The sequence below is a fragment of the Myotis myotis genome, unplaced genomic scaffold, assembly GCF_014108235.1.
Source record: "Myotis myotis isolate mMyoMyo1 unplaced genomic scaffold, mMyoMyo1.p scaffold_m19_p_2, whole genome shotgun sequence".
Taxonomy (NCBI): Eukaryota; Metazoa; Chordata; class Mammalia; order Chiroptera; family Vespertilionidae; genus Myotis; species Myotis myotis.
Genome location: NW_023416324.1, coordinates 149,623,128 through 149,675,811, shown reverse-complemented (window position 1 = coordinate 149,675,811; position 52,684 = coordinate 149,623,128). Strand labels below are relative to the sequence as shown.

The following is a 52,684-nucleotide window of genomic DNA, read 5'->3' as shown; positions in this document are numbered from 1 at the left end:
AAATCTACACTAATAAAAGAGAAACATGGTAATTGGCGTACGACCGCTACCCTTCCCATTGGCTAATCAGGGCAATATGCAAATTAACTGTCAGCCAAGATGGCGGCCGGCAGCCGGGCAGCTTGAAACTAACATGAGGCTTGCTTGCTTCAGTGACGGAGGACTCCAACGTTCCCCGCCTGCCACTGCAGGCCTCTGAGCTTGCAGTTCCAAACATTGTAACAAATATAGACGCCCAGAAACCAGCTTTCAGCCGGCTGGGATCTCAGAGCTGGAGTTGATACAGAGTTTCGAGAACCGAAACAAACCAGATACCTGCTTTCAGGAGCGGAGGCCTAAGAGCTGGAGCCTCAGAGCTAAAGCTGGCCCAGAATTTAAAAAAAAAAGAAAAAAAGGAGAAGTTAGGAGCTTCAGTCCCAGCCTGAAAACAGTCCTCAGCCCCTCATCCAGACTGGCTAGGCACACCAGTGGGGACCCCCACCCTGAAGGGTGTGTGACCAGCTGCAAACAGCCATCATCCCCTCATCCAGGCTGGCCAGGCACCCCAGTGGGGACCCCCACCCTGATCCAGGACACCCTTCAGGGCAAACCAGCTGGCCCCCACCCATGCACCAAGCCTCTATTCTATATAGTAAAAGGGTAATATGCCTCCCAGCACTGGGATCGGCAGAGCTGAGAGGCCTCCCGGCACCAGGATCAGTGTGACAGGGGGCAGCGCCCAAACCCCCTGATTGCCCTGCGGCTCTGTGTGTGACAGGGGGCAGGGCCACAACCTCCCTATCCGCCCTGCTCTGTTTGTGACAGGTGAAGGTGCCCCAACCCCCCAATCGGCCCTACCCTGAGCGTGACTGAGGGTGGCATCACAACCTCCCAATCCGCCCTGCTCTGTGCATGACAGGTGGCGGCGCCCCAACTCCCCAATCGGCCCTGCTCTGAGCCCAACCAGGGGCTGCACCTAGGGATTGGGCCTGCCCTCTGCCAGCAGGGCGTTATCTCCCGAGGGGTCCCAGACTGCGAGAGGGCACAGGCCAGGCTGACGGGCACCCCCTCCCCCCCGAGTGCACAAATATTTGTGCACCGGGCCTCTAGTTTTTAGATAAAAGATTTTCCTTAGTCCTTTAGTCCTTGAGATTTTTAAAATATAATTTAGCTTTTAACTTTTACAGTGATTAAACCTGGTTTTCATTTTCCTCCAGATATTTAATCTTCTATATCCTGTTAGTCTTACTGATAAGAAACAGGAAACTTTACAAAGGAAGAGACATTCTTTCCAAAGGTTGTTCGTGGCCCAAACAATGACAGGGAAGTGCTGGAGCATCCATCTGCCAGTTCCATCTGGAGAAGCCCTGTCAGTGAGCTAAACAAAGTCCCATTTTGTTTCCAAAAAGTTCCCTTGCCATAAAGTAGCCCTCAATGTCATTTCTGCTCCTGGCAAGTCGGTGGAGCTATATGCTAACATTCCTCCATCAGGAAACAAAATCCCAGCCCAAGAGTTCACTTAGAGCAGTGGTTCTCAACCTTCCTAATACCGCGACCCTTTAATACAGTTCCTCATGTTGTGGTGACCCCCAATTTCATTGTTACAAATTGAACATAATTAAAGCATAGTGATTAATCACAAAAACAATATGTAATTATATATGTGTTTTCCAATGGTCTTAGGCAACCCCTGTGAAATGGTCGTTCGACCCCCAAAGGGGTCGGGACCCACAGGTTGAGAACCGCTGACAGAGCGATCCTGGAACTCTGCTGTTTCCTCCTCTTTACAACCAAATGTTCCTGAATGAGGAATATCAGCAATTAATAGTCACTGTTTTCAGACGCAGGACTCTCTGAAATGAGCCAAGACTCCTCATCAGCTCATACCAGGAATAAACAGAAAAATACACTCAGGAGATCTCTCAACATTATCCACCCCGCAGGCTTCCAGTCTCAATGTACTTTCTGGAGGGAAGCGAAATAGCGAAGTCTTACCTAAGTGACTGGATTCCTTACCCTACAAGAACTCTTAAATAAACCAGTCCCTTTCCTACCATTAAATGTCCCAACAGCTTCGTCCTTATGTGTGAGTAGCTCTCCCAGCTTCCTTCGCTAACCACAAAAATCTGAAAAGGAATAGGCTAGCAGCCGTGGGCAAACTATGGCCCGCAGGCCGGATCCGGCCCCTTTGAAATGAATAAAACTAAAAAAAAAAAAAAAGACCGTACCCTTTTATGTAATGATGTTTACTTTGAATTTATATTAGTTCACACAAACACTCCATCCATGCTTTTGTTCCGGCCCTCCAGTCCAGTTTAAGAAACCATTGTGGCCCTCGAGTCAAAAAGTTTGCCCACCCCTGATTCATACTGTCCAGTCCTTTGAGCCTGAAGGGACTCAATCACGTAACTAACCTGCCTCAGTAGACTAAGCCAGCTGGGAGTTTGAAAACCACTCAAGATCTGGAAAACCATGGCACACTCCAATCATGCAAATGTTTCAGCCTTTCCAGACACATTGGAGTGATATAGATCAGAGTTCAAAGCCAAGCTTATCTTCCTAGCAGGACAATAAATATCCAAAGCATTTAACATAGTATATGGATTATAGAAAGCTCTCAGCAAATGGTTATTCTGATTATATCTATTATCCTTCAACCTTGGAGATATAGCAAAACAGAATTTGTAGTGACCATTGATTCTCTATGGTAATGGGTGGGAAAGTAAATTTAAAAGGATAGGAAATTTAACTTTTAAATTTAAGTAAATTTAAAAATTCCAGCTCAACCTTCCTCTAATTTCATCATCTGCTTGCAAATATCCAGGCTTTTATTTCGAATTCAATTTATATAGTTTCTCCTAAGTGTTAGGCACTGGGGTATGCTTATACACTGAGGAGAATAAAGAGAGACTGTAATATTCAAAGATTTGTTATTTTGGCTTCTTTGTGTGGGATGTATGTGTTGCTATACTTTTATTTGTGGAGAGGAGGTAGATTATCTAGTCCAGAGTCGGTTTCTCAGTGATCAATATGTATAATATAAATGTCCTGCTCTTTCCTGCCAGCTTACACAATCATAGGAAATTTTCATGATTAGTAGCTAATGCTTCCATAGCTCAGCTTCTCCACCTAGTGGCCTGAGTAGAACTGAAGTTTGAAAATTGGAGAGCAATTCCTAGCCTATCCTTACATTATAAAGCAGATTAATTTCAGACAACTTACCCCTATGGCTTGACTCTCTGGACCCCCCAAAACAAAAAAACAAACAAACAAACAAAAACCTTTGCTTAGAGGTTTCTCCACAAGGGTATTTGATTCCAAGTTCCAACAACCAGCAGCTGCAATTGCCGCAGTGTTGTCTTCAGCTTCTCGATGTTTCCGTTGGCCAAAAACGCGCTAAGTCTTCTCCTAGTTCCTCTCCTAGCATTCAACAAACAAAGGCAAGGCGGATCCACCAGAAAGGGACACCTGATTTCCATGACAAGTATAGCCATGCTATTTTAGCTAGTGGAGCCACTGTCTGTGTTGCTACATGGACATATAGAAACTGGAAAGGAGGGGGAGAGACACAGAAAGAAGCAACGATGTGAGAGAGACATTGATTGGTTGCTTCCTGCATGCGCCCCAACCAGGGCCTGGGATCAAGCTGCACCCGACAGCAACACAAACTGGAATAGAATGGGACCTGTCCCCTGTTGGCAGAGTCAACCCAAAGGAATAGAGAGACTAGTAATCACCCCAGTTGGTGTGATAATGAATTGTTTCAAAACCAACTCAAAAGTGATGGCAAGTGAAAGCACTGTGTACCCATTAAGATATGGCATGATTGCCGAAACCGGTTTTGCTCAGTGGATAGAGCATCAGCCTGCAGACTGAAAGGTCCCAGGTTCGATTCCGGTCAAGGGCATGTACCTTGGTTGCGGGCACATCCCCAGTAGGAGATGTGCAGGAGGCAGCTGATCGATGTTTCTCTCTCATCGATGTTGCTAACGCTCTATCTCTCTCCCTTCCTCTCTGTAAAAAATCAATAAAATGTATTTTAAAAAAATATGGCATGATTGGAGAAATAAAGTACATTTGAAACCTTCAAAGCACACACACACACACACACACACAACAAAAACAAAAAACCTTTGCTCAATCCTGGAACTAATTGAACTACTTATGGGGCAGGGTATATGCTGTTTGCTCAAGCTGCCATACCCAGGGGTTGGGACAGACTAATTCTCACTGGTGAGGAGTTGACAACAGTCCTACTCACTGGCTAAGCTTTCATGTCCATTTTATCTTTCCTCCATGATGCTGAGAAAGTCTGTTCCCTGCCACTGACCTCCAGGTAGTGCAGAAGGAAACTGAGGAAATCCCCCATAAAGACAGCAGCTATGGGAGCAAGAGTGATGCGTGATGAGTCTGGTATGGCACAACTAGTACCCCAGTTTCTCCAACACTGTTTTTGCTAAGCTCCCTCCCCATGCTGCTCCTGACTGTTATAGGTATGCCCTCTACATTACTCCAGGACAAGCAATAAAGCATTTTGTGTTTCCTTTTATTTTATTTCAAGGCGTTCCATGAGGGCAGGCTGGTATCTGCTCTGTTCACCATTGAACCCACGATGTCCAGAATACAGTACATGCTCAAAATTGATTTGTTGAAGGAATAGAAAAATGAGTGAGTGACCAAACTGGAACCAGCTATCAAATATCTAATCTAATAATAGACAAACATGGTAATTGACTGTACCTTTGCTATGCCTCCCATTGGCTAATCAGTGCAATATGCAAATTAACAGCCAACAAAGATGGTGGCTAATTTGCATACTGCAGGCATATCCCACTGCGCCTCCCCAGCACTAGATCCTGGCCTGCTGTGTGCAGGGAGGGGAGGGCAGGGTGGTCGGGTGGGCGGCAGCGTGATCTGAGCTGCCACCTGACCCAGCGCGGGATCTGGGGTCTTGGGCCGGGTGGGCGGGGTTGGCCGGGCAGGCGGCAGTGAGATCCCCAGCTGCCACCCACCCCTGCGTGGGATCCGGGCCTGCCATCTGTGACCAGGGGTGACAGGGCAGACACTGCAGGATTGGGCGTGCCATCTGCCACCCGGGGAGCGGGCCTAAGCCAGCAGGTGGTTATCTCCCCAGGGGTCCCAGACTGTGAGAGGGAACAGGTTGGGCTGAGGGATCCCCCTCCCCTGCCAGTGCACAAATTTTTGTGCACAGGGCTTCTAGTAAAGATAATAAAAAAATATATGATTCTTGTCTTCTAGTTTATTTCTTTTTTTAACCTCATTTTTCTATTGAGACATATACAGTAAAAATGCAACCTTTTTGGTATACAGCTCTCTGAATTATAAGAAATGCATGTAGTCATGGAACTACTACCACAAATTACAGAACAACAAAAACAAATTTCTTCCTGCCTCTTGACAGTCTACCCCTCCCCCACCCCTTCTCCTGGCCACCACTGATATGTTTTCTGTCCCTACAGTTTGGCCTTGTCCTGACCTGAATATCACAAAAAGTAGACTTTAAGTCTGGCTTCCTTCACTTAGCATCACTTAGCATAATTTGAGATTCAGCCATGTTGCTTCATACATCAGTAGTCCAATCCTTTTTATTGCTGGGCAGTATTCCTTTTTGTGGGTGCAACACTTGAGCCATCACTTTTTGTGAAGTAATTAAAGCAGTGGTTCTCAACCTTCCTAATGCCGCAACCCTTTAATACATTTCCTCCTGTTGTGGTGACCCCCAACCATAAAATTATTTTCCTTGCTACTTCATAACTGTAATTTTACTACTGTTATGAATCATAATGTAAATATCTGATATGCAGGATGTATATTCATTGTTACAAATTGAACATAATTAAAGCATAGTGATTAATCACAAAAACAATATGTAATTATTGTTTTCCGATGGCCTTAGGTGACCCCTGTGAAAGGATCACTCGACCCCCAAAGGGGTCATGACCCACAGGTTGAGAACCATTGAATTAAAGTAACGCAGCTATTAACGTTGCATGCAGGTTCCCTGGAGGTCTTTATATTTTATTAGAGGCCTGGTGCACAAAAATTTGTGCACTTGGGGGGTCCCTCAGCCCGGCCTGTGCCCTCTCACAGTCTGAGACCCCTCCGGGGATGACCACCTGTTGGCTTAGGCCCACTCCCTGGGTGATTGGGCCTAAACTGGCAGTTAGACATCCCTCTGGCAGCCTGGGAGCCCTTGGGGGATGTCCACTTGCTAGCGGGGAGCAGGCCTAAGCTGCAGTCAGACATCCTTAGCGCTGCTAAGGAGGTAGGAGATGCTCCCACCACCACCACTGTACTGGCAGCCATAAGCCTGGCTTGTGGTTGAGCAGAGTTCCCCCTGTTGGAGAACACTGACCACCAGGGGGCAGCTCATGCATTGAGCTTCTGCCCCCTGGTGGTCAGTGTGTGTCATAGTGACCAGTCATTCCCAGTCATTCTGCTGTTATGGTCAATTTGCATATTGCCCTTTTATTATATAGGAGTGCCTGGCCAGCCTAGGTGAGGGGCTGATGGCTGTTTGTAGGCTGGACACAGTCCCTTTTGGGTGAGGGTCCTCCCTGGGGTGCCTGGCCAGCCTGGGTGAGGGGCTGATGGTTGTTTGTAGGCTGGCCAAACCCCCCAGCAGGGACCCTCACTCCATGAGGGTGTGACCAGCCTGGATAGGGGATGATGGCTGTTTGCAGGCTGGCCACAACCCCCAGCCACCCAAGCTCCCAGTGGAGGCTGACTGGAAGCAGGTATCTGGGATTTATTTGTCTTCTATAATTGAAACTTTGTTGCCATGAGGGGAGGTCACAGCCAGCTCAGGGCAGGCAGGAAGCTTGGCTTCCTCCATCGCCGGGGCAACCAAGCCTCCTGCTTGCTCCAGCTCCTTGGCTGCCGCCACCATCTTCGTTAGGTTAATTTGAATATAGTCGCTCTGATTGGCTGGTGGGCGTGGCTTAGGGCATAGCAAAGGTATAGTCAATTAGCATCTTTGTCTCTTATTAGTGTAGATTTCACTTGGATAGACATCTAGGAGTGGGATTGCTAAATTGTACGGCAAGGCTATGCTTAACTTCTTAAGAAACTGCCACATTGTTTTGCCATGGGCAATGCATGAGACTTCCAGATGCCCTACATTCCTTGCTAACACTTGGTATTATCGGCTTTTGTTTTTGTTTTCACTGTTAGCCATTCTACTGGCATGTAATGTACTGCACTGTGGTTTTGATTTACCTCTCCTAATGACCATAGTGTTAAGCGTCTTTTCATGTATTTATTTGCCATCAGTATATTTCCTTTGATGAAGAGTCTGTTCAAATATTTTTTTCCCATTTTCTTATTGGGTGTCTGTTTTCTTCTTTGTTTTGAAAGTCTTTATATATTCTGAATAAAAATATTTTTTTTATCTGATGTATGTCTTGCTATTATTTTCTACTGGTCTGCAGCTTCACTTTAATTTGCTTTAAACTTCTCTTGTCTTAAAATCAAATCCTCCCTTCTCATTTTTTGAAGGCTAGAAAACGGTTTAATAAATTTAGGTGTCTGATGGGAAAACTGCATGGCTGGTCTGTAATTGCAAATGGGGCTTCCCCAAGGGCTCCGAGCTCTCATTGACCAACACTTCTGTTAAGAACAATAGGCTGGTTCTTTCAGGCTCTGACATTTTAGGAAGTTGTGCACGTGTGCACCTCTGACTTTCTCTTCGGGCTCCTCCCCTCTGCAGAGAGATAGTCTTCTCCTTTTAGCTCACTCTGCACTGGTGGCCAGAACAACGCAGCCTATCTCTTTCAGGAGCTGCCCTGTCAGAGAGCAAGGCAGGCTGAGGAGAAGGCACCGGAGGACTGAGAGGATGGGCAACTCTCTGCTGAGGGAAAACAGGTGAGTGCAGACTCCCTACGAAAGACCAGAGGAGATGGGTCAGGGCAATGTAGTCAGAAATAGAAAAAGAGGTCTGCTCTTAGAAGAGGGAGGAAGGGAATTGAATAAGAACTGAGAAGCGTGAAGTGCCTGCTATGTACCAGACACCAATTTCAATTCCTTATAGATTTAGCCTTCTCCTGAAGGAGAAGCAACTGGCGAAAACACCTGAAAGGAGAGGACTTTATCAAGGGAGGTCTCTGCAGTAGAACAACTTTCCAAGGCCCGGGCAGGGATGCTCTCCTGAGCTCTTAATGCACCACAAGAAGCTTAAGACACTACCACCTTTTTCTTTTTTTAATATATTTTTATTGACTTCAGAGAGGAAGAGAGAGGGTGAGAGAGATAGAAACATCAATGATGAGAGAGAATCATCCATCAGCTGCCTCCTGCACACCTCACACTGTAGGTTGAGCCCACAACCTGGGCATGTGCCCGACTGGAGTTTGGCCCATGACCTTCTGGTTCATAGGTCCACAATCAACTACTGAGCCACCCCGGTCAGGCAACACTGTCATCATTTTAATCACTATTTAAATTCAAAATAAATAGCAAGCTTCCTGCCGTTATGAGGTCATGTCTGCCACACTTCCTGCAACAGGTAAACAGGGGTCATTGACATTGGTAGAGAACTTACCTTAACTTTTCTGGGCCTCAGTTTCCTCATTTCAAATGGCAAAAGTAATACAATATCTACCATGGAGAGTTCTAATGTGTGTGATGCTGGCATAGTTCCTGATACATAGGAGGGTTCAATAATTAGAAGGTAGTTTTCTTGACCATCATCTTCATTAAAATCAAAATAGGAATTAGCCAAAAGCAAATTCATCCTTTCCACTTACTGGTTGGGGGGTCTTCAGACAAGTTGCCAAACTTTTGGCCTCAGTTTCCTCATTAGTAAAAAAATAATCATAATATATGTATATATCATAAATTTATTCTGGGATTAAATAGAAAGTGTATATGTCATATACATTATATACCTTTATTAGTAGTATACATAGTATGAATAGTATATCTAGTAAGTATGTATAGTATAATAACTAGTATTTATAATGTGTATAGGTATATATGTATAAAGCATTTAGTAAGTAGCTAACATATAGTAAGTAGTGTCTAATTATTAGTTTCTTTTTATCTATACCTCCAGCAAATGAAAAGATGGTTGTACAAAAACCCAATCCAAACAATAAAACAATTTATTGGTGGGTTTTTTTTCTTGTTGTTTTTGTTAACCCTCATCTGAGGCTATTTCTCCATTAATTTCTAAAGAGAGTGGAAGGGACAGGGACCCCAACTTGGGCCAGGGATTGAGCCTGCAACCGAAATGCATGCCCTTGACCAGAATCAAACCCATGACCCTTCAGTCTGCAGGCCAGCACTCTATCCACTGAGCCAAATTGGCTAGTGTGTGGGGTTTTTTATTGTTTTGTTTTTGCTTTCTTAATTTACCTTTTCCCCCCATTTTATCCCATTCTCTCTGTCTTGGTGCTTTCTGTGAAAGAAGGCAATTTACATGAAACAAAACCAGTGTCCTCCCACATTCCTGTGTATAATCACTAAAACTACATCAAGCAGATAAGCCTTTCTAAATACTGATAGTCTCAGGGTTATCATGAGAATTCCAGACATTTGGGAACAAATTATTTGGGCTTGGTTGTGCATAGTAAACATTGACAGGCTCTTGTTATGGTAATGGAGAGAAGGTCAGATCAAAGATCATGGTGTATGCTTTAGGAAGGCATAAGTGAAGGCAAAAAGGGGAAGCTGAGGTGGTCTGGGGTTACAACACAAATAGCAGAATAAGGAAAGTTGGAAAAATTATGAAGAGAGGTGGGAAGCTTGGAAATACTTAACTCAGTCCTGGTATGTTGAGTTTTAGGTGGCAACAGAACACTCAAGAGATACCCTGGGATCTGAGAAACCAAAACCTCAAGCAGAGAACATCCAGGTCAGAGCAAACCCAGCAGGACCTCTCCCAACCTTTGCCCATGAAGAGTGAAGTCGGTCAGATCCTGGACATCACTTACCCCACCATAGAGGACCCTGCTTAGACCCAACCACAATTGTAATAATAGTAAATGAGGAGACAAGATAAGACAACATCATTGTGAACCTTTGGACAAGAGATGTGCCATTTTGCTAGAAGCTTAGTGTAACTGCTAACAACTATTTTCTATCGTCTCTTTGCTTGTCTACCTCAAGTACCTTTGTGTTCAAGTTCCATCCCAGACATTTCATTTTTAAGCTCTAAGGTTCTATTTCTGAAATGGCCATATCCCCCTCATCACTACAATTGTTGGAAGGTTTGTGGAGCAAAATGTGTGTGATTACGTGGATGCTGTTAAACCAAGACGTCCTCATCAGTCCTCTCTAACCAGGTCCTCTGAATGCCAGGAATCACTAATGTATGGAAATAGTGCCCCTGAACCCAAGAATTCCAAAGGGTGCCAAAGCCAGTTGTTCTGTGGCCTGTAGTGTTCTGCACTTTCCCCATGATTTCAAGACAAGGTTTTAAAAGAATATCAATTAAAAAGCAACCACTAAGCCAAATCTTGGGTTAAGAATTAGGGTCCCAGAGATTCCCCCCAATAGTATGCATTTCTTCACTGTAAGCTAAGGACATATGTTAATTCATGCACTCCAAATGATGGAACAGGACAGAGGGCCATGGACATTATAACAAGGGAGATATCAGGTAGACTGGTGAGACAGGCAAGTTTTGTGCAAGAGATGGGAACCTGGAACTGCTGGCCCATAGCCTTGTGTCATAGACATTTGTCTGGCCTCCTTCACAGGGGTTATCTGAACCCACCCCAAACCAAAACATCTGAATTAAAATGCAGGAACACATTGCCGAAACATTGAGTGGGGGAAATAGCTGGTTTAAAAGTAGCTTTAGCTTATATTTAACTTTACTTGACCTCCATGAAGTAAGCAGTGTAAGTATCCTCATGTTATATATCAGTGCTGGCGAACCTATGACATGCATGTCAGAGGTGACACGTGAACTCATTTTTTTGGTTGATTTTTCTTTGTTAAATGGCATTTAAATATATAAAATAAATATCAAAAATATAAGTCTTTGTTTTACTATGGTTTCAAATATCAAAAAATTTCTATATGTGACACGGCACCAGAGTTAAGTTAGGGTTTTTCAAAATGCTGACATGCCAAGCGCAAAAAGTTCGCCATCACTGTTATAGATTAAGAAACTGTGGTTCAAGAAGGCCAGAGATATTGAGCCAGTAACTCAAAATCAATAGACTCCTTTCATCCCATTCCCGTGAATCTGATTTCTTAGCTTTGGTATGATTTGATGGTTTTCTTCTGGTGTGTCTTTAGCCACAGAAACAGGAGATATAAACAAATGTCTTACAGTACTCTGAATATAGCCTAAAGAGAAGGAAACACTATAGCCATGATTCTCAGTCCCAAAGGCTCTGATGGTACATTGACCCTCGAATACTCAGCCACCCTAGTGCCCACAGCCAAGGTCACATGCAGCAGCCTCACCTCCACTTCCCTTTCTGGTGAACTTCCTGGGAAAGCTCACTGGGGAAGATACTGTTGGGTGGTGTTTTCCAAAAGTCTTTTCATAGTGTTCCTGGAATACACGATGTTAATGTGGGCTTTCACTGCACCTCATCTTCAGAAAGATGCTCAGAGGACACTTTAGACTTCAGCCTAGATGTCTGCCTGCAGGGAGATCTGGCCTTTCTACTGTAAAGAATATAACAAGGCAGATTTGATGATCTCCTGAGCCAGTTAGCGTTGCTCTGTTCTTAGCTCCTTATTCATTTATCAAATATTTATTGAAAATATATTTTCTGTGTGCCAGGTACTGTGGCATATGTTGGTGATATATACCATGATGTTAAGCATGGTCCCCACATGTATGAAGCTCACAGTCTAGTGTGGGATAAAGACAAGTGAGCAGGCAATTATAATATAGTGTGTCCAGAGGAAATTCAGAGTGCAGTGGAATCCTGTGTAAGTATTAACTAGCCCGTACCTGGAAGCAATTTCTAAAATCTACGCACACTTATGCCTTGATTTTCTGGAGTTAACTCTGTGTGTCCATCATCACCAGGGACCAAGTAACTCACTGGAAGTGAGAATGAGAGCCTTTTTCCTTTTCTGAGAACACAGAAGAAGGCTTCTTCCCTAATTAGGAGTGGATAGTGTCATCTTCATATTTCCAAAGGGCAGTTGATGTCCTGAAAGGACCAAGGCATCCTAGTATGATAGATGTGTCCAAGTCACCAAGAATGAATGCTCTCTTGGAGAGAGAAAAAAGATTTTCACAGAAATGTCACAGGGAAGAGAGTGACCCTGACAAAGCTGTAGAAACCAACCTTGTGATCTGTGTCATCTCTCCGGTATTTTAGGTGCTGGGGCCGCCACATGGCTGAAGGGTGTTTCTGCCTCCCATGGTGAGTGGAGTATTGTTTTCAGGAGTTATTTCCCTACGTGTGGTTTGAGTGTGGTATTTGCTGTAAGTTACCTGTGAACTCCCTGTTGTCTGTGGCCACAGCGGAAGCCTGTCACTAGCCCTGACGATCATCTGACTTAGGAAAGCGATGTTTCAAGTTTGCTTAAAAAACAGGAACAAGAGTCTCATGGGTGGTATGTGCTCCTCAAATGGGAAAGCCTCGGAAGCAAGGATGAAACTGGCTGCCAGTGCAAAGAAAGACCCCTTTCCCACACCTGCAAATCCCAGCATCTCTGTGGACAGCACACATTTCTGTCCCTTGCACAGAAAATTTATAACCAGAGTGATCATATAATTCATTATCCAAACTGGGAAACTTTTGAGAGTGACAGGGATGCCAAAAATAATTGGTAACAACATTTAACTAGACTGTCATAGCAAACCAGGACATATGGCCATTCTCCTTAGAGCAGATGCCGTCCTTGATTCCTGAGATGATAGGGCTTCTATTATATTTATATTGTGTGTTTTCCAGGGGGTCATCTATATAGTGTGGTTACCTCTGTGCTCAGATTGGACATATCTGTTTTGTTCAGTTGTTTGTTTAGAGATCATAGATTGGGATTAAGGCTGGGATTTGAAATATCAATGGCTTCTTAACTCATATGATATGAAAGAAATTAATATTTTGTCAAAAAATCTCCAAAAATACTACTATAACATCACCATAATTCTTCACCTCTAAATCCATTTCATATCAGCCTTAGAAAAGGGAGGAGGAGAGAAATTTTATACAAAAATATTAGATTCTACTTGGTCTCCTTGCTTTTTCCTTTTTTTTTCTATCCTCTTATTTCTCTATGCTGAAGAAGGTAATAAAAAAGGCCTATGACTTTAACAAATGAAAAAGTTAAAAATAAACTTTTATAGAAGGTATAATTTCCTTTGAGAGTTGCTGAATTTTGAAACAAGCAATTTACTTTCCTTCTCTTTTGCAGGAAAAAGATGCACATTTTTAAAGCCAGGCAAGATTTCCCAAAGGAAGGTAAGTTATTGCTTTCACATCATTTTCACTTTTGATAGACTTACACTTTCAAACTGCCCCTTCTCTGTGTTCCCAGAGCTCTGTGGGCATATTTCTGTACAAAACTTACACATTTTGCTGCAATTTGTCCACCTGTATGGCTCTGTTTCTCCACTAGACTGTGAGATCATTGAAGCAGGGATTGGTTTGTTGATCTCCATATGCTTCGGTTAGTTCCTAGGTTTGAAGGAGTTAACTGGGAACAGTAAATGCAAAAGGTGGAGGTCTGAGGCACTCAGAAGGAGCAGCAAGGAGGCCAGCTTGGGCACAGAGAACACAGAGGAGGGGCAGGGCCTGGTGCTCACATTTAGGAATGGGGCTCCTGTCTTGAGAACTGCAGGGCTTTGAACAAGGGGCATTTGAGACATCACCCAGGTTGCTGTGCGGAGCACAAATTGTGGTCAGGAATGGCAAAAGCAGGTGCTGGAAGACCACCTAGGAGTTTATGCAATGGTCTCTGGTGACAGAACAAGGCTGAAGTTAAGGAGACAAAAGGATTTGAGAAGGAGAGAGTGGTGAATGGTTATCACAAGTAAGAAAGAAAATAAAAAAGTATAGGCCTGAGGACAGGCCACTGCATTTCTAAAGAAGAAACACAAAGTTTGCCTTTGCCTTCTGGGCTTAAAGAGGAGAGCCTAGCTTATTCATTCTGAATCTTAGAAACGAACCCTGTAAGGTGTGTGAGTGAATAATACAGCCCTCCCACCCCTGGCCCTTTTACCCAGAGGAATTGTGTTTCCTAGGAAACTCTAATCTGCATCAGAGCAAAACATGGTAGAAACAGGGCCAGTTCTGCTGAAACTCACACACCCTTTTCCTGTGGGATAACCAGGGGAGCCCAGCAGGGCCATGGGACCTCATGGAGCGATGAGCCTCCTGAGTGTCGGTAGGGAGGAAGAATAAATCCAAACATGTACGATCAGGTGGCTAACATGGGCACACCCACCTCCCTGGCAGGGTGGTATCATGAGGCTTCTATGTGAAAGCTCGGATTTGTCTATTGCGCTGGTGTGTTTGCAAGGGGTAGCAAGTGTGTCCATTTGCCTCTTGGCTGAATGGCCAGGGCCAACTGCTTTTGAAAAATTGGCCTGCTTCTGTTTTTATCTGCAGCAGGTTCCGGAGTGGGAATGTTCAGCTTAAGAGTTTTCTCCGCTGCAAAGCTTTCCTTGAACACCAGCCTCCACGCTACCACCCTCCCCCATCACCTACAGTAAAAACTACAGCCCTCCCCTGTGTTGTAGATCTCTCATAGGCCCTTGCCTGTGCTAGCCTGTGAGCCCCTTAAGTATAGGGACAGTGTCTGGTTATTTGTCTCCTCAAGGCCTGGTGCAGAGCAGGCATGCAATGAATTTTGTGTAAAAAAGAAGAGATGAGAGGGCAGGCGGTAGGGAAGTGTGATTTCTTAACTGAAAACCCACCGAATAAGTCTCCCTCCACTCATCTCAGCCTGAGCACAGCTCTGGACGTGTCTTGTTTCAATGGCCTTGCCATTCCCCAGGGATGAGCTGTAGCCCTGATAAGGGCTGTCCCAGCTGTTCCTTGGCTCTCTGGTTGCTTGTATCCCAGTCCCCCACTCAAACCTCCCCATGACCTGAAATTCATTGAGTGTATTTTCTTTCTCAGGTGGAGGAACATCCACTGCTACCCAGCAGGTAATATGAGCATCCCTAAGCCTTTTCTGAGTTGATGGTAAAAATGTAGACACTCCAAATGGCAGGAGTAGTTGGCCTGCAAGACCCCTTCTGATCTAGACATGAAAGAAAACCATTAGGTGCTCATGCTTCTAAGCCCAGGGATGTATGCAGGCCTGATGGCAGAAGCAGCAGCACCTCTGTTGTACTATTTATTGAAAGAAACTAACATTTACTGAGCACTTAGTTCATGCCAGGCAGTGTGCTGAGCACTTTGTGTGCATCATCTCACATAACTGTCGCCACAACCCTGTAAGATTGGTACGCCCCCCTCCCCTTTTTACAGATGAGAAAACTGAGAGATTAAGTGAAATTCCCCAAAGCCAGACAGCTTTCGAGATGGCAGGGGCCTGATTCAGAACCAAGCCTCACCCCCAAATCCCTGCTCTTTCCTGTATATTTTGCTTTTAATCTCCTGAGGCGTCATTGAATGAGACCTTCTCTTCCATCATCTCCCTTTATGTTATCTGGCCTGGGTGGCTAAATATCATAACCCAGTCATGTTTAGGTGTCATGAGAGTGTTCTCTTTTGTAAGAAGGGGCTCTTCTCAGGGTCCTGAGACTGGGAATTACATGGAATGGCCAGGAGTCCCACCAGAACAGGGACAGAGAGGATGGGCCCAGGAAGGCTGAATACTCCAGGCACTATGAGCATTCTGGCTGCCTGGGCTAGGTGTGAGGGGAGGGGCAGCCATTCAGGCAAAAAGGCCAAGAGATGGAGGGGACGTGGTTTGTGGAAGCCAGGCTTTGCCCAGGGTCGAGCATATGTTGAGACTGAAGCGTAAAGAAAATGACAAGAGGCCAAGTCTTGATGATGGCTCTCTGACCAGCAGGACAACGTTGACCAGAACTCTGCAGAGGAGCTGTGCTACACCCTCATCGATCACAGGGTCCTTGGCAGGAGGCCATCAGGGAACTCTGCCGAGGAGTACTATGAGAACGTTCCCTGCCAGGTCCGGAGGCCCAGAGAGTCGCTGAGAGGAACCGAGACTGAGTACTCACTTCTCCATGTGCCTCCCACCCCTAGGCATCCACCTGCCCCGGAAGGTGAATATGAGCTTCTCAGTGTCCAGTAGAATCTCCTCTCATGCCCTGCAAAAGCCATGTCCACATACACGCCCCTCTGAGGCTGAGTTTTCCCATCCATAATGAAGCAGTGCACCAACATGTGTTCCACACCAGCACATAACAGCTGGCGGGTGGGGAGCTCTGCTTAACTCTCCCACCCTCACCGCCACCTGCACACAACAGCCCTTTCTGCAGAGCATGATTTGTAAACCACAGGGCTTCTTAGATCCTGCTCAGTATTCAACATCCAAAAACCGACCAATGATCCTGAAAACCGCTCTTTGAGAAGGGAAGGACCATATTTGGCTCCAAATGGCTTTGGAAATGGCTGCTGTGCTCAGAGGCAGGTGGGGCTCCCTGGTCACAATGATTTTTGCTCTTCTGTCCAGGTTCTTATAAAATGTCCACACGGTTGTCCTTTGAAGTCACAAGGAATTCATTCATTCCATACATGTCTGTGGGCCCACCTCCTCACTCCTAGCCTTCCAGGTGGGCGCCTGTATGTTCTGCTCACTCCATGCCTCTAAATGAGTCCTTTGCATAGTGTCCTTTCATTTTCTGGCGCTGGTGACTTAGTTGGATACATGGGTTGAATCAGTATGTCTCAGGCCAAAATTTTATGTAATTTTTACATGATTTGAGTCCATATATTTTTTTTAACTTGGCATTTAAATCTTAATAAAAGAAATCATAGCATCAAACAATGATAGAATAGAAAGATCTTTGGAGATCCTACTCCCACTATCTTTTTTTGGCTTATTAGCCCAAAGTAATGTTGCAAGTTAGAGGCATAACCTTATCTGGAATCTGATTTCCTGGCTTCTAATTTAGTGTTCTTCCAATGTACTTCCAATATACTCTACTCTATGGTATGTATGAATATTAAGTAATATGTCCTGTATAAAATATGCATAAAATGTCTATGTGGGGAAAATAACATATACACACATCCCTTCTCAAATGAGTACTTCTTCATATGCTCTGATTATTTATTTTCCCTCATCTTTTCTTCAGGGTTCCTAGAATTATGTATGCCCCTAAAAGAGAGGTCATCAACCTGTGGCTGATGGGCCAAATCTGGCCAACTGCCTTTTTTTGTGTAAATAAAATCTTACTGGAATAATACAGCCATAGTCATTTGTTTATGTAATGTCTGAGGTACCACAGGAGATTAGTTTGTAGACCCTTGCCCTAAACAATCAGAAATGAGATGAACTAAACAGAAATGTGTTTGGGTATTGATGTAACTCATAAGAGCAGGTACCAATACAATGGTATGGAAATATTAAACCACAAATTAGATGAGTGAGCCCAACAACAATTAACAAATTAGACTATTTCTATATTCGCACCTGTGTTTTCAACTTCCTGTTTAACCCATGCATTGTCTTAATTTTAGGGATTTTAAAATAGTAAGAGATTTGTGAAGCCAAACACATCCTAGTACCTTATCCTCCGTTAACTTCTTGTTTTTAGCAGAACTCTTTCACATGGAACCATAATTTTGACACTCGGCCAAGATTGACTCAAGTTCGAAAGGAGGCATGGGTGGTGGCAGGCAATACTCTACAAGAAAATTAACATGGTGTAGGGGACAGTGTGTGGAATCCAGAGTCAAATAATCAATTATTTAAATCCTGGTTCTATCTCTTCCTCTCTCCATGACCTTGAGTATGGAACTTGGAGGCTTAACTTTTCACCCAGACACAGGAAGATTACATCTAATGTATGTAAACCATTTAACACAGATCCTGAATACATGGAGCAAAGGGAAACAAAAAACCTCATGATGTACAGAGAAACCACTGGTTGGTGTACCCAATCCAGGGTACCCATCAGTCCTCTAGCAGCAGAAACCCAGAATTCTGCGTTTTATGCCGGAAACTTTCACTTGGATATTGAACTGTTGTGGAAGCTGATGGGTTCAAATTTTCTCAACTTAACATGATAAGTTATATTTGTTTGAGTCTTATCATGTGAAAGTATTACCTGTTTGAAACAGTATATGCCTTTTATCAGGAAGATACTAATTATAAGTGCTTAACCAAAGAAAGTTGTTCTTATAATAAAATTTGAGGGATTATGAGAGGAAATTATTTTTGAGTAGAAGAGTCCTTTGAAATACCTACAATGTCTGTTTATATTGCTGATCCTTTTTATGGATTTCAGAATTTCTGATGAAAGTTGTATATCCTCATCACAGAACATGCACACACACACAATATTTGTATACAGTTGTAAAGGGTTGAGGATGCAATTCCTGTTCTTGATTTTTTTTAAAAAAAAAATGAGGCTGAGGATTTAAATTTTATCCTCAAGTCACAAATATATCTGAAAATTCCCCTCCCCCATGTTGGTCTCAACTGTACACAGCCAAAGTTCACGGAGGCACATTTAATGCAGCTACTGTGGGCTCTGTGGTTTCTGTTTTACGTTCATACTAGTACCTATAAATAATCCCTGAGTCAGTGAACAAATTCTTATTTAGAACATAAGAGCGGTACAAGAAAAGGGCAAAGATAGGTGAGGAAAATCGACCGTTGACAACAAATAAATTCAAATGTGGACATTATTAGGACAACCTTGGGTAACGAGGGCTACAGCTATTCTCAGGGGTGGAAGGGCATAGGCAGAATGAAAAAGGTATGCCCCAGGACGCCACAGAAGTCTTCAGAAAATAGAAGATTCTGTTTAAATTTCTGTGACTCTGTTCTCTTCCAAGTCAGCGTCTTGCGTTCAAAAAGCAACTTGAAAGCCATTGGATCTGAGCATGCCCCAGCTCTCAGTCCCTCCCCATTTCCCACAAGGAGGTCTTTTGCAAGGCACTTGGGGAAGGATTGAGCATCATCATAATCCCAGAGTCTTCTACAGCCTGATGATCACACTCCTCAACTCATCCCTCTCCTCTCTCTCCTCATGCTCCTTGATGGTGTGTGGTTGCCTAGTGGGCTGAGCTGTGCTCCCCGAAACTGGGGAGCTCTGGGCTTGTCCTCCCACCTGTCCAGGCCTTAGTTTCTTAACCATAAAAAGAGGGACTGCCTTCTAACACCAAGAGGATATTTTTTTAATCATAAAGAAAAATATTAAAGGCTGTGTCTGCATGCAGCTGCCAGCAATGCAGTAATAGTGTGAATTGCCTCATTTTACAGTAATGGGAGCAGAGGAGGAAGATTTAGAGAGATAGCTCCCATTCTTCTCAGCACTGGTCAGATTTTGAATGGGGCAAGGAGAGACTGTGCACCTGACCCTAGTAAGACACAAACTTAAGTAAAGAAAGGCAACCCTCTTTATTAAAATCCCACCACTGATTCAGGGTCAGTTTATGTCCTACTTCCCAGGCAAATATTTTTTCCAATTATACTATACTGGATACTCTTTCCTAGGACCATCCACAGCTCTATATTTTATCTTTATTTAATTTTAACACCTGACTCTCTCCCTCCCCCCACCCCCCATCCCCCCACCCCCCGCCCCCGCCCGTTGTTTCTTGTTTCACCTATGCAGAGCCTGAATCCCTGTAAGACCAGAAGTTTCCTTCCTTATTATTATCTTCTTCTACACTGGTGTCTTCTTTAGTCTTCTGCAAAACTCATTATTAAAAAATCTATAGGACTAAGTTACTTTGTGAGGCAAAAAAGAATTGAACACGTGGATAGAATTTTTGTTGGGGTGACAGGTTCCTCAGATCTGGCTGTATCCTTTCGGTCCATATCTAAAAGACTTCCACAAAAGACCAGTCTCAAATTGTTCAATTATTTCACAGGTATTTGTTAAAACCTTATTATGCACCAGGCGTTATGCTCATCATTAAAATGTGTGATGACCAATATTCACCTCTGATAGCAGAGTAGTGTATATGTAAGTGCCATTTTTTCCAAACCCTCCAAATGCTTTCGTCACAGAGTTCAGGTCTTACCACACCACGTAGGCTAAAGAGTGCACTCTATGGAAAATTCTATGACTCGTAAGTGGTCAAAACCCAGGACAAGGTATTTGCATCTTGGTGCTTTCCAAAGGAGAAAGGAAGATGAAAACCAACCCTGTCTTGATCCCAGGTATACACCAACCTTTCCTTCCAGTCCCAGGCCCTTCAGACACCTGGCCCTGCCAGAGAGGGCTCTGGGAGGAAGTGGAAGGGATCAAAGCACCCGCCCTTCACTCACTGAAACAGAGAGGAGGACTCAGCCCACCCCAGTTCAATCTCACTCCCTCAGAAGGGGAAGCTGCCCTCAGGGAAATGAAAAGATCACTTCCAACACCATTTACTGCAAGAAAACACCAACCCAAATCATGGCCCTGGAGAGCTGCCACCAATGAAGCAAAGGGAAATGGGACAGTGCAGAGGGCAAAAATAATTTATTGTAAATATTTTTAAATCCTTTTCCATGAAAAGTCTTCATTATTTTCTAAAAAGTACAAATACATTAAAGCTTACACTTGACATATAAAAAATAAAGAGGAAGAAGGATAATTCACCTGTTTTGCTAGTTTGAGGAACTATCCTCAAAATGAGACAGCGTTACAATGAATGCATCTTCTAGTTCAATAAGAAGGAAAGTTTTCACATTATCCAGAGTCCTGGGTCCTAAAGAGCTTAAGGCAAATCTACCTGAGACAAGACTCAGACACACCCCCATACACAGCTGCCCCCATACTAACTTCCACCTAAGGTCAACCTAACTGAGATATTAGGCTAAAGAGCTCTCACTATAGGACCACAAACTCTTTCTCCTGGAAAATTCCCAACAATTTCCCTGAGAAAACAAATAATTCTGATCCCTCATGAGAGGCAAATGACGGAGTCAGTTACCAATATTCTCCCACCCTGTAAGTGAACTGTCATTAATCTTATAACTGTTTCAGAGAGTGGTTCTTCCTGTTTCAAAACTATCTTTCATCAGATCTATGATCAATGCCTGAAGACACTGAGTCCTGCTAGAAGGCCATAACACTGGGCCATGAAAAGCACTTGTGTAATAGTTCTAGCAGATGGTTAGGGTTCTTAATGATTCCCTGATGGAAGGTTGTGAAAATATACATGGAAAAACTATCCAAAATGAGAGCAAAGTGTTCAAAACTCACAGGGAATTATGTTTTTAAAAGAGGTGTTCAGGAATCATAGGAACAATGAGGAGATGCAAAATAATTTTAAAATGTACATTTCCTTTCTGTAGCTATTGATAACACAGTGACATTGGATGATGTGCCTACAGCTGGTTTGCTAAGAAATGCAGCTACAGGTCATGAAGGTAGACACATACCCATGCTGCTCTGGGCTTAAATGCCCTCCCTATCCTCACAGGCTTGCTTAGAGGTAGATTAAATGTAATGTTGAGCGGGAGGGGGATTTCAGTGAGCCACTGGCTCAATTCGCCCTCACCTGCTGTCGCCTCTCCAACAACACAGGCAGGCGGGATCCTGCCCGAAAGTCTACCCCAGCACTAAAGAGAAAGTGTCCACATGGTGGTGGGGACAGGTAGCGCTTCAAGAATAGCAGTGGCTTCACACTGGAAGGTTCACCCTGCTACTCGGTCACCCCTGTCCCATCTGGCTTCCTGCTTCTACCATCAGTGAGACCAGGGCAGCTCTTGCTGTTTTGCTGGATGTTCTACTGTGCACAATCAGGAGAAAAAGGACCATGCCTAGCCCTCTCGTCATTTCAAATCCTTCCAGTTAATTCACAGTATCTTTTCTGTAAAAAAGAATGAGTTATCTTCATCCCACAGCTCAGGGAACACTGCTTCAGACACAGACCGGCCTCTACCACTTCACTCTGAAAAGAAAATACAAACAAAAGACGCTTACGAATTATGATTAATTTCAACACCCATAGTTTCATTTGACTTTATTTGGTTTGAATATATACTCGTATAAAATTGGAATATTGTAAATTCCTAACAGAAAATTGCCTCTTCAGTCAACACACACACAAACACAAACTCTGAATCCTTTCCAAAAGGCAAATACCACATTGTCTGCTCATTGGTTTGGGTATAATTCATGAAAAATAACATTTGATGAGGCCTTTTGGATACTGAGGACATTTTAACATTCAGTCCTTTTTCATGATCTCATTATAAAAATACCTCTAAATGTTCAGGTTTTTTTAAAAAGTGCACAATATGTCATGAGAAATCCAGATGAGGGGAATGGTGTGAGCCGGCCTGGCTAAGGGGGTGATGCCCACGCAAGGCCCTGGGACACTACATAGAGAGCCCTTCATGCTCTGCCACAGGGTTCTCACAGTTGACGTTGGGGCCTGGGTAGTTCTAGAGAGCACTATAAGGAGAAGAATCCCTGACCTCACCACTAGATATTAGTATCCAGCATACAATCTCAATAGTGACAACTAAAAATGTCTCCAGACAGCCCTGGCTGGTGTGGCTCAGTTGGTTGGGAGTTATCCCTGCACCCAAAGGTGCACATGCCCAGATTGTGGGTTTGCTCCCCGGTAGCAAGTATGCAGAAGGCAGTCGATACTCAATGTTGTGCTCTCACATCGATGTTTCTCTCGCCCTCTCCCCTCATTTCTCTCTAAAAATCAATAAACTATTCTTTTAAAAAATAAAATAAAAATGTCTCCAGCCATTGCCAAATATCCCTGGAGGGAGAGGGGGGTGCAGAATTGCCCTCAATGAGGATTACTGTTCTTTGGCTAAACTCTTCCAGTTTTCTGGAGAATCTATGAACAGCCAAAATGGTTTCCCTTGATGCCCCAGGGATAGGATTCATTCTGGCTTCTCTGCTAGGAACCAGCTCATCAGCCTACCCCACAAAACCTACAAACACGATTCACTGTCCTCACTGCCTGGAGCCCGGTCCTCTCCGTTCTCACAGAAACTCGGGTTTGCCTCTATTGCCCTCAGCCTGCCAGCTGACTCCTTCACTTATGAGAAACCTGTGCAAAATAACTAACCCAGTTCCAAAATAGATCCTGAAGTCCCAACGAAGCCACTGTTTTACATTTGCAAAACAGTCTTCTACTCCTCAGACTGGGACCCCACCCGTACAGAATGTGAACAAGCTCAAAGACAGGGGAGGGAAGGGTTGATCCATTAAAAAAAAAAAATGCCTTTACCCTTGAGGGTATTATGCTTAAGTGAAATAAGTCAGACAAATACTTTATGGCCTCGCTTGTATGTGGAATCTAAATTTAAAAAAAAAGAAAGAAAAAGAAACTCATAGCAAAAGAAAGCAGATTATCAGTTCGGTGGGAGATAATTTGGGTGACAGTGGTTAAAAAGGACAAACTTCCTGTTATAAGTAAGTACCTGAGTGTATGTACAGCATGATGATGTAGTTCACACTGCTGTATGGTGCATTTGAAAGTTCTAAGAGGGTAGATCCTAAAAGTTCTCACCACAAGGAAAAAAATTTCTCATTGTTAAAAAGAAAGCAACAGACTCAAAATGAAGTCACTTTTGCAAAGCCCCACCAAGACTTACTGCCTCAGAAAAAGGCTGAAAATGCATCAGCCTAGAATTTCCTGGTCAGCAAGAGTGAGGTCACCTACCTGATAAAACTCCCTGTCTTCCCAGCAAGGGAAGGTCACCTTGCCAGAAGTCCTTTCTTTTCATTTCCTTGCCCCGCCCTTTTTCTGCTTATAAAAACCATCTATTTTTTACAATTGCTCTGAGCACCTCTCTGTTTACTAGATGGGCTGCTTCCAGATCCATGAATCATCCAATAAAGCCATTCAGATCTCTAAGTTTACTCAGTTGCATTTTTGTTCCTTAACAGTAACCGTATGAGATGACAGGTATAAACTGAACTTATTGTAGTAATCATTAGGAAATACGTGTCAAGTCAATTCTATCTCAAGTCAATTGTAATAAAATTATATATCTCAATATTTTTTAAAATCCTTTTTGATTATTATAGTAAGGAAAGTTTTTATTTTTATAAGGCATTACAATATGCCTGCAGCTAGGTCAAATAGTCATGGTATTTCCAAATCAGAAAATGAGAATTACGCACAAAATACCCCAGGAACCCAAATTAGAGCCTAACTTAAAGCTCTGACTCTAAAGTTCTGACTCTAACGTACACACACATATGAACCCCAAAGGAACCACAGCCTGGCCTCAGAGAGTCCTTGGAGTCCCTGAAATTGTAAAATTTTGTGTAGGGGAGGAGTTGTGTGCCCTTTATTCTGGAGAGAAGGTACTTGGTTGTCCTCATCCTCTAACGCAACGGTTCTCAACCTGTGGGTCGCGACCCCTTTGGCAGTCGAACGACCCTTTCACAGGGGTCGCCTAAGACCATCCTGCATATCAGATATTTACATTACGATTCATAACAGTAGCAACATTACAGTTATGAAGTAGCAACGAAAATAATTTTATGGTTGGGGGTCACAACATGAGGAACTGTATTTAAAGGGCCAGAAGGTTGAGAACCACTGCTCTAAGGAGTAGACGAACCCCACAATGCTAAGAATCTCTGCTCTTTGAAGAATTAGAACATTATCTTTATGAAAAACTAGTTGCCCAGCTCATCACAGGCATGGTGGTAACCCACAAGCCCCCAGAGCACGTGAGCATGAGGAACTGGCCTAAGCACCCACAGGGTTCACTTGGTCCCTCCCAGGGGCCTCGCCTATCCCTGCCACAGCCATCTCTTCTCTTTCATTGGAGTTTACCTCTCACTTGCCCTACCTGCCTCTCTTGTCTTTTTCCTTCCTCACTTCCCAAATGGTCACTGTCTACCCATCCATTTGAGAGGGCCTGATAGCCATAGTCCTGAAAATATTTAATGGCTGAAATGCTGCTCAGGCAGGCTATGGAAAATGGATGTGGGGTCACAGGGTTCCCCAGGAGAAATGATTGAGAGAAAAAGTACAATCTCCTGGGGAGCAGCAACTGGCTGACTCACGTGGCATCCCTGGGGCCGGAGGCAGAGCCCGACTGGGAAATGTCTCTGAGGCTTTTCGGCTGAGCTGTCCTCTGGCCTCTAAAGCAGCACCCCCTTTCTCATACTCCCAACCTCACAATCCTCTGAAGCCTTTCTCACACTCCTCCCCCGTCCCTCACCTACATTTGGAAAGAGCTGGTAACCACAACATGTGTAGAGAGGGCTCGGAAAATCAAGGCCAGTCACCACAGCAGGCGGCCAACGCATCTCATGCAGGGTAGATTTCCCCCTCTCACCTCTACACAGGAGGGGCCCGTCCGGTTTCTTTCTTTCCAAAATTCTTGTGGAGGGTGCATAACCCCTCCACTCCACACATGTATGCTGTCTGCCTGGCCCACAGACACACTTTATTTATCCAGATGCTCTGTGAGGAAACTATTCCTTCATGAGACTTTCCCAGTGAACTGAAATTTGGCCTTCTGAATGTCATTATTTCTGTTTAGTGTGTATGTGTGTGTGTGTTGGGGGGGGGGGGGGTGGTATTGTGTGTGTATAAAAAGCTTTAAGAACTGCTTGCTAAAACTTTCTGCTGAGATTAATCTACTTCACCTTCAGCCATCATGATCAGCGCCCGCTCTCCTGCTGAAGTCCCACGAGTGCTTTATAACCTCTGTTTCGCTCTCCTGACGCTGGGCTGCTGGCACCGTGCCTGGTGCTACACGTCTCCTTCTATTTGCCTTTTTCATTCATTCCACTGTTACTTACTGCTAATGTGCAGAGAGTGTTTCTGATGGGTGGTCCACGAGAAAATGAGACGCCCAAGATGGTTGGCCTGTGGGGCTAAGGAGAGCTAGTGCCTCTCTAAGAGAGGACTCGGAAGGAAGTGAGGAGAGATGGAGAGAAAGGCCAGAGCTTCAGTAGACACATGGAAGGACGTGTCAACGCTGTGGCCATTCCACCTCCACGCCTTCCTTCTGCCAAGTCTTGGCAGGAAAGTTCTCCTGATAAGCGGGGTATATTCTATGCTTATTAAACAACATAACAGTTTCCCTGGTTTGTTCTTAGTTTTAAAAGTAGATGAGTAGATTTATTATACTTTTCTAAGGAAATAGGTCAATTTGCCTTTTTATACCTCTCCATTAATTTCTTAATGAACTCAGTGGCCTTCAACAGAAGAAGAGATGAGTTGCCAAGTGAGATAATACTTCAAGGATTTAGCTATACTGTTTATTGCAAACTCTTTAACACTTACTTCTCTTATGAAACCATGGTGCTTCCATGAAGAGTATAGTCACACTTCAAAGATATTGTGCTTTGGGTTCCAGACCACCATAATAAAGAGTGAATCACAATAAAGCAAATAAAAATCTTTTTGCAAGTAAAGGGTCTTGCCTTCGATTTGTAAAGAAAAAATAAAGCAACATCCATGAAGCACAATGAAATGAGATATGCCTGTACTAATGCCATTATGAAGTAGAGTATGGGGCTTAGCATGTGGGTGAGCTACAACAAGGAAACTTTCAGCAATCCTCATCTTTATAGTTTAATTACTTTTTCCATGATTTCCCCCCAACTATTCAGTCTGGAGGACAGGGGCTGTGTAACCTCCACAGAACATGGAACATCACCTGCACAGAAATCAACCCGAACCCTCTGTCCCCCGTCTGGTTCACTTGTTTACCATCCCAACTCTGACTTTTTGACATGCTTAACTTACCGTAGAGCAACAGGGACTCCGGATCAAGCCCCAGAGTCTCACAGCCAGACAGGTTCTGATCATGGAAATCCTGTAGCAAAATGCCCAGCACCAACTCCTCACTCATCATATACTTCATAAAACTGTCATCTTCCGATGGAACCCCAAACTGCAGGTGGTAGGTTATTGTGGCATTTTCCTCTCTAAAAGGCAAATTAAACAGAGAAAGTCAAATGAAACAGAATCGCACTGCCAGTCTGGAAACTAGTTTTAGCAATAACATTTCTTTTTTTTTTTTTTAGTTCCTCGTGTTCTTCCAAGTACAAAATAGCAAAGGGTGTGCTGCCCTGGAAGAATCCTCTTCCACGGGTCCAGCACAGAATATTCTGGTGGCCCTCACCGCCTCCTCCCCCTTAGAACACAGCCCCTGGGAGTCCACTGAGAAGACACTGAAGGGAGAGATGGGACCAGCGATTGTCAAGGAAGAGTCCAGGGCCCACTGTCTGCCCCAGCTCCAGCCTTTGACCACCCAGGCAGGCCAGGAAAGTCCTGTTCTCCTCCTGTATTCCCTTCTGCATGCGCTCACACAACACCCTTTCCCTGCTCCAACAAGTGCAGGTTAGTCAGAGCAAATTGCTTTAGCCAGTTCATTAGTGTTTAAAGTAGGGCCGAAAGCTCCCTGCCTTCAGGGGTGCAGAATTCCTGGGCTCCCACTGCTCGCCCCGTGCACCAGCAGCAAATCATATCTCCCTGCTTTGACCCCAACTAAGAAACTTGTTCTGTCTCGTTTCCACTCCCAAGGCTCCCAGCAATGTGCTCTCAAGAAGGGGACCTAAGGAATTTTTCCCATTATCAAAATAAAAATAATCATAGGGCTATTCTCAGTTAATGAGTAGATTATACTATCTGTTAAATGCTACATCAACATTTAAGTTTTCCACAATTATCCTATTACTTTCAAGATGACCCAGATTAAGAGCAAGAAATAAAATAATTAAGAGGTAGCCACATCTGAGACTCTAGCCCTAGGGCGTTTTATAAATAGGCCAGTCCCAATAGTAAGCGCTGCCCTTATTAAGGACAAGCAAAGAGCTCCCTCTTGTGGCCAGAGGTCACCTTAACATTAACGTGGCTGACAAGTTTATACAAAGACAGCCAAGAAAAGTGCCAAACCCTGTGGTTTAGATGAATGACAGTCAGACCCTGGGGAAACAGTTTCAAGGACGCCACTACAGGCAGGCTGAAAACTGCTTTCAAACTCTAAGCCAGCAACTCTAGTTTACAGGTGGTCCCTGTGCTTTACCTTCTAAGTATCACTAAGGATGGTCACATCTTGACTCACAGCCACCTTATGCTCCCATGGGCAAAGGGTTGGCTTATGGAAAGGACTAGAGGCTGACTTTCATAAGACCAGACCAGATGCTGAATGAGAGGTTTGCTCTGTCTAATGCAGCCTGATCAGCCCATTGTCATTCTACCAAGTGAGTCTTGGGGTGAATGTACTCAAGGCTGAATTCTGAGAAGAGAAGAGGGATTTTCAGGGAAACAGAGAACTCTGTGGGCTTTGCCTCATCTGCCCACTACCTGAGTGGGTCCAGCAGCGGATGAACCAGTGGGCATTTCCCAGTTTTTCATTGAGCGGGGCTGGGACTGAGGTCAGGATTTGTGTCTACACAAATGTTTGCAGGCCTGTGGCTATCTCCTCCTCACAGGCAGCAACTGCGGCTTTGGAGGCAATGGCTTTTGTTCCTCAGTTGAAACTCTGCCTAGATTTTTAAAAATGTTCCCAGACAAAGTTCTTTATCTAAAATACTAAAGCCCTTGGGTTTTTCTTTCCAATAACTTTTAAAAGCAGATTCTGTAACAGTAAGTGTTCAGACTTTGAGTCATGTTTCACTCCTTTTTCTGATGAGTTTTTCCCAGTGTCAACCCCAAGCCATTATACAATCCCACGTCCTCTAAGCCATAATAGGAGACTGGATTCTTGGAAAAGCCCTTCAGTCTAGGTGGCTCTTAACTTTGGCTCAGTCTTTGAGTTGCAAATTGGGGTAAGTGCACAGAGGAAAGCATGTTGGGTCTAATTATGCATTTCTCCATTTTCTATTGGTGTTTTAATACCAATGGCTTATGATTAAAATGAGCAATGTCAAAGAAGTCACCTTACTTGGCCATAGAAATGATGAGATCTTATTTGTGACAGCATGAATGGACCTAGAGCAGCCGTGGGCAAACTACAGCCCGCGGGCCGGATCCAGCCAGTTTGAAATGAATAAAACTAAAAAAAAAAAAAGACCGTACCCTTTTATGTAATGATGTTTACTTTGAATTTATATTAGTTCACACAAACACTCCATCCATGCTTTTGTTCCGGCCCTCCGGTCCAGTTTAAGAACCCATTGTGGCCCTCGAGTCAAAAAGTTTGCCCACCCCTGACCTAGGGCCATGGTCGGCAAACTGCAGCTCGAGAGCCACATGCGGCTTTTTGGCCCCTTGAGTGTGGCTCTTCCTGAGCCTTAGGAGTACCCTAATTAAGTTAATAACAATGTACCTACCTATATAGCTTAAGTTTAAAAAATTTGGCTCTCAAAAGAAATTTCAATCATTGTACTGTTGATATTTGGCTCTGTTGACTAATGAGTTTGCCGACCCCTGACCTAGGGTATTATGCTAAGTGAAATGAGTAAGTCAGAGAAAGACAAATACTATATTATTTCACTTGTATGTGGAATCTAAAGAACAAAATAAATGCAATATTGAAATAGATTCATATATACAGAGAATAGACTGATGGTTGTCAGATGGGAGGAGGGTTGGGGGACTGGGTGAAAAAGATGAAGGGATTGAGAAGTAAAGATTGGTAGTTGCAAAATAGTCATGGGATGTAAAGTACAACATAGGGTTATACAGTTGAAAAAAGTTTTTAGGAGTAAAATAGGCAGGTTTAAGGAGTTTTAGGAATTACGAGGTCCATGGGGGAGGAAGGCATAGTTGGTCAGGGGCTTGGAACTGCCAAAAGGCATTCATTCACAGAGGAACAAAAGGTGCCACAGAATAAGGGGAAAGGAAGATATCCATTCGAAGAAGACAGGGACAAGCCACAGGATATGGGGAGAAAGAGGAAACAAACTTTCACAGAGAATAGAGAAATGCTGACAAATGAGAGAAAGAGGAAAACAGATTTTCACAGGAGATAGAGAATTCTACCACTGAACGGGGAGAAAGAGAAGGGGACAACATGAGGCGTTTAAGTTTTAAAGTTGATATTTTACCAATAAGAAGGAAACATAAAGAGACAAAGAACTTCAGCCTTTATAAATCTTAGGGAAAAGGAGCTTAGTGGGCTACTCCCTTTGGGAGCCCCTCCCCACATGGGAGTCTGTACTTGTTTCCAATAAATTTCCACCTTTTCATCTACTACCTTTTGTCCGTGGCTTCATTCTTCAAATCCTGGACAAGAACCCAGGAAAGAAACCACCCTTGCATCATGCTCAGAAAAAAACCCACTCAATTCATAGTCAATAATATTGTAATAAATATGTATGGTGCCAAATGGGTACTGGAAATATCAGGGAAAGCATTTTGTAAAGTATATGATTGTCTAACTACTATGCTGTACATCTGAAACTAATCTATAATAATAAAAGCGTAATATGCTAACTAGACCAGACAGCCGAATGACCTTCCGGACGACCTACTGGATGAAGCCGGGGCTGCAAGGGCCGAGGCAGCTGTGGCAGCTGCGAGTGCTGAGCCCCTTGCATGAATTTTGTGCACCGGGCCTCTAGTACAAAATGATATTGAATATAAACTGTAATTGAGAAATAAAGTTTAAAAGAAAACAAAAGTCATCATAAGGTCACATGTACATAGGAAATCCATAAAGAAGGAGAAATAGGTTGTCAAGGCAACCTGCGACTGTATGCCTTTTCAGACATCAGATCCATTTTCATTTGTCCCCATTGTGCTACCACCTGCTTTACATACTTCCCCTCCCAGCTCTATTCATATTATGGCTTTGGAAATATATGGTTAGAGAGGGAGCCCCAGTGGAATATTGCCTTTGATGATCACATCCCAGGGATATCTTAAGAATGGTAGATAATAAAGCTTAGTCAGGTAAATTTTATCCTACAATACAAAAAGATAATCAAATGACTTCTCTATATACATGTGCCTTTTACTTTCCCTGTAGTATACCCTATATAATAAAAGGCTAATATGCAATTGACCAAACAGTAGAATAACCGGTCGCTATGACGCACACTGACCACCAGGAGGAAGACACTCAATGCAGGAGCTGCCCTCTAGTGGTTGGTGTGCTCCCCCTGGGGGAGTGGGGGGGAAGGGGAGCGCTGCTCAGTCAGAAGTTGGGCTCTCAGCCGGCAAGTACATTGGCAGTGGTGGGAGCCTCCGCAGCAGTGCTAAGGATGTCCGGACTGCGACAGGGTGCAGGCTGGGCTGAGGGACCCCTGCGAGTGCATGATTTTCGTTAGGCCTCTAGTGTCTTTATATTTTTAATATTATACAAGGAACATGGACTCCTATATTACTTGTGTTCCTCAAAATCACAAGTCAAACATGGCTTCTATCTTTTCCATCACATCACTATCTGAGATCTATTTCTATTTCTACCCTTAGCTCATTTATGCATTCTCTGTTAAACAGGAATGGTGTGCCTGGGACTGGCTTTTCCTCTCTTCTGTGTGACCTTGTTAAGTTATCTAATCAATCTGGGCTTCACTTTTCTCCTTTGTAAAATAAGGGAGTTGAGCCCAGCACTGACAAGCTACAATTCTATTGTTGGTTCCCTTTATGCTTTGAGACTTGGGAGGTCCTTCTAGGTAAATGGTGGTGTTGCTTTCCAGATTCTCCACATTCTTACCTGAAGTCCATTATTTCCACTGAAGTAAAATAACGATTCAGAGATGGGGATGAGCTGTACACATCTGTGAGCTGAAACAAACAGGAACAAGTAAAATAACCACACACATAATTGCTGGATCTTATTGCATATCACCTGACAAAGCAAAAGTACTCCTAGACAAAGGGGATTCAACACTAGCTAGAAACTAAGTTATCCAAAGACTCTGGATCAAGAAGCAGACAGAGGAGGGCCTAGCACCAACCAAAAATCAAGTTCACACTCATGTAAAAGAATCTCATTTGATAAGGATCATGTGACCAGGCTGGGATTTTCAACATCTCTTATGTATTGCACTGACACTTTGTGGCCTTAATGAAGAGGGGTCTGCAGCCTGTGTCCACCCAGACCCCAAGGAACTCGGGCAGGAGAGAACAGGGCAGTGGCTGGGAAGACGGCAGAACAGGCCACTCGGGGCCTGGCGCATCACTGGACAGGGCTTTCCCTCCTTTCTTGAGAGCTTCATTGTAAGAAGAAACAGCCATGCTAAGCCACAGGTAAGGCACTTTTCCTGGAAAATGGGACCAAGTGGGGCTGGTGTATAATTGCAAAGATAATGAAGTTCTTATTTTATGCATGAAATATTGCCATCCCAAAAAAATGACACCTATGTTCCCACTACCCATGTTTCTTTGCTTCACATTTTATCACATCTAGTTCACCCTTTCACTCTAAGAGACAGAACAAACTAAGCTACTCTTCTTACACACAATTCCTCTCTCGCCTAATGCTAGCCAATGTCCTAAAGAGGGTATGACTCCTTCTCATGCATGTTTTTTATAAATGTAATATATCCTGGTGCAATCAGCGCTACATAATTTAATTTGTGTTTTATTAAAATAAAATATGCACCATAGTCTACACAATCTTCTATGACTTCGTTTTTCTTTTCACTCGAAATTATGTTTGGGATTCACCCATAATGGTACATCTAGAATGTGAAGGCCTTTCACTCTAACTCCTAACTCCTGCATAGATTTCACGAAATGGTTGGACCAACTTTCCCATGTATGTACAAACTATACTGAAGTTATCACCCTTGAATATCTCTGTGCCTCTTTTCTCATGTGTGTAAGAGTTTCTTACACACATGAGAAGAAATGCCAAGAAATGGACTTGGGTCCATGATTAGGCACATCGCCAAAGGAACTAAATCTTGCCAAATTGCTCTTCGTCTTACTCTTCTCCCAGGAAGGTAGAAATGATCCATTTCCCACAGCCCTGCTGGTACTTAGTGTTACCATATTTTTAGATTTTTTGCCAGTTTGAAGATTATAACATTGTACTTTACATTGTTTTAATTTGCCGTAAGCAAATTTTATCCATTGCTTTTGTGCACCTAGGCATCTTGGTTAACATACCTTTGAAATGCTAGAAGTATTCCTCTTTTTCAGATCCACAAGGGAGCATATAATCTTGTTAACTATTCTGTAATTCAATCACAGAGATTTCCCTGCCTTGCTTTCTCACACCTTCAAGTAATCTTCCTTATGTCCCCTCCTTAATTCTCATGGTATAAAAGAAACCACAAAATAGTCATTCTTGAGAGCATTTGAGATTTTGTGTCTTGCCATGATGTCAGTTTGCTCAAATAAACTCATAAAAATTCTCTACAGATTTGGACATTCTCATGTTGACACCTTCCTTCCAACCTTCTCTGTTCCCTCCCTCCCTCCCTCCCTCCCTTTGTTAATCCTAATGACCTAGCACAGTGTTTTGTACATAGGAGGCTTTCAGAAAAAATTCAAGTTAAAATTTTAAGAGAAGGAGTGGTACACTAGATCACTCTTAGTGTCCACTGGAAGGTTCTTTTAGGTGGCATAGTCCCCTGTTATAATTAGGACATATTTATATATTTGGGAGCTGTTAACCACACTATCTACTTTAGGCTAAAACGCCCCCCCCCAGAAAAATGGGGGGGTGCTCCTCACCCCTTGTTCTGGTGCCTCCCATACTTGGCCTATGAGGCTGGGTGCAGACTGAGCTAGGAGCCTAGTGAGCTGATTATCAGAGTCAGGCTTAGTGGCTAAATAGAAAACAGCTTCCAGAATAAGAGAAATTCCTTCTCCTAGGTTATCATAGGTGCCATGCTAACTCCTGCATCCAGCACATGCACATAGCTAATGGGCTGACTTTAGCAGAGAAATCGCCCCAACCCTAAGACAGCACTCAGGTGGTGAGATATGAGAGGCGCTAGGAAAGCTGTGTTCTCAAATGCAGGACAATAAAGCAAAGGAGAGGACATAGCATTCCAATATACACGCCCACTGACCTTCCTTCTCCAGAAACTTTTGGAAGCTGGCCTAATGGGAGAAAGGGAGATTCTCGACCTGACAATAAAAGTGATATCTCCAAGTTCCTCATTTTTAATCCTGAACATATTTGATTGCGAAGCCTTATTGAGGGGCGGGGGGGGGGGGGGGGGGGGAGGGGCGCGGCTGGGGACAGGAATCTTTTCACTTCACTGCACCTTTTATCATCTGCAAGTCAAATAATTTTTTAAAAATATTTTACGAGGTTCTTTCTTTCTATGCATCTCATATGCACCTGTGGGTATACAGGGAGAACTCAGTGATTCTCATTGATTAGAGAAGAAACCGGCTCAGAGGCCTGTGACCTTGGCCCAGAAAGCACCCTCAGCTCCTTTGCCACGACACAGTGACCAGCTGAAAACACCCATAGAGTGAGAGATATGGGTCTCAAGTGAATGATTAACTATGTCCATTTCCCTTTGACATAGAGAGTGCAGCCTGTAATAGGTGACATGTGTGGTTGCTGATTCATTTCATTTTTGCTCATCAAATGCAAACCCTCAATTTAAAAAGCAACCACGAGGAAAGCAGCAAGAGGCTCTTCAGTCTGCAGCTTGCTCCGGAGGCAGCTGGAAGGACAGGAGGAAAAGGGCACCGCAGAGGACATAGAAGCAAGGAAAAGAAGGAGGAAGGGAAACCCAAGATCATCTTCCCAGAGCACAAACTCCTGTGATCAAAGGAGCAATCGAGGTTATCCCCTGGGGACTCAGAGCTGACGCAGGAGTGACTGAGATGGAAGCGCCTCCTTTAGGAGCTGTGGTGGAAGCCAAATGAAGAGGACTCGCCGCATTCGACCTACCGCTGCAAAGAAGAGTGTAAGGGACAGCAGGCTGGCCTTGCTTGGATTTTCCTGTCAAAACTTTTGGGTCTGGCTGTGAACCACGCTGTCTTTGACAGGATGACCAGGATTGCCCCAACCAACCCTCCTGGTCTGGCTGCAGAGCACCAGTATTTCACAGAGGGCTCATTCTCCTCAACTTCCCACTCCATAAATCATGCCACAGTCACCCACAGGGCCACATTCATTCACAGTCTCCCTCACTCCCACACCAAACCCGCCATTAAGCCTTATTGAATCAGAAGACCTCTTAAATCTCACTTAAATCTTCCTTCTTCCCCCTGACATCACCTAGTTCAAGGCTCCCTGTTTCATCTGGCCTACCGCAATGCTTCTCACTATACTCCACTGCAGTGTTTTTTCACCATTACACAGAAAGGTGAAAATGAAAGTTACCCTGTCAACCTGCAGATTAAAATCTTTTAGTGCTTTACCCAAGAGTAGGAAAACCGCCCTTCCTGTTAAGCTTCACCTCTGCAAGTCCCCACCACAGCATGTGGAGGCCATAATACACTGCTGTGCAGACCCTCATCCCAAGAATCTCCTCCATCAAGAGGCCTTCCAAGTCTCCATCTCCACGTCAGTAGTCTAGCTGCCCCCCCCCCCCCCCGACTTTGTGGTCATAAAACATCCTATATGCATCTCAACCTTTTTTGCAATATCTATTTAGTTGCTTCCTCTACTTGGGCTGTGAGCCCCCACTAACAGCACACAGGTTGTAGCCCTGGCACTTGGCATATGGTCTAGCAGATCACAGACCCTCAAAAAGCTACAATTAAATCAAATGTAAGGGCAGAGTGAAGAAACAAAGCTTTATCCTCCCTCCAGCTGGAGGCCAAGGCTCTTCCCTCTGGTTTTGCACTACAGAAAGTCCATTTACAAGTGTCTGTTTCTACCAAAATTCAGACTAAAAATATCCAAGCTTGAAGCTACTTACTCTGTGGCTCTATGGCTACTGTTGTAGCAGAATCCATATTCTAATTGTTTGAACTCAGTAAACAATGCATAAAGTCCCATTACCCTTTTCGTGAGCAGGTGAGGCAATTCCTTTTCAGTAACACACTCCTCTGGAATCTTTAGCATGACCAAGAATGTTTTATTTGATGATAACTCAAGTATTTCATTTTCATCTTCATCGATGTAAGTTACTAAAAAGAGTGGAAGATGGAAATAAAAGGTAAAAAACGCATATGCATAAAGTAATAAACTTATTCATTGGCTGCTACACTTTCAAGACAAACAAAACAAAACAATGAGCACTCATCAAGGATAAAGCCTGGGAAGAGTAAGCAAGTATGAACAGAAATGCTTTCCCCTCTTGGTAAAAACAAATAAAGACAGGGTTCCCTCCATCATGATAAACATGTTATTTGTTTGTTTTATGCCATAGGGTTCTCAGCTTCCATTGAATACAGACTGAAGGAAGGGCCAAAGGGCCAGTGGGATGGAATGGGAAGAACGTGAATTTTTTTTTGTTAAACTGAACCTGCAACTTAGCTATGTACACAGGTGTCAAGGCAGATGCCGGGGGACAGTCAGGACAATGGGACGAAGAATGAGTGATGGGGACAGGGAGTGGCCAAAGGAATCATCATGCACCAGAACAGAGTGGGACTCGAATATGAGCATGTGAGCCCATGTCTTGAAATCTCCCAGGGAGACATGGGCATGAAGTCATCACTCGTGAACACGTCTCACATGATAGGAATGTTGACACACACTGTTTGCAGAAGGAAAACCAAACTGCATTCAGAGCCCCGGGGTGTACAGGACAATGAGTTCTGTGTGGCTGCTTGTGCTCTAATGACTGAGCTAACTGATTTTTATGCAGTTAGAGCTAAAGGAAAAACACACAAAGTGAGGAGACAGGAGCTGGAAGTAGGACTCACGGTACTAATTATGCTCCTAATTCTGCCTCAGACTCACCATCTGAGCCCACACACAGACCACCTCTCTGACCCTGAGAAAGGTGTAGGTGGGTGGAACTTGCCATAGACTTTTTACTCAATTTCCAAGCTTTTAAAAATAACATAATCAGCCTCTGTAACTGGACTTTGGAAAGACCCCAGTGGAACCAATTCAGTGTTTCTGATGGGAGGGTGGGTGAAAAGAAGGAAGAATTCTGGGACTTACTCCCTGAGACAGTCTGGTAAGGTGAGACATGAGGAGCAAGGGAATATGCAGAGAAGAGCTGACAGAGCAGCTGAGACTGCCAGCTTAGAAAGGCCCAGCTACTCAAGGCTGGTGCACTGGCCTCTGGGAACTTAGGTTTCTGAGAGTTCCCACCATTCCCTGATAAGTGTGGCTCACTGTGCCTCAACTCTTTGTACAAACAACGCGGCTTACCAGGAATATCTTTCCTTTGGAGACTCTGGAATGTTAATAGGGCCAGACAGAGGCTGCCTATGTGACTAACCCCAATAAAACCCTGGGCACTGAGTCTCAAATGAATTTCCCTAGTGGAAAGATTTCATAGCTTGTTGATACAACTCACTGTTAGAAGAATGAAGTGTGTCCTATGGGACTGCACCAGGAGAGGACTCTTGGACACTTGCTTCTCCTGCATTTCACTTTATATCCTTTTGCTGTAATAAATCATAGTCATCTCCACAACTACATGCTGAGTCTGTGAGTCCTCCCAGCACTCACTGAATCTAGTGGTAGATCTTGGGGACCCCAAACACAGGAAATTACCCATGCATCTTTATTTGTTGTAAGTCACTCATTACATTATTTTGTGTGACAATAGCAGAAAACTTGCAATGTACAGGAATCTGTAGCAAAGCAAGATTTTGATAAATTCTGTAATAAAAAGGGGTTTTCCCCATATTTTATATTATACTAGAGGCCCGGTGAACAAAAATTTGTGCACTCGGGGGGAAAGGGGGAGTCCTTCAGTCCGGCCTGTGCCCTCTCGCAGTCTGGGACCCCTCAGGAGACAACAACCTGCTGGCTTAGGCCTGCTCCCGGGTGGCAGAGGGCAGGCCCAATCCCTAGGTGCAGCCCCTGGTCGGGCTCAGAGCAGGGCTGATTGGGGAGTTGGGGCACCGCCCCTGTCATGCACAGAGCAGGGCGGATGGAGAGGTTGTGATGCCACCCTCAGTCATGCTCAGGGTAGGGCCAATTGGGGGGTTGGGGCACCGCCCCTTGTCACACTCAAGGCAGGGTCGATGGGGAGGTTGCGGCGTCACCCCGTCACGCACAGAGCAGGGCCCATCAGGGGGGTTGGGGCTCCGTACCCTGTCACGCACAGAGCAGGGTCGATCAGGGGGTTGGGGAGCTCCCTCCTGTCACTCACAGAGTAGGGCCGATAGGGGAGTTGGGGCACTGCCCCGTCACACACAGAGCAGGGCGGATCAGGGGGTTGGGGAGCTGTACCCTGTCACACTCAGGGCAGGGCCAATGGGGAGGTTATAGCTCTACCCCTACACACACAGAGCAGGGCCCGTGGGGGGATGGGGTTGGGGCGCCGCACCCTGTCACACACAGAGCAGGGCAGATCAGGGGGTTGGGGCACCGCAGCCTGTCACACACAGAGCTGCAGGGCAATCAGGGGGTTGGGGAGCTCCCCCCTATCAGGCACAGAGCAGGGCTGATCAGGGGGTTGGGGCGCCTTCCCCTGTCACAAACAGAGCAGGGTGGATAGGGAGGTTGTGGCCCCGCCCCCTGTCATACACAGAGCCGCAGGGAGATCAGGAGGTTTGGGTGCTGCCCCCTGTCACACTGATCCCGGTGCTGGGAGGCATATTACCCTTTTACTATATAGAGGCCTGGTGCATGGGTAGGGGCCGGCTGGTTTGCCCTGAAGGGTGTCCTAGATTAGGGTGGGGGTCCCCACTCGGGTGCCTGGCCAGCCTGGGTGAGGAGATGATGGCTGTTTGTAGCTGGTCACACACCCTTCAGGGTGGGGGTCCCCACTGGGGTGCCTGGCCAGTCTGGGTGAGGGGCTGAGGGCTGTTTTCAGACTGGTGGGTGACTGAAGCTCCCAACCACTCCTTTTTTTCTTTTTTTTCTTTTTTTTATTCTGGGCCAGCTTTAGCTCTGAGGCTCCAGCTCTTAGGCCCCCGCTGCTGAAAGCAGGTTTCTGGCCTTTGTTTACCTTCTGTATTTGAAACAATGTTGCGATCCTACTGGCTGAAGCCGGGCGACTAAAGCAGGTTTCTGGGGTTTTGTTTAGCTTCTATATTTGTAACATAGTTGCTTAGAGTTGCAGCTCAGAGGCCGGCAGCGGCAGGCGGGGAACGTTGAAGTCCTCCGTCACTAAAGCAAGCCTCATGTTCGCTTCCAGCTGCCTGGCTGCCGGCCGCCATCCTGGCTGGCAGTTAATTTGCATATCACCCTGATTAGCCAATGGGAAGGGTAGTGGTCATATGCTAATTACCATGTGTCTCTTTTATTAGATAGGATGTTGGGATCTTAGTGAAAAGGTTATTTGTATCCTGCTTATGTTGTTTGCTACTGTCATTGGTTATTTGTCTTCATTCTTTTGTTGTTTTTGCTGTTAACATATCGAAAGCCATTCCCCATGTGTTCGAAATTCCTTGCAAAGATTATTTTAATAGCTGCATAATGTTAACTGGCTTGCTAATTTTCTTACATCTTTTAGTGTTTTCAGATTTCCACCGCTATAAATAATGCTGCAGTGGATATCTTTGAGCTCTACACCCACCATGCACATTTCCAAAGTAGATATCAGTGCCTGGGAAAGGAAAGGGGGTGCCAAGGGGTGGATACAGAACTCACATAACTGCTAAACTCAAGGGCCCTGAGAAGAGATGCCATCTGAAAAGACATCTCCAATAATATTAGTTCTAATGACCTATATTTAACTTGTATCATCGAATAATGAATCTGTCCCAAGACCTGGCTAAATAGATGTTTGTTAAAATAACAATAGCAATGGTTTTACCCAGTCAGCAAAGCTTGTATGTTATTAATGAGACTTCATCTGAGCAGCACTTTCCATGTAGAGAAAACTATGAGGGTTTTGTTTTGTTTTGTTTTGTTTTGTTTTAAAGCTTAAAACATATAAAGTGCAATTGCAGGTACACAAAACCAGCTCTTTGGTTGGAATATTAGCAATGAGGCAGCAGAGAGGTGTCTGCAGGAGGTAATGGAGCTTGTTAAATGTCTCCCAGGAAGGAAGTGGAGGTAAATCGGGTGGTGATGGATCAGATGAAAGGGAACCAAGAGAGAATGGAGGCAGAGAGGCCAGTAGCTTGGGAGAGAGAGATTTTGATTGACAGCAGTGGGAAGTACAAGGAAGGAAGCGGAAAAGGAAGGAGGGAAGAAAAGAGGAAGAAAGGAAAGAGAAAACTCAGGATAGTGGAAATAGAGCTGACTTTAAAGGTAACCAGATTTAGTTTGAATCCCAGCTCAGCTATTCATTAGCCATGTGATCTAAGCAAGTCACTTAAATGAACTCTGAAGCTGTTTCTGCAACAGAAACATCAACATATACATTGTAGGTGATGTTAAAGATGTAAACCAACACTCATAAAGTGTGAAGCATGGTGCCTTGCAGTAACTGGGTAGTCAATGATGAAAGTTGCTATCAAGACACTCCTAAGGAATGACTGACAAAACTTGGTCATTACCTAGATATGGAAGAGAAGAAGAAATAAAAAATGTTCCAAAATATCAAGTAACAGGAAGAATAATGGCTACTATGTCCAGCATTATGTACAGAGACATGTATACCACTTGTAGATATTTCCTTATGCAATCCTCAAATCATCCTATGACTTAAACGTTAATGTTTTCATTTTAAAATGAAGACATTGAGCCCTGGTCAGTGTGTCTCGGAGGATAGAGTGTCTGTCTGTGCACCAAAAGGGTCATGGGTGTGATTCCAGATCAAGGGCATGTACCTGGGTTGCAGGTTAATGACAATTGGGACATTTGAGGGAGACAACCAATCCATGTGTCTCTCCCACATCAATGAATCAATGATCAATGCCTCTCTCTCTCTCTCTCTCTCTCTCTCTCTCTCTCTCTCTCTCTCCCTCTCCCCTTCCCTCCCTTCCACTCTCTCTAAAATTCAATGGGAAAAATATCCTAGGGTGAGGATTAATAAAAAAAATTAAAATAAAAACATTGAGGCTTAGAGAAAAAGCATAATTTGTTCAGGTCAACTGAGCTAGTAAAAAGTAGGGTTGAGTACATTTACAGACTCAGATTCAGAATCTTATATTTTACCCATGTGGAAACTGAGGCCTAGTGTGTTGAAGAATTAGCCTAAATTTAGACAAATGCATGGTGGGCTCCTCAAGGGAAAGAATAAAGAATGTGAAAAGTAAGACAGCTGAAAACAAGCTTCAGGTACCACATGTGAAGGCCAAAGGCAGGAAGAGCAGGAGACCTAAAATCCAGGAGTTCTGTAGACCCAGAAGAGTATAACACAGCTAACAGAGCTGAAGGCTGCAAATAGGTCAGGGGATGGGAGGGAGGCCATTCATTGGGTTTCATGATCAAACAATTGTGGTGACCTTGGGAAGAACAATTTGGAGCCAAAGGATACAAGTGGTTTAGGGATACACAGGAGACAAATCTGAATGCAGACCACTCTTTCTAGAAGTTTGCCAATGAAAGAATAGAAAGAGAAAAAACACCCAAGTGAAGTGACAAGATTCTGGTGGAAGATTGCTTTGAAGGAGAGATGGTGCTAGCACATTTGAAGAGGCCCAAGTTGAGAAGAGCCTGAGGAAGCTTAGAGAGAAATGGATCATTCTGAAGGTCCACAGGTCAGAACCAGTTGGCAAGGATTCTATGGAGAACACAGGTGAAGGGGTCAGTCTTGGGAAGGTGGATAAATATATGCAACTTGAAGGAAAGGGGAACAGGTGAAAATTGCCAAGAAATTTCAAAGTACTAGGCCTGCTAGTATGTTCCTACCCCCAAGGACCTTGGTACTTGGCGTTTCCTAATGCTGTCTCCTGGGATTTTCCCATGACTCATCCAACAGCAGGGAGCATTGTCAAGACCTTGTAATATCATAAAATGGAGCTCTTTTCCCCAACTCACAGGTAAAATAAACCCACTCAATACAGCATCACTTGGAAAGTCCCCGCTTATATGCTGGTACCATAGCGTCCCTACTCACTGAAACCTGGATGTTAGAGAGCACAGGGGTCAGATAGAAATCCATAATGCTGTGGGGTGTCATATAAGTATCCCTAGAGTATTAAATCTGATCACCTTTAAATCGTATTTCTAAGCATCCATTTATTTGTCACAGTTTGGTCTTCATAACATTTTAAATATTTTTCCCAAACCAAGAAAAGTTTCATTAGAAAGGTGTTACTCCCATCTCTCTTCTCCCTGGTTGTGGCAAATTAGCAGAGAAAGTAGAACCCTTGAGAATGCTTAACTGATTCTCCAAATTATCCAAAAAGATGACTTCGAGAGCGGGGAAGGTTTTTTTTCCCCTTTACTCTTCACACCAAGGAATTGCTCATTCCTTAGGGAGGAGAGAATCCATTACTAACCTTTTCCCTAAAGACCTGTGAATTCAATAGGATTCCCTGGGCCCTGTTCATAACACTTTTCATTTAAAATGATCTCATTGTCTACGGTGAGCTTGTGAGAGCGCTGTCTTCTCTTTTTGCAGTGTGCACGCAGCCCCAGCTCAGTGTCTTAGGCTGAACCATGACCCTGATTTTACAATTACTTCAATGGCATGCCACAGGTAGAGTGGCAGGAGAGCCCACCCCAGGTGCAGACAATAAGGGGTGCACAATTTTCAGAGAATCAATAATAAAACGACCATAGGTTGCTCTGCTGGGATTCTTAACAATGTCAGTAACAAGATCCACCTCCCTACCCAGTGCCTCAACCTCGGTACTCCATTGTCTCTTCCCCCAACTAGTTACCCTTTGCTGTGTCCACTCCAACTCCATAGTTACTAACACCTCTGCCACGGAGCCTCACTCTGAGAACTACAGAGCCCTAAGACATGAGATTACGGAGTTGAGAGGAAGGGAAGAGAGAGGAGAATAGCAAATGTAGTTCCCGATGAACCTCACTTCTTAGTGAACTTGGATGGCACAGGTACAGCCCTTGACCCTCACAATGCCCTTTCCCCAGACAGCAGCATCTTCCACAGAGTGCTCAGAAATTCTACAAGTATTTGATTCCTATCAATGGGCTTGGCAATTAGGCAATGGCTGATCTTTGCAGATTGTCATCCCAGAGTGCCTGCAGAGCTGCTGAGGGTGAGGCTGAGACTCACAAAGGGGAGCCCTGTCCCACCCCTTTGCACCTATTGCAACTCCACTGTCTATCTCCCACAGGCCCAACCCCCTGACGTGCCAAGTAAAATAAAAGTATTTCTCTGATTTAAAAAAAAATAGTAAAAGCTTGAAAATCTCTCACAGCAATAACATTTTAAGAATACAATTTTCTAAAATAGGAAATGAGGTTTGCACTACAGTGTTAAAAAGTACTTCCCTGAATACCATCCTATGAACTTGGCTGTCCCCAGAGAAGTTGATGGGGGAAATAGAACCCCTTCCTCTGCAGATTGCTCTTTATGGGCTAAAGGGACCAGATAACTTTTGGGGATGGAAGACAGCTCTTGAGTCTTGCACTTTAGAATCCCGGATGTTAAACATCTAGCTCTGTTGCATCATCCTTTGTTTTGGGCCCCAGATGCCAACAGACAAATCTGTGGACTTTTAGGATGGCATCAGCTAATTGTGATGGGACAAGGCTGTGTGACTCAACTATAGTTTCCACATCCACACGTGGGAGTTGATGGGAAGAGGGAGTATCAATGCTCACACAAAAACAACTGTCCTCAGCATGATGGCAGAGGTGTAACACCTCTTATTAACTTCTCCCCACCTCAAAACCAGCCTATTGCCTCAAAGAATGATCTATCCCATCTCAACAATGTCCTAAGTAAGTAAACATAGTGCCTCACATTGACACTGTTGTCAATGTGAGGTTGGCACATGCTATCAATGTTTTCCTATTCCTTCAGGGGCCATACAAGTTTGGGAAAGGATCTGAAAGGATTGGAAGGGGGAAGAGCTGGAGGTGAATGGCGAATGCAGTTCCTGAGGAGAATTCCCAGGACACCCTCCAGAGAGACCCAGGGGTTTCCCTTCTTGTGCTCATTCTCTGACTAGGTTTGCTGTGGAGAGCCTGACTCAACCCAAATCCTCATGGGACTGAATTACCCTCAAGAGTATCCCAGCTCCACTGGAGAGCATTATGCTAAGTGAAATAAGTCAGTCCGAGAAAGATAAATATCACATGATCTCACTCATTTGTGGATTATAATGAACAACATAAACCGATGAACAAAAACAGATCTAGAGACAGAGAAGCATCGATCAGATGCTCAAACCTCAGAGGGAAGATAGGGGAGGGTGGGGGTAAGGGGGAGAGATCAACCAAAGGACTTGTACGCATTCATAGAAGCATAAGCGATGGATGCAAACAACAGGGGGTGAGGGTGAGGGCAAGACTGGGGGGATAAGGGGACAATGGGGGGATACAGACACATTTGTAATACCTTAATCAATAAAAAATTTAAATAAATAAATAAAATAACAGAAAAAAAACAACAAAAAAAGAGTATCTCAGCTCCCACTAAAAACAGTTTTCTTCTCTCCTGTTTTGAATTGAAATGTTTGCCCACCGGAGGGTGCTATTTTTATGCATCATAAAAACCTTAATACTGATAATCATAAAAAATTGGAAACTACCTACAAGACTTTAAAATGGTGTGGAAGACTACCCGATGGTGTCATTTAAAAAAAGAGGCTTCTAAACTTATTGTGGTAATCATTTCATAATGTAAATAAATATTGAATCATGATGTTGTACACCTGAAACTAATAGATGAGATATGTCAATTATACCTCAATTTAAAAGTTTTTTTAAATGTTCATAAATAATTTTATAATAAGTTGGAAAAATGATCTCAAAATACATTAGAATCTTAAAGGGTAGGCCACAAGACTACAAATAAAAATCTGATCTCACATTATTTTTTATATTCATGATAAATAATTTTAAAATGAGATAATTATGTAAAACATACAGTTAGCATCATGTTTTTGTTTTGTACATACATACAACATAAATACAATATAGTTATGTCCAAAATAGCTCAAATAATGACAGCTTACAGGTACATGGTTCAAGTTTTTAAAACTCTCAAATACACTATTCATTATTTTATCATGATCAGCATATACCAGCTATATAAGGTGAAGTACAATAATTATTTTTACTAAACAAACTATAAGAAAAAAGTCAACAAACAGGTTTAGAGATACAAAAATATCTCAATCAGTGTTTAAGTAAGTTAAAAATGTAAGAAATCTTCAAGATCCAATGGGCAGAGTTTAAAGTAAAACAGTGGTTTCCATACTACTTCCGGAGCTTATAAAACAAACAACAAAACAAGAATCATGTATTCCTCCGACCCGTATAACACATTCCACACCAGTTTTAAATTCAAATTATAAATAACGAAATAGTAATGAGTACGTATACCATTTCAGTGTAACTCATAAGCATTAAACAAGTTTTCTTAAAATGTCATGTGTAAATCCTCTTACCTCCAATAAGACATAAGCTTATGATGATCACTACAATGAAACCTAGGAAAATAAAGGCGATGGCCATCCACAATTTACACTTTCCACACAAAGTCCTATTACAGGAGCTCCAAGGGCTTTTCTGGTCAGCCTGGAAAGCAGAGGGAGATTGTGAGTTAGTCCTTTGTTTTCAACAAGCATGTTTGAGTACTTAGTATGGGCCAGTGACACAGAAGTGAAGGCAGCGGGATTCTGATCTCACCGGGCTACAGTCTACTGAGTCAAGTTTACAAAGGGGTGGAATGGAACTTCACAGAAAAGTTAGTAAGAAATGCCCTGGGAACTCTGAGCGGGGGCAACCGGCAGGATGTTGAAGGGTGGACAGAAAAGTACTTCAAAGCCACAAAAGAGTATCCCTGGTGTTGATTCATAATGGAAGTGGCCAAGAGCCTGCTGATTGATTTCTGGGTTTCAGGAGCAAGTAATGAGAGTTAAAATTAGAAAGAGTGAAAGGCTGAAGAATATTTGAGAGGGTTCTGAATGCGGCCAGAACAGTTTGTACTTAATTGGGGTGTACTGGGACCTGTTGAAGATTCTGGAACACAAAGCTGAATGAAAGTTTCAAAAAAAGGTCATGTATAGTATAGAGTGGACACACCAAAAAAAAAAGCTAAAAGGCTACTGCTGTGACCCAGACTCTATGTAATAAGGACCTGAGAAGGGAAATGAAGGGAAGGATGGAAGAGACACCAGGAAATAAAGCTGTAATAGGCATAGTGAGGCACAGTGCGGGGCCAAGTAAAATAATTACAGCCAATACCATTTCTCTTCATCCTACCAGCTCTGCAAGGGAGGCTTTAGCCCACTTCAAAGATGCAGCTCAGAGAGATTGGTCAGGGCAAACCCCTCTGTGAGTCACTGCACAGCTGATGTGCTCTCCCTTTCGACCACAGCCGCCCTGTGTCACTGTGCAGAGCTCCAGGTTATGAGCGAGCCAGACTCCTCCACTCCCAGCACTGCCACCTGCCCCTAAAAGGTCCCCTGACTCTTCTCCCACTGGGCCATCAGTAATTCCCACATGGACAGCATGGGAAACAATGGAATATGACGGGGGAAAGTATGTTTCTGTATCGGAATCCCAGTTACACCACTTAAAGTCCGGTGACCATCAGCAAGCTACTAAAGCTCCCAGCCCCAATGTCCTCAACTGTAAAACATAAATAATAAATCTATTTTTAGGGGCTGCTGTGAAAACTAGAAATCATGTGCATGAAGCACTTGCTAACAAACATTAGGACCTGAACACAGGGGCATAATCATGATTGCGTGTCCCGCTGCCCCACAAGCAGCTGCAGCACCGCCAGAGGCTCGCTCTCAAATTGACTGACACCTTGTTCAGATCTCCCCCATCAGGATTTTGGTGGTGGCCACCAGAAAAGGAAACTGTGTGTCCACTATAGTTCACACGTTCTCAATGAGTGGTTCCCAAGCCTGGCGGCACATCAGAATCACCTGATGAGGAATTTAAACGACACAGACCTAGGCCCCACCCGGACCTAGGGGGCAGGGTGTAGGGAGGTGGGGGCATGCCCCAGCTTATGATTTTCACCCTCCCAAAGTGAACCAATTGTTTTGCCAGGGTTGAGACCACTGGCTGAAGCCGCCCCCACTCCTCAGGGGCCAGGCCAGAACTCTCCTGGTGGAGGCCTCCCCACCACCGCACCCATGGAGAGATGCCCCAGTCCACGAAGCTCACCTGTCCACGCAGCTCACCTGCCGCTGCCCTTTCTGGTTACATGTTCAAATATAAACAGATACTGGCCTTATCTTCCTAAGTAAAGTGAAACCACATCGAGGGAAGGGTGGCTCTTAAACTTCCCTGTTTTTGCGTCCCACTCTTGTGCCTCATACAGGTAACAGGCACTTCATAATGTGTTGCCGAGTTACAGAGGGCTCCAAAAATGTTAAGAATGTACCTTGAGAAATTCTAGAGTGGAGGTGACACTTTGGAGCACCCAAGTGCACTGCACGCTGGCTCTATGGATCAAGGGTGAGGGAGCAATAGATGCCCTGGGACTATCTGAACAGATGAAAACCCTCTCGGGGTGTCTCTGGAGTCCAGGGACAAAGCCACATCTCATCTCCACCTGACGTCAGAGAACTGCTCCAAAGTCACCAAAGGCAAGGGCTCGATAAGGCCCGTCGGGGGGAAGTCCCAGTACAAGGAACCTTTAACTGTTCAGGACACAGAAACATATCTTCCTGTTTACAGAGCCCCCAGACACTGACCATTTTAGTGCTGAGACAAGGGGCAGCTGGGACCATAAAGATGAGTGCAGAATGGTCCCGAGTCTCCAGTGAGTCACAGAATTCGCATCAGTGCACGGCCTTGATTTCTTGCCCCTTCACTTGTGCTATCCCTTGGAGGTGGTAAACCTAGACCTCTGGTGGTTTGAGACCACAGTTCTGTGACTTCCTGGGAGAAGTCGGCTCAGAATTACACAGCCCTCATCTATAAGAAATGCCTTTCCTTGTCCAGCCCGAAGCTTCCATCCCTCAACCTGGCCCCCGAACCTGTCTGTCATCAGCCCCGCAGCAGAGTCCACTACCCCTTGCATGACTAATCTTCACAGACTTAAAGTCAATATAAAACAGCCTGTTAGCCACTCCTGATCCAAAACTAGAGTGCAGTGCTTCCCAGCTGTCTGTTCTTTAGAACCAACCCAGGAATTAGTATTTTTCGGAAGTGTCCCCAGGAGAGCCCACTGTGCCCTGAGGGTGGACAGTCTCCGATGTAGGAGGTATGCACTACCTGTGCTATCCGAGTCTCCCCTCAAAACCTGATCACGGAGATGCACTGCCTCCTTCACTGGCTTCCTCGTCCGCTCTTGTCCAAATGTTAAGCCATGAGGAAAGGCCACAGGCAGGTTCTTCTTCAAGGTACCTTGGAGATTTTTGCAAACTGCACCTTACAGTCTATGATGGCACTAAATGGCTCAAGAATGTGTGTGGTTTTCCTCTGAACATTCCCCAGGCAGTCACATCCCTCTTCAGATAAAAGAATCCAAATACATGACACAGAGTCCTTCAATAATGGCTAGGCTACCTATCGCTTTGGTACAAAAAGCTTTTCTTCTCTGGCTGAGTCAGAGGCAGATATTACATAGATCTAGGGGCATCTGGCATGCAGGAAACTGAATTTTATGATTTTCATTGTGGGATTTAATCCACTTGCTGATCCAAGCACAAAGGAGCCAGTTGATTCTTGTCCTAAATTCTGAAACACTCATTGCAATGGGGCCAATTTTCAGCTAGCCTATTTATATAAAGTCTTGCCTGCCTCAAAACGATCAATGTACTGGATTTTTATTATTATGATGATGATGTTTTTATTTCTTAAAATGTCTCTGGGACTTGTATTTGGAAACAGGTCAGAGCTTGTGTAATGAGCCATAAAAGAAAACCGGTCTCACTCCATTACCCATAATTTCTTTTTCATTTTTGACCCAACCATATTGCCATGTTTATAGTGCTGGCAGACAAAGTGAAGTTCAATGACATATATTCCTTTCCCTTATAGCCCCAAACCCAGAACAAGAAAGGGGAATACGTTCTCTCCACGACCTTTGATACTCTCTCAGCTCAACCTAGAAAAATATCCATGAAGTGGAATGGCTTCTTCCCAATTATCTCAAACTGTTCCCTACTTCTCACCCCTCTCTCTGTCCATCCACCTGCAATTCCATCATTCCAAATATGCTACCTAATTCTTAAATAAACCTCTGTAAATTTATGAACTGACTGAAATTAGTAATATGTAACTTAAGTTGTTACACATAAATGAGTATAAGTCATATATTATATTTACATATTTAAATTATATGTTGGTATATATCTAGCTGTGTAAAACAAATAAAAAAAAACAGCATGAACCTGGCCAGCGTGTCAATGTTTGAGCATCAATCTATAAACCAGAAGGTCACAATTCAATTCCCAGTGAGGGTACACACTCAGGATGTGGGCTTGATCTCTGGTGTGGGGCATGCAGGAGGCAACCAATCAATGATTCTCATCATTGAGATTCTCTCTCTCTCTCTCTCTCTCTCTCTCTCTCTCTCTCTCTCTCTCTTTCTCCCTTCCTCTCTAAAATCAATAAAAATGTATTTTTTAAAAATTAGAAATCTTAACATATAGTTTAAGGAGACCACACACAAAATTCTTACAAGTCTGAATCTTGTGCTTGTGCTACACAACACTTTACAGAATTCTATATTAATTGATTTTTCCATTTAAAATACACTTCAACCTTATTTTATAGAACCAAAGAGAAAGGTTAGATAAGGGTTTTTTTCTATTTTTTCCCTTTATAAAAAGTTTTTTTCCCCATTCATGCATTTCTAGAATGTCCTCCAAGTGCTCATGTAACAACCCCTCACCTTCATGCCATTATGTCACTCACCACTAGTTTCCCATTTGATGACCTACAAAGTAAATTCACAAGGAAGTCTAGACTATCTGTATATATACCTGAGTCCAGGGGAAGCTGGTAGTACAGCGATTTCAACCTGTGTGCTGCAGCAGGCACACTGGTGTGCTGCAAAAATTTTGAAAACATGCAATATCTGATTATTTAGTCAGGGGCACTCACCTCTTTTCCCTTAGATGGTCAAACTAAAAATTGACAATAGCAAACACAATAGACATCTGGTGTGAATGAATTAAAATTATACTTTTTTTGTTAGATCGGCAAAATATATATTTTTGGGTATGCTATAGAATCTTAGTAACTAGTATGTGTGTCATGAGATGAAAAGGGTTGAAAATTACTAAATTACAACATGAAAGCGCAATCTGTATTAGGAGGTGCTAAACAATGCTAAAATACCGATACAGCGTACCCTACATATGTTTGGCATTTTCTTCCACTCACTGTTTTCACCAAGGCATGGCCAGGCCTGGGGAGAAGCCCGGTTAGCCACATTACATTACCATACCGGGGAGAGCTGGGAAAACAGACCTCAGCGCCTTGCCCCAGGACACATCCTTTAGCTGTGAAGCAGTCGCCAGAACTCAGATCTCTGGACTCAGTCCCAAACCAGAAGTCTTCGGGTTGTCCTGGGTCTATCTAACATGAGGCAAGTATTTCCAGTTCCCATTCCTGACACTTCCTTGACTGACGCAGCACGCCCACCGCTGTGGGCACGGGCACAGGATTAGACCATCTTCCTCCAACTTCCCTTCTCCAGTGGTGCTCAAACATAAGGAACCCAATACTCTCCCAGGTACCTATAGGCAACTGTGAAAGCAGACTTTACCGTATTTCAGGGAGCAGTGTGGAAGCAAAAACAGTGCTTTCACCTTTTGAATGTCCTGCTTATCCCTGAACTCAACAGTTGGGCAGCCAGAGTGGGAGTGGAGGAGCAGAGTAGAAGTACCAGGATGGAACCATAGGCATGGGGAGTTCCCGTAGCCAGTAAAACTCAAGCGAGTCTTAAGGTTAATCACAAGGTACATGGCTGGGGATCCCAAGTCTCTGCTGTTTTACAAGCGTTTGATGAGCATGAATAATGTTCCCCCCACAGCGAGGGCTGAATCAGGGGAGTTCAGCCAAAACATTACCAAGGACTTTCTTGGAGATTGAAATAAAGCCGAAGCAAATGAGGCGCAGTCTAATTCTTTAGGACAAAACCTTTGAAATTATTTTCCTTCCACCGAGCAGGGCAAGTTTATACCCCACCTCCAACCCCTAGCCCTTCTTGTTCTTGATGCTTTTTCCACTCTCCCCATCTCTCTTGCTGTGAAATCAAGTGGCCACACTGAGGAAGGCTAGCAAGTATGCGTAGGGGCTGTGGGCCAGGCGGGGTGGGCGGTGGGGAGCAGGACGAGGGAGGAAGCAGCAAGGTAGTAACGAGGGAGTTAAGGAGGTTCCGGAGAAAAGGAAAAGACGCCATCTATCGCTCTAGTTCTATTTGAGAAAAAAAACAACAACAACAACTAAAAGTTACAGGACTTTTTTGAAAACCATCTCTTTCTCTGAGGATTCTCTCTCGGAAGAGAGGAGCCACACACCTCCTAGGTGGGATTCTTCAAAGTTGCGTGGGGACCAGGGGGCTGCGAGGGGCCTGGGGCTCAGGCTGGAGCGCATTCCGGAGTCCACCCCCCTGAGGGCTTCCCATCGCGCACCACCCGCACCCATTGTCGGTGGCGCCGGAGAGCGGGCTGGAAACCCGACTCAGAGGAGCCCGGCTCTGGTCCTGGCGGGGAGCCCGGATCCCAGCGCGCTCGGGGGATGTCGCGGGCGCCAAGGAGGCCTTACCGGGGCTGGACGGGGCTCCTGGGCTGGACGGGGCTGCTCGGCCGAAAAAGGGACAACGTGAGTGGCTCCATTGAGAGGCGTCTGCTCGTCCGGCTGCCCCTCGAGCACCGAGAGCTCCAGCTGGTCTCCGGGCGATGGGCGCCTGGCCCCTTCCATGGACGGCAGAGGACTAAGCCCGCCGGGAGCAGGCGGCACACACCCCACCCCAGGGTGCAGAGTCCAAAGCTGCCTCCCGGGTGGCTCGCTCTGCACCCCCGTGGGTGGAGGGCGGGGCGGGGAGAGGGAGACCTCGGGCGGCGGGCGGGGCCAAGGGCAGGGGAAGGCTGTTTTTCTGGTTTGTTCAGGGCGCTGCCTGCGCTCCTTTCCCTGTTCGTGCAGACACGAAGCGGGAGGGCCTGGCTGGCTGGCCACTGTGGCAGAGATGGGCAGGGGTGGCCTGGCAGCGCTGTGCAAGGGGAGAAAGTTGGGTTTCCGCCCCCAGGAGCTGTCTGTTTCTGGGATTTGACCCAGCTTTCGCCGCCTAGCAAAAGTTTATTCATTTCATCAAAAAATAATCTGAAGCAGCTCTTGCTCTCCGCATCGAGCCAGGTTCTGATCAGATGAAGATGGCTAGCAATACACAGGAACAGCTGCTTCCTTCCACAAGCCCAGGGGCTGGCGGAGGCAGCATCAGTGGTGGAGGGAGGGGACAGCTGGCTTTGGGGCCAGACTGCGCCAGTCAACCCCTCTCACAGGCTCCTCTCTGTGAGACCTGGGGCAGCACCTCTCGGTGCCAGTTTCCTCACCTGGAAAGTTGGCATAACATCAGTTCGCACGAATGGAGTTGTTGCCCTGGTTAAGAGAGCGGATGTCAGAAAAATACTCAGAACAGTGACTGACAGCAGATATTCATAAACATTGGCTATTATGCCCAGCTGGTGTGGCTGAGTGTGACCCATGAACCAGGAGGTCACAGTTTGAACTCTGGTCAGGGCAAATGCCTGGGTTGTGGGCTGGATCCCCCAGTAGGGGGCAT

General features: G+C 44.5%; 2 protein-coding genes and 1 pseudogene across 9 annotated transcripts; 2 read left to right on the top strand and 1 right to left on the bottom strand.

Moving 5' to 3' along the window:
• The first annotated feature begins 3,342 nt into the window (after positions 1-3,342).
• Positions 3,343-3,709, top strand: LOC118675094 (annotated as a pseudogene).
• A 3,961-nt stretch (positions 3,710-7,670) lies between these two features.
• Positions 7,671-17,303, top strand: GCSAM (germinal center associated signaling and motility). Its single transcript, XM_036352403.1, has 6 exons — positions 7,671-7,863; positions 9,785-9,853; positions 12,294-12,338; positions 13,336-13,382; positions 15,045-15,073; positions 15,946-17,303. Exons 1-6 carry the CDS (start codon positions 7,835-7,837, stop codon positions 16,186-16,188), a joined length of 462 nt encoding a protein of 153 aa, XP_036208296.1. The 5' UTR covers positions 7,671-7,834; the 3' UTR covers positions 16,189-17,303.
• Positions 17,304-20,517: 3,214 nt separating this feature from the next.
• Positions 20,518-51,936, bottom strand: CUNH3orf52 (chromosome unknown C3orf52 homolog). 8 transcript variants are annotated; one of them, XM_036349227.1, is made up of 8 exons: positions 51,670-51,936; positions 45,375-45,495; positions 35,821-35,948; positions 31,612-31,682; positions 26,751-26,932; positions 23,452-23,526; positions 23,302-23,327; positions 20,518-21,953 (listed from the first exon to the last, which is right to left on the bottom strand). In XM_036349227.1, the coding sequence occupies exons 1-8, from the start codon at positions 51,823-51,825 to the stop codon at positions 21,840-21,842; spliced, it is 873 nt and encodes a 290-aa protein (XP_036205120.1). In that variant the 5' UTR covers positions 51,826-51,936; the 3' UTR covers positions 20,518-21,839. The 8 variants fall into 8 exon arrangements, 6 of the variants coding, with proteins under 6 accessions (XP_036205120.1, XP_036205117.1, XP_036205118.1 ...); XM_036349224.1 differs by having other exon boundaries at positions 45,375-45,504; positions 51,670-51,935; XM_036349225.1 differs by lacking the exon at positions 51,670-51,936 and adding an exon at positions 50,712-50,945 and having other exon boundaries at positions 45,375-45,504.
• Positions 51,937-52,684: the final 748 nt, after the last annotated feature.

What these genes read in the sequence shown, in the direction of transcription:
- GCSAM (XM_036352403.1), top strand. Translation starts at nt 7,835, where the DNA reads ATGGGCAACTCTCTGCTGAGGGAAAACAG. An exon ending in TCTCTGCTGAGGGAAAACAG is followed by an intron (nt 7,864 to 9,784) that starts GTGAGTGCAGAC and finishes GTTGAGTTTTAG; the next exon opens with GTGGCAACAGAACACTCAAG. An exon ending in GCAAGATTTCCCAAAGGAAG is followed by an intron (nt 13,383 to 15,044) that starts GTAAGTTATTGC and finishes TTTCTTTCTCAG; the next exon opens with GTGGAGGAACATCCACTGCT.
- CUNH3orf52 (XM_036349224.1), bottom strand. Translation starts at nt 51,825, where the DNA reads ATGGAAGGGGCCAGGCGCCCATCGCCCGGAGACCAGCTGGAGCTCTCG. An exon ending in AGGAGCCCCGTCCAGCCCCG is followed by an intron (nt 45,505 to 51,669) that starts GTAAGGCCTCCT and finishes TCTGCTTTCCAG; the next exon opens with GCTGACCAGAAAAGCCCTTG. An exon ending in GGAGTCCCTGTTGCTCTACG is followed by an intron (nt 23,527 to 26,750) that starts GTAAGTTAAGCA and finishes GAGAACTTTTAG; the next exon opens with GATCTACCCTCTTAGAACTT.